The sequence below is a fragment of the Ipomoea nil genome, unplaced genomic scaffold (genome assembly GCF_001879475.1).
Source record: "Ipomoea nil cultivar Tokyo-kokei standard unplaced genomic scaffold, Asagao_1.1 scaffold2036, whole genome shotgun sequence".
Taxonomy (NCBI): Eukaryota; Viridiplantae; Streptophyta; class Magnoliopsida; order Solanales; family Convolvulaceae; genus Ipomoea; species Ipomoea nil.
The window spans coordinates 1,807,616-1,878,712 of NW_017618464.1; the positions used below are offsets into that span (position 1 = coordinate 1,807,616).

Below are 71,097 nucleotides of genomic sequence, written 5' to 3' on the forward strand. Positions count from 1 at the left end.
CCGAACCAACAATTTAATAATTACAAAATTTCAAATTTGACTCCACATAAAATCTGTCTACTGATCTTCAGTGCGGTTAAAGCCCATGAATTATAGAAAATAAATAAAGGTGTGGAACTTTATATGCGGCATATTTGCCCAATATATAGAGTGTTTTAGTGGAAAAAATGATTTATACAAATTTAAGAACACCCACATCTATGGATTATTCACAATTTTTAAGAACGGGAGAGCTAACATGGAAAAAAGAGAGGGAAAAGAGAAAGGGTCAGAGGTCTCTCTGCAAGTTCACGGTTTTTTTGCAGAAATGTGGCAGAAATGAGGGACTCGCAGACAACAACCTCCTTCATGAACACGTCCCATGGCTAATCAGCCCGTGGGCGCATTTCAGGCGATGACAAATTTGCTTCTTTCTTTTTTTTTTTTTTTTTGTTAAAATTAGCTTTGTTTTTTTCTCTCTCTCTTTTTTCTCTTCCCTCCCATATTCTCTTTCCTAATCACACTTATAAAAACTCCTCTAAAATCACCAAAAAAAAAAAAAAAAAAACATCTACTATGGATGTTCTAATAAGAGCCAATAAAATTAGGCCTCCCAATGGCAACTAAAAAATGTTGGTATAATTGTTGGTTGAAATGAGTGGTTTAGATTATTTTGATTTTAATATTTTTTTTATTTTTTATTTTACCCTAAATAAATACCCTTGTATTCCGTCAGTATGTATAAACTTTAGTAATGGAATATTGCATTAACTATTTATTATTCTTAACTTACTCGGATTTTTATAAGGAAGGTCTTAGGTTCGAACCACATCCCAATCAAAATTGAAATAAATGTTAAACATATACTATGAATATTTTAGAGTGTATTAAAAAAAAACAATATAAAATTTAACATGAACTTTGATCAATTATATTAATTAGAATCACGCATTGGGCATTATTTATAAAATGGTACACTTAATTTACAGTATATATCCAACATAGATGATAAACTATGCCTATTATCATTGTCTTTTTGGGAAATGAGTATTTGGTTCTGTTTTTGAAGGTGCACTTTGCCAAGGCACTAAAATTGCAGTGAAACACACCAGGGGACTAGATCAAATCAAGAATTCATTTATGGCGGAAGTGGCAACAAGAGGAAGCATGGAATCATGCCAATTAATAGAGTTTTGTGTTGCAAAATCTATGCTTAGGGTACTATCCAGTGATGGTGTTTCCCTCTAAAATAGGTATTGTACTAGTTAATCCAACATTTCTGTCATAGGTTATAGTTATACATTCTTGAATTATTTATTTTTATGAAAAAATTGATAACCTTTGCATTGATATACACCAGTATACCGAATAATACTTTAATAAATTTTAAAACACCGATTTAGAAATACCCATCAAACAATGTTGGTGTGGTAACTACTAATAATTAATAATATATAATAATTAATTAATGGCAATATGAAAATGTTATGGTAAAAATTTTTTGTTCTATTATTTTGGTACACAATATAATATATTACTCCATAGTATATTACGGTTATGGAGTATTTTGAAAAGAAAAGCAGTGAGCAAAACCATGAGCTGAGTTTGTCTCTGCATTTCCATTGTCGCTTTGCTCCCTCTCACTTTCTCTCTGTGGACCTTTTCATTCTCTCTCTAATAAAAACTCTGAACATCCACACTGACTCCTCGTAGGTCACTCCTTTTTCTCAGATTCCGGACGCATACGACGACGACAAATTCATATCCCTTCAGAATTCAGATTTCGCTCTCTCCTTCAGTTTCATCATTATATTCTTTGATTTGTATGAGCCACTAGTAGCTGGATAGCATTTCGATCAATTTTTAAAGTTTTTAGATTAAATGAGAGGAATCGCAAAGCATGAGCGGAGGTGGGCGTCGGACTCGGTCCCGGGCGATCCGCCGGTCATCGGGGGAATTTCGCCGGAGACTGAGTCCGAGAACTCCTCCGCGGTCGCAGCGGAGGAATACGTGGAGGTCACGCTCGACCTTCAGGATGACGATACCATAATTCTAAGGAGCGTGGAGCCGGCGACCGCCATAAGCATTGATGATCTCGTCGGAGGTGGAGGAATGATGATCGAAGGTCCGGTGTCAGCTTCCGGCTCTGCGTCGACGTCTCGGTCGCCGACTATACGGCGAAGCTCGTCGAACCGGATTCTTCAGTTCTCTCAGGAGCTGAAAGCCGAGGCGGTGGCGAAAGCCAAACAGTTCTCGCAAGAGCTCAAGGCGGAGCTGAAGAAATTCTCGTGGAGTCATGGACATGCGCCTCGTGCATTCTCATCGGCGTCCGGAACAACAAGCGGCTTGGATTCCGCTCTAGCGGCTCGCCAGTTGCGTCGACAGCGCGCTCAGCTCGATCGCACTCGTTCCGGCGCGCAAAAAGCGCTTCGTGGCCTCAGATTCATCAGCCACAACAAAGCCGCCAATGCATGGAACGAAGTAGAGAACAACTTTTACAAGCTGGCAAAAGACGGTTATCTCTACCGCGCTGATTTTGCGCAATGCATAGGTTAGTTATTATCATATCCGCTACTTGTTTATACAAATTGATTATTATTATTGTTAATTACAACAATATAATTAACAAAATTAAGCTGTTATCGATGAAGGAATGAAGGACTCCAAGGAATTTGCAGTAGAAATGTTCGATGCTTTAAGCAGAAGAAGAAGATTGAAGGTGGACAAGATTAGCAAAGAGGAACTTTACGAGTATTGGTCCCAAATCACTGATCAAAGCTTCGATTCTCGTCTCCAGATCTTCTTCGACATGTAAGTTAATTAATTACAGTAATTCATTATTACTAGCGTTCAAAACCCACTTAAGTTGGTTAAAATTAGTAAATTACCTTTACTTGCAAAGCCTCGAATCCGTAAAAGCCCAACAGAATTTTTATTTTTGTTCAAATAATAATTATATTATCTTCTTATTATTTTTGGCGATGCGGCACAGGGTGGATAAGAATGAAGATGGTCGAATTGCAGAGGAGGAAGTGAAAGAGGTAAGAATATTATTATTATTCTTATTATTATTATTATTATGAAAAAAATGGCATAAATAATTTTAATAACTATATCGTTTTTAAACGAAGGAAAGAACAGCCTGTCACATTCTGTTGAAACTAATTATAGGTTTAGCGCTGACCTTGTATAGGATACAGATTAATGACGCACTACTTAAAGAATTGATATTCACATGCATTGTGTGTGTGTGTGTGTATTGTGTAGTAGTTTTTGGCGTGATGACTGTGATTAGGTGGCTAATATAATGAACACCAACAGCTCCAATAGACCAACACTACACGATGCACAGATGTCAAAATAATCTCAGTAATCTTTGGTCTGACGTTAACCATGTTGGGATTTAGTGGAACTGCTAAAATTCAGGAACTCTAATACCTCCGTCTTGGTCTGAATCTCTGATCGTTAATTTGAGTTTTAAGAAAAAGATTTTCTCCCCCAATTTTTTGATTGGGTCAAATACTGTCGTTTTCAGTGGAGTTGGTGAGGGCATATCCGTCAGCTAAGTCTTTTTGTGTCTCATTTTGTTTTATCACGAAATTAAAATTAAAATTACTATTTTCATTTTAAATGGGTCATCGCATGATCGAATCTCGGTGGTGGGACATTTTTTCTTTGAACGGTAAAAGGTTGAAAAAGTATAGAAATCTTACTTGTAAAGAAGGTCAAAGGTTCAATAGGGAGGTCAAAGCTTTTATCATATAGACCTATTTTCTCTTATCATATACGGTAGAAATTATATGAGAGATGAAAGGTTCAATTATTGTCTTATGCCCGTTCGAGCTTAGCTCACTGGTTTAGTAGGCGGTGTTTGGGTAAGAGGAGTAGAAAAAAATAAAATGTGGGGAATGGACCAATAACTTTTCTTTGGTATATTTTGTTTTTATTAAAATAAAATTGTGGCATTTTTATTACAATAAATCACAACTACATACTTTTTTCTTTGAATCTACAATAACCTTAGATTTGGGGTCCCATGTAGATCATAATGCTCAGCGCTTCAGCAAATAAATTATCAAGATTGAAGGAACAAGCAGAGGAGTATGCAGCTTTGATCATGGAAGAGCTGGACCCAGAAAGACTTGGCTACATTGAGGTGGGACCCTCTTTCTAGAACTGGTTTATATATATACATATATAATATAGATCCACTGATCCACGCACTTAATTGATAAATTAAATAAATACTCCGTAATTTACTTTGTTGCCTGCATGACAATGCTATTTGAGCTTTCAATATTTTTTTTTTGTTGTGATTATATTACTGAATTTATGAATTATGATTAGATTGGTTGATAGGTTGTGGACTATCTCTACGAATTGTTACAACTAATTTATTATGTTAGACTTTAGCTTTCAAAGTCAAGTGGTTGGAAGACATATGCATGACTTTGTAATACCGTGTTGTTCAACAATCCAAAGGAAAGGCAAAAATTAACTAGTTCCACTCTCTTAAAAACTACGGAATATTTTATTTATTTTGTCTTTTAGTTTACAATTCAAGGCTTTAGTCGTTCAACTGTTTGTTTCCTTGGTTCACATGCTCTGATGCTCATGTATATATTTTCTGCCCTGCACTCCCATTATATACCGTTTTCGTTTTTCTTTTTTTATTTATATTTATATTTTTATTTTCATTTTTATTTTTATTTTTATTTTTATTTTCATTTTCATTTTTATTTTTATTTTTTTCGTAAGAAGATTAGTATTAATTAGCTCTTCAAAGATAGAGGCTACCTAATTTAGGTAGTTGAACTGGTAGATCTTAAAGAAGAAAATTAGAGTGCTTAGATGGCCATTTAAGCAAGGTTAGAGTATTTTTTAAGTTCCCAGAATTAAAAAATACATGTCACGTCCATATAACTTAAGAATTGACATAACATATTAATAATTTTAGGAAATTTTCTTCCTGTAAAATACCTACCATTCTGAAAAGAAAAAAAAAAAATTGTTGAAAAAGCTAACTGCACTGCCCAATAAGTATTGTTTATTTTGAAAAATATTAGGTATTGATTATTGATAGCTGTATTGTTGCTGGAATATAATTGATTAATTAATAACTTGCAATAGATAATATTCTTTAAAAAAATTAATCTTTAATGACTTTATAATAAGACATCAAATTATTGAAGTCCTTGCTTAGAAAAATGAAAATACATGGTGGTTAATTATTCCTTTTTCCTTATTTGTTTATTGAAGTGAGATTATTTAGTTCTGAACTGTAGCTTGGAAAAGGTCCAAGGCTACTCAATAAAAGGTGCTCAACACAAATTACTTAAAACGGTAATTAGAAATAGTCTTAATTTTCCAAAAAATAAAAGAAACTGACCTCGTAACCATTTTTACCAACTACGATTAGCTTTGGTGCTACTTCACATCAAAGCTTTGTTGGCCTTTTGTACTATGTGTTTCCATCATTAGAAGTTATACTCCAACCATGCTGCGGTCCTGGCATCTTATCCCATGTGGTCTTTCTGCTTTGAATACCAATTACGCGTTTTTAGCACTCAATCATGCTTTCTCCATATATATCGTGATGTATGCCGAATACATGAAATTTTTATATTAAAATTTGTTGTTAAAATCTAAAGAAATTTAATTTTATTAATTGACAAATATGTACTAATTTATATATCATTTGAGATACTTTAGATAATGTATTCCTTCTACTAATGATTGAAATTATTAATTCTCTTACTGTTATTTTATTATTCTATTATTACCTTTCTGGCGGATAGTATCATTAGCCCCGTCAAATCCTATTTAAACTTTACGAAGTACATTCTAAATAAAACATTGTTAACTTGTTTCTATGACACAATTCAACTTAAATTACTACATATGTCTGATGCATGATGGTTTTGTTGGAATGATGCAGCTATGGCAGCTGGAAACACTACTTCTACAGAAGGACACATACTTAAACTACAGTCAAGCACTGAGCTATACGAGCCAAGCCTTGAGTCAAAACCTACAAGGCTTAAGAAAGAGGAACACAATAAGAAGAATGAGCACGAAATTGCTGTATTTCTACCAAGAGAACTGGAAGAGAATCTGGGTTTTGACGTTGTGGATATTGATAATGATTGGTTTGTTCACCTGGAAATTTTTGCAGTACAAGCAGAAAAGCGCATACAAAGTCATGGGCTATTGCCTCCTCACGGCTAAGGGCGCAGCTGAGACGCTAAAGTTCAACATGGCACTCATATTATTCCCCGTGTGCAGGAACACCATAACGTGGCTCAGGTCCACCAAATTGAGCCATTTCATACCCTTTGACGACAACATCAACTTCCACAAGGTATAGTCATATACTGAAATATCTCTTTCAATTCTTTGTTGTTTTATACGTCTCTATTTTTTTGCGTTTAAGGCCCATATACATATATGCCTTAATGATTAAGTCAACATGATTAGTATATTTCTCCAGTCTGGATACAAATCATTCATCCATCTCCTGTACTCACATCGGTGACAAATACATTTAAAAAAAATAGAAATAGAAAAAGAAATATCTAGAGAAGATATACCTTGTCGACCCACAAATTAAACGTTGACTTTTTCACCTTACTCTAAAATTTGCCTCAGATTTTGTTGTACTAAATCAATGTCAGCGTCACAATTTGTGCACCAATAGTTCATAATTGTTCTCACGGTATTCAATTTCACATACGTCTCTAGTTCATAGAATTCACACTAGAAAAATCAAATATGATATAGTCATATATCTTACCATTAGAAGACTTTTTTTTTGACATTTTTTTATCACATATTTTAATCAATCATACAACATGTGATAAGTGTTAGGAAGTATAATTCCTTATATTCATTAATTGCTAGTGAATTAGTTGACTACACTAAATTTCACATGTTAATCAATAAACCTACTTGTAAACATTTGATTAACGTTGTATTACCTTCTCTAGAAATTTCAACTTAAATATATTGTTAGTTTGGAAAATTCTTGATGGTGCCAAATACATGTGTGTTTTCTATTGATGATATACATGTAAATACTGTTTCATTGCCTCTTCCGAGTTGCACTATTTTGTGGAGTTCTGCTCTCATGGATAAGCATCATCTTATATATTGATTAACATATGTAGGTATTAATTTACATCAAATTCAATGAAAAACTAAATGAATTTCAGTGCTATAGCTAAAGAGATTCCTTAGCTTGTTCGGTCGGTGGGGACAGAAACGAATCATGTATTCATGTGGAGGTATAGAGATAGCATTTAGGTAATTAGGTTAAATTGTTAACCCTCCGTATCTATCTTGAAAAGCACTTGAATACATAATGAAGTTTTTTTATATATACCTGGAGTCGTGATCGTAACAACAACTACTATGGATATGATGTTTGCAGACCATAGCAGCGGGAATTGTGATTGGTATCATACTTCATGCTGGTAACCATCTTGCATGTGATTTTCCAAGGCTTATCAACGAAGCGGATGCAGTTTATAACCGGCTTCTCGTAAATGATTTTGGAAGTAATAAGCCCAGTTATGGAGACCTTATTAAAGGACCTGAAGGCGTGACAGGAATACTGATGGTAATCTTGATGCTTATTGCTTTTACACTTGCAACAAGATGGTTCAGGCGAGGCCTTATTAAGCTGCCCAAGCCTTTTGATAGACTCACTGGATTCAATGCATTTTGGTACTCTCACCACCTCTTTGTCATTGTGTACATACTGCTCATCGTCCATGGCATGTTCCTCTATCTTGTGCACAAATGGTACAAGAAAACGGTAAAGTTCCAAAACCCATCCATCATCCTACTCATCCAGACATTATATTGCACAGTACATTTGGTTAATCAAAAAATGAGATGCTTCCTTCAATCTGATATAACTTTTTGTTTGCAGACATGGATGTATCTTGCAGTTCCTGTGCTCCTATATGCTGGGGAACGGACTCTGAGATTCTTCAGGTCGGGCTTATACACTGTCCGGCTTCTGAAAGTGAGTATAAGTTATGATATTTCTGAATTCTTGATATGATTTGTTGAGAAACAATTAGCAACTTCCAGATAGAGTCCAGACTTCAGTTTAGAAATTTACAGATCAATTAAAGTAAAGACCAGATGATTTTATCAGAGCTATGCTCCAAAATCTTTTCTGCAAAAGGTCAAAGAGATTAATGGGGTACAGATCGGTGTTAATTAAACATTTACTTTTCTCATGTTGTATCTTCCTTTGTATTCCAGGTGGCAATTTACCCAGGAAATGTACTCACGTTGCAAATGTCTAAACCTTCCCAATTTCACTACAAAAGTGGGCAATATATGTTCGTCCAGTGTCCAGCTGTTTCTCCATTTGAATGGTAAAAGACAGTAAATGCCTTTCAGTTACGTACATTTTATTTAATTTGTCAGAAAGAACCAACCAATATCTCAATTTTATTACATTATTAATAGAACAACTTCACCAGCATTATCCATCCCAAAGAATTCATTGCAAGATCTTGATGTTATTGCTAATTATCTGCATATATAAAAAAAAAAAAAAAATACCCAGGCATCCATTTTCCATTACTTCCGCTCCTGGGGATGACTATCTAAGTGTTCACATCCGACAGCTTGGTGACTGGACACAAGAACTTAAGCGAGTATTTTCTGAGGCTTGTGAGTGTCCAGAAATTGGAAAGAGTGGCTTGCTGAGAGCTGATGGAACAACTAAGAAGAGGTATATATAATTCTGTTAATTTGAGTGTGTAGGTATGTCAGGTTTACTATTAACTGTACTGACGGGAAGTTTACCCAAAACCTCAGTTTGCCTAAGCTATTAATAGACGGACCTTATGGAGCTCCAGCACAAGATTACCAGAAATATGATGTTTTACTACTGGTTGGTCTTGGCATCGGAGCAACACCCTTTATTAGTATCCTGAAAGACTTACTCAACAACATAGTAAAAATGGAGGAGCAAGCAGTGAGTATTTTAAATTTAATATATATAATGCACTCACTATCTAGCAGATCACTGTCCATACTCGACATCCTAAGTTTAGTAGTGTGACAGTTGGACTGACCCTCTGATATTATGTTACGGTCATGACTTACAGGATTCAGCATCAGATCTTAGCAGGAACTCGGATCTAAGTGTTGGATCATCAAGTGAACAAAACTCTTCCAACAAAATTTCTCCCAGACGGAAGAAAACTCTAAGAACTACTAATGCATATTTCTATTGGGTAACAAGGGAGCAAGGTTCTTTTGATTGGTTCAAAGGTGTTATGAATGAAGTTGCGGATCTTGATCAAAGGGTAATTAATGTCATGTGCCAGATCGTATAAATTCATTCACTTTTTTTTTTGGGTTTAAATTTGGTTGACCTTAATGAAATTCAGGGGGTCATTGAGATGCACAACTACTTAACAAGTGTATACGAGGAAGGGGATGCACGCTCAGCTCTCATTACCATGGTCCAGGCTCTGAACCACGCAAAGAATGGTGTTGATATTGTATCAGGCACTAGAGTGAGTTTATTGGGCTAGCAAATTATTTTCCACTCTCCTTAATTGTATACATAACCCCAAAAAGCCTATATGCTAATCAGGTAAAGGAATTATTGTTGTTTTTAACAGGTAAGGACACACTTTGCAAAGCCTAATTGGAAGAAAGTGTTTTCCAAGACCTGCACCAAGCATGCTAATGCAAGAATAGGTATCCTATCATTTTCAACCTTGCTAGGAAACTGAAAGCGATATGATATCTTCCGGCCTCCTAACAGTTTGTATCATTGAAATGGTCTACTATTATTTGGTGCAGGAGTTTTCTACTGTGGAGTACCTGTATTAGCCAAAGAACTCAGCCAACTTTGCAAAGAGTACAACCAAAAGGGCACAGCCAGGTTTGAATTCCACAAAGAACACTTCTAGGAGGCCAGTAAAAAGGAACCATTGTAATCAAGTGCAGTCATTTCTAACAGCAAATTTTGCCAGCACAACAAATACAATCATTAGTAATATGATGCAAATAGTAATACACCCTACCCAGGAAAGTCAAACAGGGGAGTGAAAAAGTGTGCAGTATTTTTGGGGGGTTTGTAATAACTACTAGATATACAAGAATAGATTTTAGCCATATGTTTTATTCTCCCAATGAAGAGCCAAAAACTGGCCCTGATTGGGAAGACAGTACAGTTTAGAATATAAATTCCGGTGGTAAAGCTAAAGGTTGCAGCAAGTGGGGCGGTGGATAAGTTGGAGAATGAGAATGGTAAACAGCTATATAGCAAAGGTTTGACCTGCACTGCTCCATAATGAAATAGACAGCAACGATAGAGGCAGACACTGAGGCATGTATAGTGAAAAGACGATCGAATACGGAGTGTTTTGAAAGGGGAAGGATGATAAAGACAGGTAGATCTAGTGGGCTAAAATGCAGCAGCGGGACGGCATTTTATGGTAGAGATGAGTTAGTGGGGATCGGAATGGGATTCATCTAGAAGACCTACGGATGATAAGTCCACCTTATATTTGTCTTTTTCTTTCCGGAAATAATATTAGTTTATATAATTTACTCATAGCCCCAATGGGAAGTACATGTAACTGATACTGATGGGAAGCTTATCTATCTCCTTTACTACTATGTCATGCCTATACAATTTGTTCATATTATATAATTAAAGCAAGAAACAATTGGGCTCCCTCTTTCTTAGGTTGATCCCACATGGTTGTGTACACCATATATAATTTGTCTATCTTCTTTTTCAAAAGAGACAATTGCTAGTGTTTAGTTCCAATACTTGTAAATTCAGCCAAATTTCCCAAACAGAAAAAGAAAAAGTAATTTCTGATTTCGAATATGAAGATGAGAAGAAAGACTAGGAAAAAACACCCTAGCAGTGAAATTGAGCTCCATCAATGTTAACCTTCTGAAACAGACGGACAAAGCAGACAACCTTGTTAGAATCACAAGTAGAACTGTAGGAGTGTAATATACTACGTACCATAAAACATCGCCTACAACTGGAGGACAAGACAAATACGAAACTCGAAAAGATTTTTAAGTTGAAATCATGGAGATTGAAATGCGATTCGGATAATTATTGATTATTCTTCAATGATCTTTGATTTACCATTATTAGCTATTCTCCCACGCATCTCATCAATGAATTTGTTAGATATATTAAATATAATATATTTAATATAATATATATTAAATATAATATAATATATCTATAATATATATATAATATATATTTGAGAAGAGAGAGAGAAGGAGAATTGAATTAACTTGATTGATATTTGAAAAAGATTGATACACAGCCTTTTTATAGTAAAGGAGAAATAATAATAAAGCTAAAAATTAGGAATGTATGCTCCATGTACTCCACATACACTAAGCCACATACTGCATACACACCACCCACTACTTAATTTAATTAACAAACTAATTAACTCTTGGTTTAACAATTATAATAATAATATTATTATAACATTGTCTCCTTTAAACCAAGTTGGATATATTGGTCATCCAAATTTCCTTCTTCAATTTAAGAAATGTCTTCGTCTTCAAGTTGGATATACTGACTTGTATTTCGTTCTGTAAACCCACTTTACTCCAATTGGCTTCTTCCCAGGAGGTAAATCTGTTAACTCCCAGGTACCATTCTTTTCAATGGCACGTATCTCCTCATCCATCGCCTTAAGCCAATGAGTTTCTGTAGCAGCCTCCTCAAAAGTTAAAGGATCACAATCTGTAAAGAGAGCAAATTGAACAATCTCTTCATCAGACAGGTCATTATCATGACCCAAAACATAATCTTGCAAGCGAGCTGGTAAGTGGCGCTCGCGCTGAGATCGTCGAACTGACGACTCTGGCTGTGAAGGAGACTGGACATTATCTGGAATCGGTTGCTCTTCAACAATATTTTCAACAGCATGAATAACAACTGAACTTTCATCTTTAGCTAACCAATCACAAGCACCATATTCATCAAAAGTGACATCACGACTTATAACAACCTTTTTAGTTTCAGGATTGTATAGTTTATAAGCCTTTGAAGCGTCACTATAACCAATGAATATGCACTGCTCACCTTTATCATCCAACTTCTTTCTCAATGGATCCGACACGTGGGCATATGCCAAACATCCAAAAACCTTGAGATATTTGATAGGGGGTTTTCTCCCACTCCAAGCTTCTTCGGGTGTCTTATCACGGACACTTTTAGTTGGACACCTATTCAACAAATAGACAGCACAAGCAACAGCTTCTGCCCAAAAAGGCTTAGGCAGATTCTTGGATTTCAACATGCACCTTACCATATCCATGACAGACCTATTTTTCCTCTCAGCCACTCCGTTTTGTTGTGGAGTATATCTAGCTGTCATTTGGTGCTGAATCCCCTTTTCTTTCAGAAAATCATCACAGGCAATATATTCTGTACCTCTATCAGTTCTCAAGATTTTAATCTCATAACCACTTTGCTTCTCAACAAAAGCCTTAAATTGTTTGAAAACATCACATGCTTCAGACTTTTGCTTCAGAAAGTAAACCCATGTTTTTCTACTGAAATCATCAATGAAAGTAATAAAGTACTTACAACCTCCATGTGAGGGAACCTCCAACGAACACAGGTCTGAGTGAACAATCTCCAACTGTTTTGTAGCTATCCTTGACTTGCCCACGGGAAAGGGATCTCTATGCTTCTTCCCAATCACACAAATCTCACATATACGATCAGGGACATTCACAACAGGTAAATCAGAAACAAGTTCCTTTCTCGCAAGATAGTTTAATCCAGAGAAATGAAAATGCCCAAACCGCATATGCCATAACCAATTATCATCACAAACTTCAGAATTAAAGCAATCAAGGAGAGTATGCTTAATTTTCAAAGGAAATAGTCGATTTTGGGACATATTTACCTGGTAGGGAATATCCCGACCGGCATAGTTTCACCACGACCGAGAAGCCTTTGTCCTTTTCTCTTTGTCTTTGCAGGTAACAGGTCGGGCTCCTTGTGAAGAACCCGGTCGGGGTCCGACCGGGAGTTGCCCGAACGATGATGTCAACCACCGAGCGGGAGCCCTTTGGCGAGAGAGCTGATGAATGACACGTGGCGGCTCTCTACATCGACAGGCAGGGCACCCGGGAGGATGACACGTGGTGGCTACGTGGAGGACATGCCGAACGGCTGGAATCCTGTCCCCGGCAAAGCGGCTATAAATACCCACAGTAGCTACAGTGTAGGGGACTTTTGGACGATCGATAGGTTGTTGTTAGAGAATCCCGACCGCAGTCAGTCGGCACTCAGAGCAACCAAGTAGATTGTACTTAGGGCCTCTACTGTGATCAATAAAGACATTTACTTGCTTTAGTTGGTCTCGAGTTACTTCATATCGCTTACGTATAATTAGCAGTATCATTTTGGCGCCGTCTGTGGGGACCCGGTGCAACAAAGCTACGTCTTGACGAGCACTCGGCCTCTTTGCAACGATGTATCCGTGGGCACACAACAACTTTGCCGACGACCAGCCGGATGCGGCGAGCTCCTCCGACCACTATGCTACCCAACAGCAGGGTCAGACGATGGACCTCAACCTCAACCTCTCACCACCGCATCCATCAAATGCATACCCGGCCGCCCAACAGCCGGTGAATTACATACAACCGGGATACCCAACACCCGGTTTGCCATATCAGCAGCAGCCGATGATGTATCCCGCCCAGTATCCGTACCCGGTCCCACCTCCGCCGTATGGGTATTGGCCAGGCCAACCAATGTGCTACACTACCCCGGTTGGTTATCCACCATATACGCCTGCTTATACAGCTCCAGCCGCCGCCCCTCCAGTACAACCGACCGCACAGGTAGAGCCGCAGCGTCAGTCCGCATCCCGGGCTCGACGCTCGGCTCATTCGCGGTTGGGGTCGGGGGGTGCTGATGCGATGAAGGCACCAGCTCAGGCCGTCCAAGCGGAGGACCCTGAAGAAGTTGCCCGAGCGGTAGCTTTTGATCGCCTTCGACCGGAGATGCGCCAGCGTTTGGGACCCCAAGACCCGAACCGCGGGCAAGAAGACGTACCGATGCAGGAGGCTAGTCAGGAGGCTTCATCTGGGTATAGCGGGTTGAGATCTCACCGACGGCGACGCGCTCGGGATACAGCCCAAGCCGCTCAAGCCGCCGAGCTCAACGAAACCCGAGGATTACTCTATAACCTCCAGGCGGAAGTTGCGCAGCTCAGGAATGCGTACCCTGCAACACCCCCGGTCAATCAATCGACCCTGCACCAGACGCCTTTCACAGCAGCGGTAATGGCCCAGCCTTACCCGCTCGATTTAAAGGTCTCTGGAGAGAAGAGTTATGACGGACGGGCAGATCCTGAGGCCCACGTGAATGATTTTTTCAGCAACATGATGCTGAAGGGCGTTTCAGACGCCGTGATGTGCAGGGCCTTCTACTCGACCCTCACCGGTCGGGCGGCAGAGTGGTTCCGTACCCTGCAACCGGGGTCGATCGATAAATTTGAGACCCTGGCGATCAAATTTGTGAGGAAGTTCATCACTTCCAAAGTGGTGAGGAAGTCCTACATGTATCTCGAGAAGGCCAAGCAATTAGAAGGGGAAAGCTTGACCGATTTCCTCATCAAGTGGAAGGCAGCGGTCGGGGAGGTCGAGCCTATGGACGATGCGACCGCCACCCATATGCTTCACATATCTCTCCGGGCGGGACATTTGTATCAAGACTTCATCTTACACCCCCCGACCAGTTACGAGGAGGCCCTTCGGAGGGTCACAGATTATGCCAACGCCGGCGAGGCGAACGCCGTAAAGCACTTGCAGGAAGTCGGCTCTTCGTCCCGTAAACCGGCCGGCCGGGCGGAACATCGGTCGGGAGATGACAATCCCCGATCCCGCACCAGGCCTGGCGAGTTTACGGCCTTGAACCGATCCGCAGCGGAGGCCATGCAATACGCCCAGTCCTGCAATCTCATCAAACTCCCCCATCCCGGTCGAGACGGCCCTGACAAGAGTAAGCACTGTGCTTACCATCGATGCGCTGGGCATGACACCGAGGAGTGTACCCACTTACGCCAATTGTTGGAAGATCTGCTCAACCTGGGAAAATTGGACAAGTGTGTGGGGAAGAGAGAGGACAACAAGAAGAATACCGATCGGAGGGATCACAGGCGTTCTCATCACCGCTCCGATCGGTCAGGTCAGGACCGAAGAGACGATCGAAGGGACGATCGTCGTGATGACCGACGGGACCCTGACCCTCCGTCTGGTAGCCGCCCGTCCGGAAAACCTACCATCCACGTCATTTTTGGTGGACTGGAAGATGCTTCCCGACCGCGGACTAATTGCCCGGTCGCTATAGTGGATTCCCGGGAGACCGGGAAGAGGCAGAAGATGGAACCCATAACCTTCACCCTCGAGGACCAACCTACCAGCAGTGACCACGACATGGAGGCGCTCGTGGTCACGATTGACGTTAAGGGGACGGACGTCCAAAGGGTTATGGTGGATACGGGCAGCAGCGTGAACGTCCTTTACTTGGACGTCTTCGAGAAGCTTGGCCTCGACAGGAAGGAGCTGACTCCGGTCGGTGTACCACTGTCAGGATTTACCGGGGCTCTTATTTACCCCGAGGGAAAGGTAACGCTCCCGGTCGAGATCGGCGCGCCTCCAAAGTCGATCAGGACGGAGCTGGAATTTGTTGTGGTCAACCTCCATTGCGTCCACAACATTATCTTGGGCCGACCCGCCATCATGAAGATCGGTGGGATAATTTCTATGCCCCACCTGTGCATGAAATTCCCCACCCCTAATGGGGTCGGCGTGGTCCGCGGCGATGTCCAATCCGCCCGGAAGTGTTACACCCGAGCGGTCAACAGACGAGATTCCGGACCCTCTTCCCGGGTGAACACCATAGCCAAAGAGGAGGCTAAGGAACGGAAGGAGCAGCCTGAGCCTTCCGAGGAAATAGAAGAAGTTCCCCTGTCCGAGGACCGCCCGGATAGGAAGATCAAGATTGGCCGAGCCCTCACCCCCGAGCTTCGAGTGGAAGTTTTGGCCATACTCCGGGAGTATGCTGATATCTTTGCGTGGGGGCCTGAAGACATGCCCGGGATCGATCGATCGGTCATCTGTCACAAATTGTCCGTCGATCCCTCAGCCAAGCCGGTCGTGCAGAAAACACGACACCTTTCCTCCGATCGCCGCGAATTTGTCAGAGAAGAAGTCAAAAAGATGGCGGCGATCGAGCACATCCGGCCGGTGGTCTATCCCGAGTGGGTGGCAAATATCGTTCTTGTTCCTAAGCCCCCAGCATGGAGGATGTGCATCGATTTTACGGACCTTAACAAGGCCTGTCCGCTCGACCCGTATCCTCTACCGAGCATTCACCAGATGGTCGACGAGACGGCCGGGGCCGAATTAATGAGCTTCATGGATGCCTTCAAGGGGTACCATCAGATCATGATGCACCATGAAGATGAGAGCAAGACAGCCTTCGTAACCCCGGACGGGCTGTATTGTTACCGAGTGATGCCATTCGGCCTCCGGAACGCAGGAGCGACCTACCAGAGGATGGTCAACATGCTCTTTGCCGATCTACTAGGCCGAACGATGGAAGCTTACATCGATGACATGCTGGTCAAGAGTCGGGACCGATCCGACCACACTCGGGACCTCCGGGAGTGCTTCCAGATCATGAGGAAGTACCAGCTGCGGCTGAACCCAACCAAGTGCACATTCGCGGTTCAGACCGGCAAGTTCCTCGGCTATATGATGACCAAGAGAGGAATCGAGCCTAACCCGGCCAAAGTAAAAGCGATTCTGGACATGCAACCACCTTCCACCGTTCGGGAAGTCCAGCAATTGACCGGTCGGTTGGCAGCCCTCAGCCGGTTCCTCTCCAAGCTAGCCGAGCGCGCTTTACCTTTCTTCAAGGTATTGCGGAAGGTTAATGGATTCGTCTGGGACGAAGAGTGCCGAGCGGCTTTTGATGAGCTGAAGGAATATCTCATGTCACCGATCGTGCTCTCAAAGCCTGAGCTCGGAGAAGAGCTAGACGTGTACCTCGCCGTGTCCGATCGCGCAGTAAGCGCAGTGTTGTGCCGAACCGATCCGGAAGGGGTCCAGCGACCGGTGTACTATGTAAGCCACGCGCTACATGGTCCCGAGCTCCGGTACTCCCGGCTAGAGAAGGTCGTCTACGCCTTATACATTGCCGCGAAGAAGTTGGCTCCCTACTTCCAAGGTCGAGCAATTCGCGTGTTGACCGATCAGTCGATCGGGCCAGTCCTCCGAACCGCTTCATCATCCGGCCGCCTAGTCAAGTGGGCGTTAATGTTGACCCAGTACGCGATCGAATACCGACCGAGACCGGCTATTAAAGGTCAAGCTCTTGCTGATTTCTTGGTCGAGTGCACCGCCCGGGATACCCGACCTCCCGAGGTTGCGGATCCCGAGGCCGAGTGGTGGTCGTTGGCTACTGATGGATCAAGTAGCAAGAAGGGAGCAGGAGGAGGAGTGGTGGTCACGAGCCCGGAAGGATTCAAGGTCTATTTTGCTCTCATGTACCAGTTCCACCCGACCAACAACGAAGCCGAGTACGAAGCGTTCGTTAACGGCTTACAGTGCGCTCGGGACTTGGGGGCTGAATACATCCGAGCTCAGACAGATTCCGCGCTCGTGGTCGGGCAAGTTCTCGGGGATTATGAAGTCAATGGAGAGCGTCTGCAGCTTTACCGAGATCTTGCCATGGAGAAGCTTGCTCAGTTCCGGGGGTATACCGTCCGACACATACCCCGATTAGATAATGCCGACGCAGATATTTTATCTAAATTGGCTCAAGATGCCCCGGAACACATGTCGAAGATAGCTCGGATTTTGGTGATCCCGAGACACAGCATTCATCGTCTACCGGTCAATCCAATCCAACCGGTAGAAGACAATTGGATCACCGATCTGAAGGAGTACCTCGAGCATGGTCGCCTCCCAGACGACCCACAGCGTGCTCGGAAGGCCAAGCTTAGAGCCCCAAGGTTCCAAGTTTTGGACGGTCGTCTCTACAGGCGATCGTATGGAGGCCCTCTGATGCGTTGCTTGACCGCATTTGAGGCCGATTTAGTCATGAAGGAACTACACTCGGGAATTTGCTCTTCACATCAAGGAGGCCGATCCCTGGCCCGTCGTATCATGCTGATCGGGTACTATTGGCCGTCCCTCCAGCTGGACTGTGAAAAGTTAGCTCGGGAATGTGAGACGTGCCAACTATTCGCCCGGATGCCTGGACGACCGGCAACCTTCTATCAGCCAGTCACGACCGCAATTCCTTTCGCTAGGTGGGGGGTAGACATATTGGGCCCCTTCCCTCAGCTTTCCGGTCGGAGAAAATTTGTGATCGTCGCCATCGATTACTTCTCCAAGTGGATAGAAGCCGAGCCTTTAGCCACGATCACCTCTCAGCAATGTGCTCGTTTCCTTTGGCGAAATGTGATTTCCCGCTTTGGTGTGCCCGTGCATCTCATCAGCGACAACGGCCGCCAATTTTTAAGCCAGTATTTCCAGAACTTTTTGGCCACGATCGGGACAACTCACGTTCGGTCGTCGGTGGCTTACCCGCAGGGAAACGGTCAAGTAGAGAACGCGAACCGGACGATTTTGGAAGGTCTGAAAAAGAAGTTACACTCGGCCGGTCGTAGTTGGGCCGATGAGTTGCCATATGTCTTATGGACTTATCGGACGACCCCGAGGGAAGCTACTTTGGAGACCCCTTTCGCCCTGGTTTATGGAGCTGAAGCCCGACTCCCGATCGAGGCTTGGATCCCGACCGATCGAGAGAGAACCTACAATGCGGAGGAAAACGAACATGCGATGGCTGTGGATCTCGATGCGGTCGAGGAAAAACGAGAGCTAGCCGCTCGGCGCATGGCCGAATACCAGAAGCGTGTTAAGAGTTCTAAAGACGTTCGGGTTCACCCTCGTTATTTTCAGGTTGGAGATTACGTTCTACGACGAAGGGAGGCCAGTCAACCTTTAGAGGGCGGAAAGCTAGCTCAGAACTGGGAAGGGCCATATATCGTTAGCGCGGTCATACGGCCGGGTACGTACCGGCTGGAGACGACAACCGGTCGGGTAATCGAGGGGACTTGGAATTCCGAGCACCTCGTTATGTTTAGGCATTAAGCCTATTTTTTGTAATCTTTTGACGAAGCGGGGGCTTAACCTGCGAGTAGGTCCCGGTCGTCGGTTGTAATTAAGCTTTATGGTTGTAAATATTTGTTTAACCGCCTGCGAGCGGGAAGGTTTTAATGTATATACGATCGGTGATTGTTCGACCGCTTGCATGCGGCGGCCCGGTCGGTTATTTTCTTTACCTTCAGTGCACGTAGATCAATTTATCTTCAAGCTACACCGACCGGGCGAATTTATCGACCGGTCAAGCGTGCTCCACATCGGCGGACATTCGAGTCACGCCACCGGTCGGGGAAGCCAGGAGCACACAGCATAATTCCCCGATCTGATCACCTCTTGCCCACTATTGCACTCACTCGTGCCATGAGAGCACAATAGTGTGGGGGCTGGGATAAGGGGGTATCCGTAGGCCCATCGCTCGGGAAAACTCAGCTATCAGGGGCTTACATATTTTCAAAATTTCGTCAAGGCCTGAAGATCGGGTAAACCTGATTGGGTTGGCCAATATGACGTTGACTTAAGTCCGTTGTTCGGAGATATCCCGGACGTAGAGGCTTGGGTAATCTCAAGATTTCTGACAGGCCTGGAGATCGGGTAAACCCGATCAGGTTGGGCAGTCGGACGTCGAAATCTCGAGCGTCGAGCGGGTCGAGTAATGCAGGACCGGGCCCAAAGGCCATGAGGTCAAGCAACTATGATCGGTATGCGGCTACGATCAGTGCGTGCAAATTAAAAGCAAAGGTGTAAAAGCACGAAACGAACGATGCAACTTAGCAAAAAAGGAAATTTATTAATCACGAAGAGAGTGCCCGGTACAAATTCGGGACCGGGCTCCCGATCAGCGTTTCTACAAAAAAGAAGAAGCCTATTCTACTTCTTCAATTCCCGAGCTCCGGCAGCTGCCTCCTTCCCGCTCGAAGTGGCCGTCGATGAGGCCCCAGGCTCGGCCGCCTTTTCCTTGGGAGCGAAGGGGGAGGGGACGGGGTCGGCTAGGTCCGGGGGTAAAGCCGACAGGACCAGCTGAAGATCCTCTCCGTCGAGAGCTTGCTCCAACCGGGTACGGGCCCGCTCCAGCATTTTGCGTTGCCCGGACTTGAACGCCCATCGGCCGAAGGAGACGATCAGGTCCTCTCCGACCTTAGTTCCCCGGGCCGCCGTGAGAAACGCCGAGCCCGACTCGCTGTCCTTGAAGACAGTCTGCACCAACTCGCTCGGATTATCGAGCCGGGCCTTCAGCTCTTTCGCTTCCCCGATCGCCCGTTGGGCGACTTTCTCTGCAAGGGCCTGGTCTTCCTCGCTCTTTTTCAGGCCCTTCTGGGCCTTCTCCAGCTCGGCCTGGATGTCCTTGATTTCCTTCAAGCGACGAGCGGCCGTTTTCTTGTGGTGGTCGGCTTCTTCGGCCAGCATGGCCCGACCTTGAAGGAGTTGGGCCGCGCGGGAAATCTGCAGTACAAGAAGATGTTCGGCGTTAGCCCGGTCGAAGACACTTGCATATAAAAGAGAGTTAATGGAAGAGAGCTTACCTCGGCCAGATCGTAACCAATCTTCTCGGCCACTTGGGTCGGGGTCATCTTCCCCAAATCCTCCTTAGCTGGCCCGGCGTTGCCGATCCAGGCCAGTATGGACGTAACGGCCCTCTCTCGCCCGACCGAAGGGCTCGGGCTGCGCTGTTCTCGGCGGCGCTTTATACCGCCCACCTCAGTCACGCCCTGCTCGGGCACTTTCTCTTTGCCCCGGGCGACTTCCACCCGGGTGACCAAGACGTCCGTCGGTTTAACGACGAAGCCCTCCGCCGTCGTGACGGTCGAGGTAGGTAGAGGTCGGGCCGTCGGGATCTCCTTTTCCCCGGCTGGCTTCGCCTTCGCCTTCTTCTTGCCGCCAAGGGAGATCTTGGCGGGCGGGGGAAGGGGGGCATCTTCGTCTCCGAACTCCGCCATGGCTGCAAACAAAGAAGAAAGTTAGTCAATTCGGGACGATAAAGAATATACGCTCAGAATGCTAAGGATCGGGAAAGAAGTTAGCTTCAAGCTTTTACCCTTCCTCTTGCCCCGAGCGGGCATCCGTGCGATCGTTACACCTGCCGGCTCGGGCTTGTACTTCTCGGTCTGGTCGTAGACCGGACCGGGTAGCCGGGCCGCGTCGTAGCACTGGGGCGATTTGAAGATGTGGTATTCGTAGATCTCGCCCGAGATCTTAGTCACGGCATCGATGAGGGTCGGGGTCTCGACTGGCGTGACTTGCTTTCGAAAACGCTGACTCCAAACCCTCTCGACCGGGAGGATCCACGGATCGTATTTTACGGAGAAGATCCGGTTCTTCCACCCCCGGTTGTTCCCGGGCAGCCCTTCGATCGAGCATCTATCCGCTCGGGATTGTATCATCAGAAATCCACCCCCGTACTCGGCCGCTAGCACCTTCACTTGGTAGACGAAGTTGAAGAGTTCCATGGTGCAGGCCACGTCGTGTCGACGGCAGATCTGGGGGAAGCACGCGATTATTCGATGTGCGTTCGGGCAAATCTGCCCGGGCATAACTTGGTAGTAACCCAAGAATGCTGTGAGGAGGCTGGAAAAGGGGAATGTGATCGGGGCCATTAGCGAATCGTAATGCAGCCCGATCCATTTCCCTTGGTGCCGCTCGATGATATTTCCGAGCTGTCTGCTGGTATCGAATTCGACCCGACCAGCAAGAGTTGCCGCAATTTTGCTTGCTTCTCCTTTTGTCAGCAAGCTCTTCTGGCCTTCAACGCTCTCGCTGTTGAGGAACTCGAACCCGTCCCCGCCTGGCGGCGCCGGCCCGGTCGGGTCCTCTTCGTCCCCTTCGGCCTCGTTGGCCCGGTCTCCGCCCTCAGGCTCGGTTCGAGGGTAATCCCCTATTACCCTCGTAGGCGTTTCCCTAACGCCTTCGTCCGGGAGGTTTCGTCTGCTCGTGGACGTTTCTTCGCTCCCCGACCCGCTGGAGCTCGACCCCGAGGTCCCTGACGAGCTTGATGACCCTGCTGGCTCGGGGGCTTGGTCGAGAGTGGGTTGTGGTCGTTGTTCGACCTCTGGGGAGTAGGACATGATGTCCACCTCCTCGCTGCTGTGCTCGATTGTGTCGTCATAGTCTGCGATTGAAGCATTCTGGCTATCCGAATCCGACATGTTTCTACCTAAAGGTCGGTCGAGGTTAGTACAGGATCGGGAGGTTAGCTCAAAGTTAGTCCTATCCTATTCCTACGCAAAGCTAAGAACAGAGTAAAAAGCTGAGGGATCAAGAGCTTACCGATTGCTGGTACTTTGCACGAGGGAGAGAGCTTGAAGCTTGGCTTTGCTCGACTGGTTCGTTGAACTGATGCTCGGGACTCTCTGAGGGTGCCGGTTGCTTCAGAAGATTGAGGAAAGTTTAAATGAAGGCCTCAGGGGCCTATTTATAGGAGGGCGTTTGGACGGGAAAATCATCCACTTGCGTGACACGACCAGCGCTGACTCCGAGGTGACGGTTGCAGTCGCAGAGGCCGGCAGTGGCCGACACGTGGCAAGGAGGGGAATGACAGCTGGCCGGTCCGTTTACTGGCCGACGGTTGGGCTTCTTCATCCCGGCCCATTTTTTCCCGGTCGATCAAAAAGGCCCGGGTTGGGGGGCTCTTGGTAGGGAATATCCCGATCGGCATAGTTTCACCACGACCGAGAAGCCTTTGTCCTTTTCTCTTTGTCTTTGCAGGTAACAGGTCGGGCTCCTTGTGAAGAACCCGGTCGGGGTCCGACCGGGAGTTGCCCGAACGATGATGTCAACCACCGAGCGGGAGCCCTTTGGCGAGAGAGCTGATGAAGGACACGTGGCGGCTCTCTACATCGACAGGCAGGGCACCCGGGAGGATGACACGTGGTGGCTACGTGGAGGACATGCCGAACGGCTGGAATCCTGTCCCCGGCAAAGCGGCTATAAATACCCACAGTAGCTACAGTGTAGGGGACTTTTGGACGATCGATAGGTTGTTGTTAGAGAATCCCGACCGCAGTCAATCGGCACTCAGAGCAACCAAGTAGATTGTACTTAGGGCCTCTACTGTGATCAATAAAGACATTTACTTGCTTTAGTTGGTCTTGAGTTACTTCATATCGCTTACGTATAATTAGCAGTATCATTACCTTTGCAATCAAAACTCCTTTAGCATCTTCAATGGTACAACACCCCTGAGCAATATGTATCTTATATCCTTTTTCTGACAACTGACCCATACTCAACAAATTTTGGTCTAGTTCAGGAACATAGAACACATCGGATATAAAATTTTGAGTACCATCCTTCAACTGAATAGATATTTTACCTTTTTCCAAAATTGGCACCTTTGATTTATTGCCAAATGTCACGTCAGACCGGACTGATTCATCCAGTTTAGAAAACAATTCTTTCTTCCCACGCATATGGTTACTACACCCAATATCCAAGAACCATATGTTTTTATCTGCAGAAAAACTATCACTGGCCAAAAGTAAGGTTTCAGAATTCTCACCAGACTTTTCAGCAGTATTTTCAGCAATGTTTGCTTGATTTCCACGATTGTTGTCCTCATTATACCAACAATCTACAATCTTGTGCCCATACTTGCCACAATTGTAGCAATGAAATGGAAATTTACCTTGTTTGGTATTACCTCCACCTCTTCCTTGATTGGAGTTACCACGTCCTCCTCCTTGGTTGAAGTTACCACGACCTCTTCCACTAGAACCTCCTCTTCCTCTTCCACGACCTCTACCAGATCCTCCACCTCTTTGATTAGTGCCAGTCACATTAAGGGTGACTTGGCTCTTCAAAGCTTCTTCTGCTAGTGGTTCCGATTTTGACGCAATCCTGTCAATATGACTTTCTACCATACCTTTCAGCTCTGCAATTGATAAGAGCTCGGTTTTGTGTGACTCTGTTATTGAAGCCACCACATGGTCATACTTCATCGGCATAGTTCGAAGAACTTTTTCAACCACTGCACCATCTTCAATCGTATCTCTATATAGCCTCATCTTATTCACCATATCAATAAGACGAGTGAAATACGAATCTACTGTTTCTGTAGAGGTCATCTCACAATTATCGTACAACCTTCTCAACGACTGCAACTTAGACTTCTGTGCCCGATCGACTCCTTTATGTGACACCTTTAAGATGTCCCAAGCTTGTTTTGCTGTTTGAGCACGAGCTAATTGCCCAAAAATGGAATAATGAACACCTTGGTGAATCTGACCCAAGGCCAATTTATCTCGCCGTATAGCGGCTGCATCAGCTCCTTCGGGTAGACCGGGATCAACAAAGCTCTAAAGATTTTGAGCTTGCAAATGTGTGGACATCATAATTTGCCAATAATTGTAATCGAGTTTCCCGTCCAATTTGGGACCCGTCCATACAATATTGAAATTTGCAGTCATATTTCACTACGAAAAATATCTCGGGGTTGAAAGGTTGACTGGCTCTGATACCAAATGTTAGATATATTAAATATAATATATTTAATATAATAATATTAAATATAATATAATATATCTATAATATATATATAATATATATTTGAGAAGAGAGAGAGAAGGAGAATTGAATTAACTTGATTGATATTTGAAAAAGATTGATACACAGCCTTTTTATAGTAAAGGAGAAATAATAATAAAGCTAAAAATTAGGAATGTATGCTCCATGTACTCCACATACACTAAGCCACATACTGCATACACACCACCCACTACTTAATTTAATTAACAAACTAATTAACTCTTGGTTTAACAATTATAATAATAATATTATTATAACAGAATTGCGTCCTGTTTCTGTAGATTGAGAGCCGTTGCCTACAACTTGAGCAAATACCAATTTTGGTCCCACGAGTATTAGTAAAATGACGGTTTTGATCCACATGTTTAATTTCTACCAATTTTTATACAGGACTATTGTTTTAGTACTAATTTTAATCCACGACTATTATTTTAGTATCAAAATTCATTACGTCGGTCACCCATTTATTTAAAACATCCCGAAATCTAAAAATTTTAAGGACATTTTCGTCCTTTTCAACTTATGATTCCAATTTGAGCATAAATAAATTAATTTAAGCCATAAGATCGATCTCAATTCGCAGTTCTCCTCCTCATCGTACCTTAATTTGAGGAAAAAAAACTACGAATTGAGATAAATCTTAGGACTTAGATTCTTTTATTCATGCTCAAATAGGGATCCTAATTTGAAAAGAACGAAACTACCCTTAATAATTTCATATTTTGGCATGTCTTAAACGAATGGGTGACCGGCGTGATGAATTTTGGCACTAAAACAATAGTTATGGATGAAAATTGGTACTAAAACAATAGTCGTGGATGAAAATTGGTAGGAATTAAACATGTGGACCAAAACTGTCATTTTGCTAATACTCATAAGACCAAAATTGGTATTTGCTCCTACAACTTTAACTGTAACATTATCCGAATTCGACCACGTAAGGCCGACTGAACTGGCAAATTATAACATGCTTTATATTTTACATTGTGAACCATGGTATAAAATGCTATCCAGATTATGTGTCTGCAGTTGTTAATAGATTATATACCTATAAATAAATTGAAGGTACATAACATATTAACTGCATATACAAAATTTATAAACTATATAGGCACATAATATGTTAATATGTTAACTCTGTGTGTGTGTGTGTGTGTGTATATATATATATATATATATATATATATATATATATATATATATATATATATATATATATAGGGTCCGGATCAGGTGAGGACCTAATCTTAGGTGAGGACGTGAGGACTAATTTAGAGCATTAAATCAGAATGATGTATGATTGAGATTAAAAGAAACAAATCACACGGATTAAGAAAACAAATCCCTTTAAAATATTAAAATATATAAATTTAGGGTAAATCAGTCTTATTAAAAGATGTGCATTCCTATACAAAATGTTGTGCATTCCTATACTGAGTGTTGTGCATCAATAACTTCATTGTTGTGCATTCAAATCCCGCCAAAAAATCATACAGTGAACATCCAATGTTCTACGATGCATTGAACTATGTGCTATAATGCACAACTCCCTAGCCTATAGTGCACAACTTACAACACTAGGTTGCACAATCAGCACACACGAATGCACAATCGTACTACCCAGGCATTTATACATATACACGACAATCCAAATATAGACAATATTATACTCAAAAGATCAAGCGAAAAAAAATAAAAAATACTGATTAGTTTGCAAGGGCAAACACTCAATCAATGATGAAGAAATCGCGGCTCCAAATTGCAACGGTGATGATCCAAGAAAATAGGAAACCAATTTGGCCAAGGATTATACATGCGTTCACACTTTAAAAAAATAGAAAAAGACACTATTATCCCACTTTAACAAAAAAGATCAATCCATGTCATCTCAAGAACTCAAATCTGAACCATCCAAATAAAAAAACAAACGCACAAGATTAGTCCTCACCTAAGATTAGGTCCTCACCTGATCCGGATTCTATATATATATATATATATATATATATATATATATATATATATATATATATATATATATATATATATATATATATAATATGTTGTTAATTGTAGTAGACACAATTTATTAACTAAATGTACATAATATATTAACGACATTTACATAATCTGAATATCGTTTTGGATCAAGATACACAATATAATGTGGACCCCGTTCCATGGTATAACAATTGAACCGATAGTTGTTATACTATGGACCTGTGTCCACTTGCAAGGTGGACCCTAGTCCTAAATTGTGTATTTTTAGTATTAGAATTGTAAACATCTAGAATATAAATCTTGTTTCTAAGTTTTGAGAATTTGTAAATACAATACAGGGTCATCACAAATTGTGAATTATTAAAAGGTAAATTGTGAACATTTAGTATGTAAATTGTGTATTTTTAGACCCCGGTCTACAGAATAATTTGCGTTGAACTGAGGCAGTTTATATCGTGCACCAGGGCGTGCATTGCATTGTGCGCCCTGGTGAAAAACGACGTCGTTTTGTACCTTTTTTTTTTTTTTTGGAAATTTCGCTTTTCTGTGTTTGCTGTTAACTTCTTTAAAAAAATCTCATGTTTTGAAAATGTACATAATTATATAACAAAATGTACATAATTGTATAACATAATATACATAAACTTTTAACTGTTAAAAAAATCGCATGTTCGGGTGTACATAATTATATAACAGAATACACATACATTCTGTTGCGTCGACTCCCCACACAACTTAACAAAACGATGTCGTTTTGAGAGGCGCCGGACGCACATTGCTACATGCGCCATGGTATACCGTATAACGATTGTTGAACTGAACTGTGGGCTTTCTCCGAGTTTTCTTGGCCCAATTTTCCATTGATATTGTTATTTAATTTTCAGTTTTTCAGTATTGGGCTCTTTGTTGTTGGCGTTCAACGAGTTGATTTGATTACGCTATGAGTGCTCCAAAATACCAATGAACTAGTTTATAACATGACAATTTAGCTTGTTAGAAAAAATTATTTGGTAAATTAGTTGTTTACTAGTAGCTGATTGAATGTAAAATGATATTTAAAGGTATGAATATATTATGTTATTTTAACTATTAAATATAACAAGATGATAAACTCTTATTGATAAATAATTATAAAATTTGAAAATCATCTATACTTTTTTAAGGACTTAAGTTAATTATTTTTGTTTATTTAACTCTTATTAAATTACCAGGACTATGTGGTCCAATGGTATCCGGGTTGGACTTCTATTTGGAAGATTATAAGTTCGAGCCTTAGTGGAGGCGTTATTGGTTCTTTGTGTTTTAGTAGGTTGAGAAAGTATATGAACAGATACTACAATGTAATAGAGCCAGTAACTTTCAAAAGAAAAAAAAAAAAAAAACTCTTATTAAATTATATTTTTAAAAAAAAGTATTAATTATTTTCAATTTTAATAATTTAAAATGATTTAATATAATAATAATAATAATTATTATTATTATTATTATTATTATTATTATAAAATGAATTATTATTATTATTATTATTATTATTATTATTATTATTATTATTATAAAATGACAAATCCACCACTCATTTAAAAACAAATTTCATTGATTCCAAAGGATAAAATAGTCAATATACAATTAATTCCAACCAACTGTTCAAAAAAGATACATCCATTAGCTTTTCAATTTTTGGCTTATAGGCCCAATCAGCAATTTACCAACACTTTAAAACAGCTTATTGGTGGGTCAAACAGCTAAACTTTGTCAAATCAACTAAAACTTGGTTGATCAGTCAATAACCAAACACCCCCTAGTCTTTGATAATAAGTTAGTGGGATGTAAGCCATGTTAGGATGGATTTCAAGTGGGGGTTGGGGGAGGGGGGGAATTTTTAGGGGAACAAAGTACACGCGCACAGACACACATATAATCAAGATAAAAATCTATAATGAATGAACTAAATATCCATAATGAATGAACTAAATATCCAGCATGAATGAAAAAAAAATCAGTTTCGATTCACGTCTAAATATCCATAATCAATGAACTAAAATTCCAGAATCTATAAACTAAAATTCTAGAATGAATGAACAACATAATGTTGTTGAGGGGAATCGAAACTGATTTTTTTTTAAGTGGGATGCCGTTTTTAATAAAACGACGTCATTTTTGCATTCATGGTGCATACGGATGCACAGCATAACGATCCGTAGTTTATAGCTCAATAACACCTCTACTCCCTCAAATGAGAAGTCACAAGTTTGAATTCCCGTAGGGTATTGAATAGTACTTTAAAAAAAAAAAAAGAAAAAAAAAAAAGAAACAAGATGTTATAAATGTATACATGTTCAACATTTCAATTCAAATTTGGAAGTTACTAAACAAATGAATATTTACCTTATATGTAGATAGTATGAATAATAATGCTAAAAAAATACATTTTCTATTTTTTCAGGAGTTAATTGCATTGACATTTATGTCTATTAAGTTATAAGTGTTAATACTTGGTTTTCAAAAAAAAAAAAAAAAAAAGTGTTAATTCTTTTTTCCTTTTTGGTCCTAGATTTATATTTGTCATTTCACTTTTAGGCTCTGTTTGGCAAATTTAGTTGAAAAGCTATAAGCTAGGAGCTGAAAGCTGAAAAGGAGCTGAAAGCTGAAAAGCTATAAGTTCGGAGCTGAAAATTGAAGAGTTGTTAAGCTAGCTGTTATGATTGAAAGTGTTTGGTAAAATTAGCTTTTTGGTAAGCTGATAAATGTAAAAAGACTAAAAAGGACATCTTCATAAAATTTAAATTAGTTTGTTTACATATTAAAATTTAACATTTTGTCTTTAAAAAAAATAACATTTTAAATAAAACTATTAGCATAATCATGATCTAGCATCTCATAATGAAGTAGCAATATTGTTGCAAATCTAATAATAATAATAATAATAATAATAATAATAATAATAATAATAATATTTGCAGTGAAAGTTGCGTATAAAGGAGAACAGAAAATGGTTTTAATTGGGAATGATAAATTATGTCATTTCTTTAAAATAATTAGGATAAAAATAGAAAAAAAAAAAAAGTTAGAAAGCTAGGAGTTTATTTTGAAACGCTACCTAAGGTAGTGTTCCAAAATAAGCTCTTACTTTAAGCTAGGAGCTTATTTTGGGAACATTACCAAACAGAGCTTATAGCTTATTAGTAGCTTAAAATAAGCTATAAGCTCTGCCAAAGCCTTAGTCTATTTTTTTATTTTTTTTTATCAAAACATCCTCGTTGATCCTAACATTATTTTGACATGACCATTTTTGTCATCTGTCAACAAATTTATTTAAATGACATTAAAATTGACATTATTAACCGCTAAAATTCTCAAAATCCCCTTTTATCTTCTTGGTAAAAGAACAATACAAAGAACATCTTCAAAAAATCATATACACTGATCATTTATTCATTGATAGCATAAATAATACATAATTCATTCATAGCATAATGAAGAAAAATTGTTACCAATACATAAGTCTACTGCAAATGAGGGTTTTGAGTGGTTAATAACGTCATTTTTTTAATGTCATTTAAACACATTTGTTGACGGATGACCAAAAATGATAATGTCATAATAATGTTAGGACCAATGGGAATGTTTTGAAAAAAAAAAAAAAAAACTAACTGGGCGTTTGGTTGAAGGGAATTTAAATTTCCTTCCCACTTAATTCCCACCTAATTCCAAAGGCCACAAAATTTCATTGTTTGGTTGAAAGGAATTGCAATTCCCTTATTTTCATGGAATTAAAATCCCGTGCCCCTCCCCCCCCCCCCCCCCCTCCCCCACCCCTGAGATTTTAGGATGAAAAAAAGATAATGATATGTCAAAATTACCCATCGCTTTTTCAACCTAAAATTAATGTCTGACAACAACAGTGGACATTTTGGACTTTATACTACTTATTCTCTTTCAATTCCCATGTATACCAAACATTGGAATTGAAATTCCCACTAATTCTATTCCTATAAACCAAACACTAGAATTTAAATTCCACTTTATTCCCAGTAATTTATCTCCCATAGAATTGCAATTCTTTTCCCATGTAATTCCCCCTCTGCAACCAAACACCCTGTAAAAGTGAAATGACATATATAAGTTTAGGACCAAAAAAAAAAAATTACTCGGTAACACTTAAAACTGAATAGACCAAATCGTCATTGTATTTAACGTCATTTAAATGATTTTGTTGACCGATCACTAAAACCGATCATGTCACAAAGACCAAATAAAATAAACTAACATCTATATAGCTGCTAGGATGAAAACTCTTCCATACACAACATTTGAAATTCCGCAACTCATCCTTCTTGTCAGTTTGTCACCAAAATTCCAGATGACATGGTCAAAAAATCTTTAACAAATTGATAACTCACAAAAATTGACAAAAACGAAACTTCCATGACTCAATTTTTTGTACGCACCTATTTGTGTACTTCCTAGTGTACATAAACATAAAACATTGAACGACTCAATTCAACATTCAGACTCAGTGCCGTGCCAAATACTGCCAGTCCACTTAACAAATGCTTTTTATTGTCTCCGGTCATGACTATTTAAAGCCATGTTTATACTATCTATACGTCCCAATACTTTTCCTTTTTTTTTTTCCCCCATAATTTATAAGTAAATTCACATGCCAGAATTCCAGTAATGCGTACACATTCTGCACTACTATAATCCATATCGATCACAAAACCTCATGACTACTCCACCGCCGTCTCCGGCCTCGGCCATGGCTGCGAAAGAGCAAGTACGGCCATTGGCCAGCCACCGCTACCTCCACGTTGACGTTGAAAACGATGACTTTTCCTTGGAGGTGAAGAAGACGCGCCACCGCCACCACGGGAAATGCATCAAGTGCTGCGGCTGCTGCACCGCGGTACTACTAGTCGTGGCGGTGGCTATAATCGTGCTAGCAACCACCGTTTTCCACGTCAAAGATCCGACCATAAAGATGAACACCATTACGATTGAGGGTCTAAGTTTTCTCAGAGCCGGAAACTTAAACCCCAGTGTTAATAATAATCTAACTCTTGTGTCGGAGGTGTCGGTGAAAAACCCAAACGCGGCGTCGTTCAAGTTCGACGAAGCGGCGACGAGTTTGTTCTACGACGGGAAAGTGGTCGGGGAGGCTAAGATTCCGGCGGGGAATGCCAGGGCTAGACGGACGCTGCAACTGAACGTAACGGTGGATGTTATGGTGGAGAAATTATTGGAAGTGCCACGGCTGAAAAGTGATTTGGTCACGGGCGAGTTGCCCGTTGCTATTTATACCACAATCCACGGTAAGGTTAATCTTTTGAGGATAGTGAAGAAGAGTGCTACCCTCAAAATGAACTGTACCATGTCGTTTAATATATTAAGACAGGATATTGAGAATCTTCATTGCCTTAGAGACATCTCTCTCTAGTAGATTCTCAAATAGTTATATGCTAAATTGGTGGTGTTACTTTTTTCATCATACGTATATTGTACGGAGTAATATTTTGTGAATATTTAAAATTAAGATACAGAAAATATTCAAATTAGTCTATATTGTGTGCTCTGGAGTATAATGTTAGCAAAGAAATTTTAATACTTCGCAACTCTTTTGGATTAATCAACCCATTGGGCTGTGTTTCAAAGTAAAATATACGGAGTTATTAACTTGTTTGAATTGATCAATCAATTGAATTGTGTTTTGATGTTCAACCACAGCAAAGTAAAGTTATTATCTTTTATTATTATTATTATTATTATTATTATTATTTAGATTAGATTGGTAAATCAATTAAACTATGTTCACCATGCGCATGGTTTATGGTGGACCATTTCCAGATTATGTATATACAGTTAACATATTATATACATTCAACTAAATATACATAATTTAAATGTCATTTTAGATCAATGTCTACAATGCAATATATACAGTTAACATATTATATACATTCAACTAAATATACATAATTTAAATGTCATTTTAGATCAATGTCTACAATGCAAAGTGGAACATGGTCCATGGTAAATTTGGAATAATATTATTATAGATGAATTGAGAATAGAAAAAGCAACTTAAGAGCCCAAATTCCGAATATAAACAAAAATAGGAAGCCCAAGAACAAAAGCGGAACACAAAAGAAGTAAGGCAAAAAAATTTGTTCCCACTTTCCCCCTTTTTTGACCACTAAAGACGGCGTTCTTTAAATTTGTATATACTTTGTCGGACCAGTTTCTTGTGATGCAGTCTGAGCAAATTCCATGTGGTATTACTAAAATTTTATTCCATTCTGTTAAATTTATAACTTAAATAATATATTCACAATGCATATTCGCAACAAGGATGATATTCTGATGGCTAATGCTAAAGATAGTACAAATGATGAGAATGCAGACTTTGATAAATTCTTGGAGATGGTCATCAAACTCATCATCATGATCACACAACTATGGTACACGGTACATCAATCTACAAACTGCTAAGATACTAAAAGCAATTTTTTTACAAAGATCAAAACACATCTGATAATAGACTATTCATAATTTCATTCACCTATGCAATTTAGCGTTGAATCTCTTCCATCAATCGCAGCCTGAAAGAGACCATCATCTTCCGTTTTTTTTTTTTTTTTTTTTTTTTTTTTTTCTAAATGCGAGTGATACTGCATCTTCTACACTAATCTTAGCCACTGCGGAGTAGTGTTTGATTAATTAGTTGCTAATCCTTGTTGCGCTATGGCTTCCTTCCTAGAACAAGAAAAGGTTTGGCTCATCGCGATAGTATGAATCTAGAAGTATGCAGAGATTAAGAAAATGAATAGTTAATGATGAGAAGGGATGGAGTAAAAGAATTTTGATTTTTTTTTTTTTACGGTTAGTTAATTACCTCTGGAAGCGTTGAACGATCTCTTGCAATGTAAAATGGCGCCTTGGATTCCATCGTGTTGCTCGATCAGTGAGTCGTCGCGTCGCTGAGATGACGACACCGGGGACGCCGCCGCCGCCGCTGCTGCTGAGGACGCCGATCGGCTTTTCATGAGGTTTTTCGGTACGACTCTCAGTCCGGCGGGTAAGTTCCCCTGTTTCTGACTCTTGGCGTTGTTCAGTACCGCTGCTTTCTCGGACAAGTCCGTTGGTTCCGTTTCCGCTTTTTCCGCCGTAGACTGCGGCGGTGGCGAATGAGTTGTTGCGGCGGCCGCTGTTCCGCCTCCGGGAAAGCTCAAGTGACCTGAGAACCCCAATTTATCGCTGTACCGCTTTGAGACGCGAATGTACAAAGGCTTCACCAGTTTCAAATATTTTTGAATCGTTTCTTTGGGAAACTTCCTCTCCTCTGACGATGAACTCGAGTTCAGGTGTGATTCTAAGGTGTTCGGCTTCTGCTCGGCCTTGCCATTGTTATTGCCTTTTGAACTACTCTCTCGTGTAAACAGCGACTTGATTTTCACTTCTTCAACCTTCAATTTCACGGTGAACGACTTCTTCTCGGCTCGAATTTGAGCCTCCTCGTCTTTCTCATTCCTGGAGGCTTTACGCTTCGGACACGGCTTTGATTTCGGCTCCGATTTCTCAGGGCTCCGGTGCGCATTTGCTTTCGGCTTCTTCAATTTCAACATCATAACTCTGAATTTGGTGGCCGATTTCAGGAAAGACACCGGAAACTTGGAGTTCGCTTCCGACGCCGTTAGCGTCAACGACGCATGCTCAACCGGCACAAGGCGGCCTTTGAAGAAGAGATCGTCACGAGGCGAGAGCGAAGCGTTTGCGTCAGAGCGGTCAACGTTGGAGGCAGAGGAGGGGGAGAACGTCAACTTCAACTCACCTTCTTCATTCTCATCGTCCGAGTCATCGGAGTCGCCTCCGTCGTCTATTTCGGAATGTTGCGCATCAACAGTCTTATCTTCATTCTCTCCGGCACCAGTTTGAGCTTTGGCGTCTCCGTCCTCATCTTCCGGAACGGTGAATTCCAAATCAAAGAAGGGGCCGTCCTCGGTGTCGGAATCGAAGTCGGAGTCCGAGTCAGTGAAGTGAGGACTAACGGTGGTGACGATAGTTGTAGCACCGGCGGTAGAGGAGTCCGTGGAACGAGAAGAGAATCCGGCGTCGGCAGCAGAAAATGTGTTGCCTCCACCACCGCCGCGCCAGTACTTGAGCAAGCTGAAAGCCTCCATTGTTGAAAGAGAGAGTATATACTAAAAGAGAGGGTTTATCATTAGATTTAAAGCAGGAAGGGGTTGAGAGACAGAAACAGAGCTTTTAGGTGGGATACTTTGTATAATGGAGAGCCTGCTTAATGGAGGTTGGGAAAGATTGAATTATAATGGGTCAGGCTATTTCTCTTTTGAGTAATACGGAGTACTGTATACTCCCAATTTTAAAAATATTTTTCACTAATCTTTCAATAGGACATGTTTTAGTTGATTTATAATAAAATATAGTTAGTCGGGGTTATTGACTTGGTAATTACAAAGTTTCAAATTCAATTATTAGTGAAAGTTTTTTTTTTTTTTTCTATTCTCGTATTAAGTTGATCAATTATGAACAATCTATATTGCTTTATCTCATTATGATATTCTACATTCAACCGTCACAAGGCGTGCTTCATCCACAATACACCTTTGACTAACGATTACCCATAAATCAAAGAATAAAATAAAGTAATAGTAGGACAACTCAACTAAGTTAACTTGACATTTGACTTAGTAAGCACCTTCGAACGACAACTATTATAGTCATGAATACACACAAATTTTGTTCCTAGTGAAATCATAACACACTTAACAGGAGTTCTATATCCAATAATACACATTGTATAGTTTTTTGAGCTTAGCAAATATTTTTAGTCTATTGATGTAAATGATTTTGACTTGTTGTATAGAACTCTTTTCTTATTGATATATCATATATTTGTATCATCATTTCGATAAGTAAAGTACTAAAACACACACACACACACTGTTTTCCTTCTCTTTTTTTTTTTTTTAATTTCTCGTTTTAAATATTGAATTAATATTCAATTCATTAACAGAGTTTATATGAACATAATTTGAAAAAATATAAGGGTAAAATAAGCTCTTAATTTATTACTTTTTTATAACACTTAAAGGTATCAAATTAAACATGAAAAGTATTTTTTAAAAAAAAAAAATTAAAAAAAAAAAAAAAAAAAAAAAAAAAAAAAAACTCAATATGATACTAAGTTTGCTATTTTTAATATCCTTACACATTGACAATTTGAAAAAATAAAAGTTTTAAATATTGTTGATGCAAAGCCACTGGATGAGAACAATGATAATATTGTCCGCCCGGCTTAGCTCAAAGGTTCAGTAGACAGTATTTGAGAGAAGATCAATGTTTGAACTTCAGTGGTAGGGAGTGGGGATTATGCCCAAAGTGGATAGATCCCTTGTGTGTACCGACCTTTAATCCTGTCTACTGAGTCATTGAGTCACTGTGATTTACCCCCTCTCAAATATTCAGTCGGCCGGGGTTGGGGGTTCAACCTTTTCGGAGAAGAATAATGGTAATATAGACATTGTAAGTCCCTAGATAATTCTATTCCTAGTTCATTTTTAAAAATTCAATCAACATATTCATAAAATTAATAAGTTAATGGGAAAATTGTAATTTATGCCCCTTACAAATATACCAATTACCAATGTCACCTTTGAATTATTAGTGGTGTAAATGTTGCTCATCAATTTTCAAAACGTGACATATATTGTCTCTCCCCTAATAGGGAGAAGGAGAAACATTGTTGTCAGCTGAAGGAGAACAAATGAAGAAAGAAAAATAGAGGAAAAAACCGTGATTTTCGAATAGGGAAAACGACAAGTAGCCACATTTACACGGCAAATTATATTGTGCACCAGGGTGCACAATGCATTGTGCACCCTGGCCTAAAGTGACGTCGTTTTGTATTTTTTTCGTGTGTCTGCTGTTAACCCCTTAAAATAAAAAATTCATATTTCGAATGTACAGAATTGTATAATAGAAAACACAGAATTTTATACTTGAAAACACATAATTTTATACTTGAAAACATCGAATTTTATACCTGAAAACACAGAATTTTTACAACTGAAAATTCCCATGTTTCGAATGTACAGAATTATATAATGGAAAACATAAAATTTTATACCTTAAAACACAGAATTTTATAACTGAAATTTTTCATGCTTCGAATGTACAGAATTATATAATAGAAAACACAAAATTTTATACCTGAAAATACATAATCTTTTTTAAAAGGATAAAAATTCCCTGTTTCGAATGTACAGAATTTTATACCAGAAAAAACAGAATTTTATAACAGAATATAAAACGACGTCATTTTGGGAGGCGTGGGGTGCATATTGCTATGTGCGCCCTGGTGCACGGTATAACGATTGCATTTACACCACTAATAATTTCGGGAAGAGGCAATATATGTCACGTTTTGAAAATTGAAGGACAACATTTACCCCACTAATAATTCAGGAGTAACATTGATAATTGACATATTTGTGAGGGACATAAATTACAATTTTCTCTAAGTTAATTATAAATAATTCATTTACCAAACATTTCCTTACCAACCACTAATATTACGTGCTGGTCAAAAATAATAACATAATCCACTATCAACTTGATGTGGATAAAATAACAATGTATTGATACGTGTAGGTTACAATAGAGTTACAGATAGACCGATCGTATATGATGACCGGGATCCTCTCTAATCTAGTAAGTAGCCTAATCCAAAAGTTCTCTTCTCTAGCATTTAATGCAGTATTTATAAGGGTCCTAGGGAGTAGCGCCCGGTCCCCCGGCATGTCGGACACGTGGCGCGCATGCACCGGGTGGAGGAGAGGCAGGCATGCGACCGTACACGTGGCGCGAGGCTTCTGCTGCTGTCAGGCTCACATCCCGGGCGGCCATACATCCCGTTCTCCGGTCAAGCGCCCGGGGGCCTTCCGGAGGCGCCCCTGCTAGGGGACCGGTCGGGCAAACGGGCAAGTGCCCGTTTGTGTACACGACCGGGCACGACGGCCGGGTCAGAAGGGCGACCCGTATGGCCGGTGTATATTCCCCGAAACGGGAGATCACGTTGCGCCACAGGAACCTGGCGCACTGCTGCGACGTGATGGTCGCCAGGGGTTCTGCCTCGACCCATTTCGAGAAGTAGTCGATCGCTACAATGATGAACCTCTTTCTACTGGCCACCCGGGTGAACGGGCCGACTATGTCGACGCCCCACCTAGCGAAAGGGATGGCCGTGCTGACGGGCTGGTAAAAGGTGGCCGGTCGACCTGGAACTTTGGCGAAGACTTGGCTTGCCTCGCATTCCCGGGCCACCCTCTTGCAATCGAGTTGTATTGATGGCCAGTAGTACCCTATGAGCATTATCCTTCTTGCCAAAGCCTTGTCGCCGTGGTGCGCCGAGCAAATCCCTGAGTGGAGCTCGGTCATTACTAGATCGGCCTCGAATCCGTTCAGGCACCTCATCAGCGGGCCGCCGTATGATCGCCGGTACAGGCGGCCATCCATCACACGGAAGCGGGGCGCTCTCAGCTTAACCTTTCTGGCTCTTTCTGTGTCGTCGGGAAGACGGCCGTCGGTTAAGTATTGCATCAGGTCTGTGATCCAATTTTCTTCCGTTGGGGCTACCGGGGCGACTTTCAGGGCGTCAATGGCGGCATGGGTCATTTCTTCAATACGGGCTATTCTGGAAATGTGTTCGGGGGCTTCTTGGGCGAGCTTGGATAGGACGTCCGCGTCCACATTATCCGCCCGGGGGACGTGCTCGACCGTGTGGCCTTCGAACTCCGCAAGAATCGCCAACGCCTTGTTCCTATACTGCACCAGCCGGTCTCCATTTGCTTCGAAGTTTCCCAGAACTTGCCCGACCACCAAAGCGGAGTCCGTTCTAGCTCGGACGTATTGTGCGCCGAGCTTCTTGACATACCGAAGGCCGGCGATGAACTCTTCGTACTCAGCTTCGTTGTTGGTGGGGGAGAAAGAAAAGATCAGGGCGTGGTACAACTTGAACCCCTCTGGGCTAGTGATTACTACACCTCCGCCCGCTCCTTTCTTGTTGCTTGAGCCGTCAGTTGCCAGTTCCTACCACGTGTCGTCCAGGCCCGGCTGTGTCGTCGTGTTGGCTTCCCTGGCCGTACATTCCACTACGAAGTCTGCCAGCGCCTGGCCTTTGATCGCCGGTCGGGGTTTGTACTCTAGGGCGAACTGCGTTAGCATTAAAGCCCACTTGACTAGTCGGCCAGATGAGCTGGAGCTCCGGATGACAGACCCGATGGGTTGGTCGGTGAGTACTCGGACTGTTCGGCCTTGAAAGTACGGGGTGAGTTTTTTGGCAGCCATGTATTGGGCAAACACGACCTTTTCCAACCTGGAGTACCTCGTTTCCGCCCCGTTCAGGGCATGGCTGACTAATACACTGGTCTCTGGATGTTGTTCTCGTCAGTTCGGCAAAGGACCGCGCTGACCGCTCTGTCGGACGCCCCCAAGTAGACGTCCAGGTCTTCACCGGGCTCCGATTTTGATAGCACGACCGGGGACATGAGATACTCCTTTAGCTGCTCGAACGCATCCTGGCATTCTTGATCCCACTTGAAGGCGTTTATCTTCCTCAGCGTTTTGAAGAAGGGCAACGCACGCTCAGCGAGTTTAGAGAGGAAACAGCTGAGTGCGGCTAGTCTTCCGGTCAGCTGCTGTACCTCCCGGACCGTAGCGGGGGGTTGCATGTCCAAGATCGCCTTGACCTTGGCCGGGTTCGGTTCGATGCCCCTTTTTGTCATCATGAAGCCTAAAAACTTCCCGGTCTGCACCGCGAACGTGCATTTGGCCGGGTTGAGCCTCATCCGATGGTGACGCAGAATTCCGAAACATGACTGGAGGTCGCCGGCGTGGTCTTCCCGGCTGAGACTCTTGACGAGCATGTCATCTATGTAGGCCTCCATGGTCTTGCCGAGCAGGTCTTCGAATAGCATGTTGATCATCCTCTGGTAGGTAGCCCCGGCATTGCGCAGGCCGAAGGGCATCACCTTGTAGCAATACAGGCCGTCCGGTGTGACGAAGGATGTTTTCGCCTCGTCTTCTTCTGCCATCATGATCTGGTGGTAACCTTTAAAGGCGTCCATGAAACTCATAAGTTCAGATCCCGCGGTCTCGTCAACCATCTGGTGGATGCTCGGCAGGGGGTAAGGGTCAAGCGGGCACGCCCGGTTGAGGTCTGTGTAGTCGATGCACATGCGCCACGCCGGCGGTTTAGGTACCAGAACCATGTTGGCTACCCAGTCCGGGTAGGAGACCCCCCTGATATGCCCGATTGAACTCAGCGTTTTGACCTCCTGCCGGACGAAATCTCTTCTGTCGATCGATAGATGTCGCTGCTTCTGTTTGACCGGCCGTACGGCGGGGTCCACCGTCAAGCGGTGGCATATCGTGGACCGGGATATTCCGGGCATGTCTTGTGGTCCCCAGGCAAAAATGTCAGCATACTCCCTCAGGACCTCTACGATTGAACTTCTCAGGTCGGCCGGTAGGGCTGCGCCTATTCGGACGGTCCTCTCGGGAAACTGGTCCGATAACCGAATTTCTTCGACCTCCTCCGCTGGCTCGGGCTGCTCCCTAGCCGAGGCTTTGTTCTCGTTTGCTATGGCATTAACTCTGGACGAATTGCCTTCACTCCTTTAGACTGCCTTGACGTAGCACTTCCGGGCTAACCGGATGTCGCCCCTCAGCACGCCAACCCCGGCCGGCGTTTGGAACTTCATACACAGGTGTGGCATCGAGATGATCGCTCCGATTTGCGCGATCCCCGGTCGGCCCAAGATCACGTTGTGGACGCAGGCGAGGTTTACCACGATGAATTCCATGTCTGCTTTTGACACCCTGGGGTAGGTTCCTACCTCGACAGGCAATCGGATCATACCTTCCGGTTCGATAGTGGCCCCCGTGAAGCCAGATAACTGGGTGCGGACCGGTGTCAGCTTCTTCTCGTCCAGCTTCAACTTCTTGAAAACGTCTAAGTACAGGACGTTTACGCTACTGCCGGTGTCTACCATTACTCTTCGAACGTCCACGCTGCTTATGTCGAGCGTGACAATCAGGGCTTCGGTCCCATGGTCAGGATTTCGGGGCAGGTCATCGTCCGTGAAGGCGATGGGTTCGGCTTTTGACCGCTTTTCCGGTCGAGCTTCATCCACTAGTCCGACGTGTAGGCTTTGGCACCACCTATGCCTCTCCTCTGTGCTATCGCCGCCCTCTGGGCCGCCGAAAATCACGTGTATCACCTGCTTGGAGCCACTGGGGCGGGACTCGCCTTCGGGATCCTGGTTCTTGTCCTTCTTGTCCTGGCCGGATCGTTTGAAGAACTTCTTCCATCTCTTCCCCTTGTCCTTCTTCTCGGTGAACTGGGTCAGCTCACCCTCCTTCAGGAGGTCTTCGATCACCTCCTTCAGGACCCGACACTCGTCCGTGGTGTGCCCCCGGTTGCGGTGGTACGCACAGAACTTGGAGGTGTCCCGGCCGTCACGCCCGGGCTCGGGTAGCTGGATCAGATTGCAACCCTGGGCATAATCGAGGACCTCTGTTACCGGGCGGGTGAGCCTGGACAGGTCCCGGGGGGCCTGTTGACGGTCTCCGCGCTTCTGGTCGGGACGAGTGTCTCGCCGGGTGGATCCCGTCTCTTGGCGTCGCTTTGCGGAATTTGCCTCCATTGCGTTCGCGTAGTCGGTGACTCTGCAAAGGGCTTCGTCATACAACTGTGGCGGGTGGACTATGAAGTCCTGATACAGGGTCCCCGCTCGGAGGGAGTAATGTAGGACGTTGATGGCTGTCCTGTCGTCCATTGGCTCGACTTCGCCGATGGCATTCTTCTATTTGACCAGGAAATCGGTTAACGATTCCCCTTCTAGCTGCTTGGCGGCTTCGAGGTGCGTGAAATGCTTTCGAACGGTCCGAGACATTGCGAAGCGTCGGATAAATTTGGTCGATAGGTCGGCGAAGCACGTTATGGAGCCCGGATCAAGGGACTTGAACCACTCGGCCGCTCTTCCCGAGAGCGTTGAAAAAAACGCTCGGCAGATGACGGCGTCGGACACGCCCAACATGATCATGTTTCCGTAGAAGGAGTTGACATGCTCTTCTGGGTCCGTTTTTCCCGAATAATCCTTTGCCCCCGGGACCCGGAGGTCGATCGGGTACTGCTGCTGCATGATCTCACTGGAGAACGGAGTTCGCAATAGCGTGGTGTCGAGACTCGGGACTTGTGCCGTTTGTTCCTGCTTCCAACGGTTGAACTCCTCTCGGACCTGCTCCATGACCTCACGCGGGACGCCGGCCGTCGTATTCAACTGGGTGTCGCGTCGGTGGTAACTTCGGGAAGAACTCACTTCGTCCGAGTCCGCACTACGGCTGGATGCCGACCTGTCGAGGGACGCCCTTCTACCGCCCGGACGATTCCGCCGGGGGGAACCCGTCGGCTGCAGCCTGTCGAAGGTACTTGTTCGGGGAGCATGTTCTGCTGAACGGTCGATCGAACCGAGGCGTGAGCGGGCCGGTCGACGCTGGGGCTGCGGTGCCTCGGGAGGGGCGTTCGGCGGTCCCCGCGGTGACTGTGCCCCGTCATGCTCGCTCGCCCCCGGGCCGAAGGCAGGGAGAACGATCCGGTAGTTGTGGACTGGGCTGTACATTTGCGGAGGGTATACCCCGGGCATCTGCGGCTGCGGGTATGCCGGGGAGTAAAAACGCGGAGCGTTGGCCCACCACTGGTACGCCGGGTCCATAATCCCCGGGAAGACTCCCGGAGCTTGGTACGTAGCTTGCATCGGGATATCCCTGTAAGCGGCTTCCGCTGGTCCCATGCTGACCGGCTCCGGAGGCTGGAATGCTCCTTTTGGCGGCTGGTTCAGGTCCATCCGGGCATTCAAATGGGCCCGTAGGTCAGGCTGGGTGTCGTCGGCGTCCCCGCAGGCGTTGAGGAAGTCCATGAAGGGATACATGTTAGGAGGATCAGTAGCAATGCACGAATTTTGTACCGGTCCCCACAGACGGTGCCAAATGATGTAGATAAAATAACAATGTATTGATACGTGTAGGTTACAATAGAGTTACAGATAGACCGATCGTATATGATGACCGGGATCCTCTCTAATCTAGTAAGTAGCCTAATCCAAAAGTCCTCTTCTCTAGCATTTAATGCAGTATTTATAAGGGTCCTAGGGAGCAGCGCCCGATCCCCCGGCATGTCGGACACGTGGCGCGCATGCACCGGGTGGAGGAGAGGCAGGCATGCGACCGTACATGTGGCGCGAGGCTTCTGCTGCTGTCAGGCTCACATCCCGGGCGGCCATACATCCCGGTCTCCGGTCAAGCGCCTGGGGGCCTTCCGGAGGCGCCCCTGCTAGGGGACCGGTCGGGCAAACGGGCAAGTGCCCGTTTGTGTACACGACCGGGCACGACGGCCGGGTCAGAAGGGCGACCCGTATGGCCGGTGTATATTCCCCATCACAACTATTAGCGAATTTTCTAACACCAATAGAGAGTGACTCTTCAATTTTCATATAGATCTAGACGAAAAGAGGTCTTCAATGGTTTTTTTTTCCTTTTCTTTTGTCTGCAATGGAATTTTTCAATCATTTCCATCCAAATTTCAATTGGGACTGTTTGGAAATCCAACTGGTTTGACCACTTTTAGTTATTTGACTTAGTCAAATAGTTAAAAGTGGTGTTTGGTAAAACAACTTATTGGTCTAATAAGTTGATTTGTGAAAAGCTATTATAATCCGTATTTTTCCATTGCGTTTTGCATTTTTATTATGTTGTTCTTGAAATTATTCTCGCTCCTCCTTCTTGCAAGCTACGCACAATCGTTTCCTCGCCGGTCTCATTTCCGCACCAGACCGAGATTCTCAATCATCTTGCTTCTTTGAGGTACACCTTCTATAGCTCTCTTTTTTTTTTTTTCTTTTTTTTTTTAATCAAAATACCCATATGTAACTATGCTCGTTTATTCAATGATTTTAGGGTTGAATTTGATTTTTTTTTTTGGTACGAGTTGAATTTGATTTTCTTTTACTTGAATCTAATTTATCTATTGATTCTTGGACTATTAAATTTCTTTTTGTTGAAAATATGTATGCCATAAATGTCATAGATGTTTCAGATTGTGTTTTCCTGGGTAGTGTAAGTTGGGTTCACATATGCCATCCGATGCCCCTATGTTAATAATAAGCTTTTTTTTTTTTTTTAGGATCTTGCTCACGAAAGGTGAAATCCCTCGCCTTAGACTCCACCCGTTATCGTGATATGTTTTTTTTTTTTTTTAATCTAGCTTGATTGTGGGGTGATTGATGGTGTCAATGTTAATGTGATTACGTTATAGAAATATTTTGGTGTTCTAAAACTGAATTTATTATTTTTTCATATAATATTCAAATCACTCAATGCCAATGGAACTGCTTGATAAAATGACTTGCACTCATTGAACTTCATATATAGTGAATTAGTTTGCTTTATAAAAATTCAATATAAAAAGAGAATTTGCTAGATATATATGATTCCAACTTTTATTTCGGTAAATTGTGGATTGTCCTTTTTATTAGACTAATATGCTTCTATGAATGTCTAATATATATTTTTAAATCTAATCATTATTTGCAATGCAAACTGCAGAATGCATAATGCATTATGCTTTCTTTGATTTATTTGGTTGCTGGTTTGCATATGAAGTATACTTTTCATGGACTATGAAAAATAAATTATTATATATATATTTTTAGAATCATTGTAATGATTCAGAGTTCATGCCTCCTGATATTTGTCAAGATGTTTAAGCTAATTTTCACCAAGTGAAGATGATATGAGAATCTGAGATATGACAATTATTCGTGATAAGAGCATTGCCTCTAGTTTGATAGCATCTAGATGTCATTCCTAGTGTATTATGAATAACTTTATTTTAGATAATTGTATTAATTGGTATGTTTATTTATTATAAACTACTTTATGTTTATTTAAATTATTATTAACCTTTTTTTTTATTATGATAGCATTATTAATAATAAAATAATAACTACTACTACTACTAATAATAATTATTATTATTTATAAATTTATATTACTTTAAAACTTATATTTAAAGCTTAAAATAAGAAAATGCACACATACTCTTAAAAGTTATTTTAAATGTAAGTAATTATCAACTAATTTACGAAACACATCCTTTATATAATAAAGCTATATGGTTTGGGAAATAATTAATGTTAAAATTAATGCCACAACATCCTTTATTATAAAAAAAAAAAAAAAACACAACATTTAAAAAATAAAATAGCTATATATTATATAATCATATAAAAAATATACTTTTGAAAAATAAAATAGCTATATATTATATAATCATATAAAAAATGTGTTCAATTAGAGTTTAAATTTACACATACAAAATTTGAAATTTGCTTTCCAAATGTAATTATCTTAGTTATTATTTGTATTGTGAAATTTTTTTTTTTTGAATGCTACTAGCTCTATTACATTATAGGAGGCTCAAACTCACAACCTTCCAAATGAAAGTCCAACCCGAGTACCATTGGACCACATAATCCTGGTGTATTATGAAAATTATAATATAGATGAAATACAATTAAGAATAAATCAATGTAATTATGTAAATTATCTCTATAAGTTTATTTGAATATGCACATAATTAGATATTATATTAACTATACAAAATTATAATTTTAATTGTAATTTTGTATTCTATAAAAATAATAAATACTTGACCAATGGAAGCTCAAAAATATTATTATATTAAATAATTAAAATATTTTAGTTTTTCTATTTTTTATTTATATTTATAATAACATAATTTTTTTCCGTGTATCGCGGGTGAATTACTAGTTTTTATAAACAGCTAATACTATCATTTGGTTAAAAAGTTAACACAATAAATTATCATCTATTAATTAAACAGGTCAACTATTAACTAATTGACAAACACCCACAAATTGAAGAAAAAAAAAAATTGTAACTACTTTTGTTCACTTATAGCTTGTCAATATGAAGAGAGATTGAGAGGAACCAACTTAGTTTCCATATATGCAAAAACATGTCAACATAAGTCACTACATCAATGGTAGTTGTACCATCATAGGTTAAAACTTAAAAGCACCAAATGCACTTTTTTGTCTCATTCGAATGTATTTTTGAAACATATTCAAATTTAATAGCTGAAAAAACAAACTTTTTTTTTATCCTTCTTTAAAAAAAAATAAAAATAGATTTTCAATGAGATATGAGAAGATAACATATGCGACCATATATATGTAATGTATATCAGATATTAGAATGTATATCAGATATTAATTCTTTTTGGAATAAGGTTCAAATTGGCCACTGAACGTAACCTGAAAATGCAATTAGGCCACTGAACGAAAAAAAAGTGCAATTAGGTCATTGAACACTCAAAAAATGTGCAATTAGGCCACTGAACTCTCCAAACATATGCAATTTTACCGGATAGCAGGTTACCATCAATTTTAGCAGGTTACCTGCTTACGTGGCAGCTTAGTTGGCATTTTTAATAATTTTTAAATAATTTTTAATAATTAATTTTAATAATAAATGTTTATAAAAAATTGGAAAAAATTAAATAAAAAATAAAATAAAGTGGTTTTTATTTTTTTAAAAATTTTTTTAATAAAAAGTTATTATTAAAATTTATAAAAAATGCCAACTCAGCTGCCACGTAAGCAGATAACCTGCTAAAATTGAGGGTAACCTGCAATCAGGTGAAATTGCACATTTTTAGAGTGTTCAGTGGCCTAATTGCACTTTTTTTTTTCGTTCAGTGGCCTAATTGCATTTTCAAGTTACGTTCAGTGGCCAATTTGAACCTTATTCCATTCTTTTTTTTTTTTTTTTTTTTAACCTTTAAAACAACATTACTACACAAACAACAAAAATAGCTACTCAATGTGACTTTGTAGAACTAGAATAAAAACAACTTAGTCATTCGATGCAAACGAGTTATTTAGTCACTACCAACATACAAGTCATTTGGTTCATCACAAGATAAATCATATCTAGTCACTCAACAATCTTAAGGTTATTTGAGTCCAAGCTCTTGATAAAAAGATAAATAGACCATTGTCATTGATCCTAATAATGTCCGTTACAACTTCAAATTGACATTCAACTCTAAAGAGTAAAGCCACAACAGACTATTAGTACGTTGTCATGAGCACATGCTAAGCTTGTGTTCGCACAGCTACAATTGTTTTTTTTTTTTTTTTTTGTCAGAAGGAAGGGGAGACCCGAAACAGAATAGTTGTTAAGACTTACTTATTATGCATAAATACCCTCATTGTACTAAAAAGGTTTAGAATTCACTAATACAAACAATATACTCTAACTCCCGAACAACTCAAGTTATCTAAATTTTTATGCCAACACTCTCAAACTCTTCTTACGATCTCTAATTCTCATTCTAATCACACATCAAATGAATTGGTTGGTGTTGGTTAATACTGTTAGGATCAAACGCTTACCATTCACGCCGCGAATCCTCTTGAAAGAGAGGGGTGCCTTCGGCCTCTTCTTCGATCCGGAATTCCCAGCAAATCCTTGACTCCTCGAATACAATGAGATTGCATGTATTTTGGATAAGTATATACTTATCCAAATTCTAGATATACAAGATTTGAAATAAGTCAAAAGCTATAACTAATAGTAAAGGCATAACTTATTTCTTTTATTATAGACCGTCATTACATTATTTGTAATAGGATGACTGTTGTACTTGACCTTTGGGACTTTATCAGCTTCTGCCCGACAATCCTTCAGTCATCAAGTACTAGATATGGTCATTTACCGGGCCTCCGAAACAAATACAACAACATTTTTGATATTTTTGTCTTTATAATTGTAATTTTGCCTGTGATGACAAATTGACGAGCCGTGTGCGTGTCAGTCAAGTTTTCACATACCCATATCCGGACAGACAAAACATGCGCCAACCTGTCGAGTTTCATTAAAGTATAAAAAGCGTGTTTAGCCGCACGAAATGAATCTGCAGTTTTGTACTTCGGTTTAATGGCTTTTTTCCTAGTCTGAACAGGCAAATTTTCAGTTTGGCCCTTGAGATTCATGCTAATTATACTTAAACCCCCATCCATTTTAAAAATTCCAACTGTGCCCTACATCACATGGGTGAAACGACGCCTAACGGAGTAGGCCAGTTTGCAGCCTTGGAGCTGAGCATTGATTCGTTGCGTTTAATCTGATGAGGGCCTCAACTTTTCAGTAATTGCATTAGAGAGTACTTGTAATTTTTCACTCAAAATCTGCCGCTGGATTATTTTATTGGATTCAAAATTTGAGTTGAAGAAAAAAGAACAAAAGAAATATGTGGTTTAGAAGCCCGTATAGCTAGTTCAGTTGGTTTTACTGATCACCTTAAGATCTTGCTTTAGCGACAGTATAGAGTTTGAATTCCATTAAGAATTTGGAGGTTATTGGGAGACCTTACCGATCAAAGGAAATGAAATTTGGTGCACTAACTGTATAAATATATGTAAAAACTTGGAGATTGATATAACAACTTGCGATTTATCTTATCCAAAGACTTAAATATGTAATGTATGAAAGAAAAATATGGTTTAGTAGCCCGTGTAGCTAGCTCAGTTGGTTTGACCGATCACCTTAAGATCTTACTTTAGCGACAATATAGAGTTTGAATTCCATTAAAAATTTGGAGGTTATTGGGAGACCTTGACCGATCAAAGAAAATGAAATTTTACTATGCTCAAAATGTATAAATATATGTAAAAACTTGGAAATTGATATAACAACTCGCGATTTATCTTCTCTAGGTACTTAAATACGTAATTATTATAATACGTAATTATTATTATTATTATTATTATTATTATTTTGTGGAAAGACTTAAATATGTAATGTATGAAAGAAAAATGCGGTTTGGTAGTCAAAATTGAGAGGGACTGAGGGAGTACAGGAGAATCTTAATGGCAGAAAACAATTTGTCTTTGAGTAGAAGTCGGGTGCAGGCTTTGCCCAATCAACACTCAATGCCTTTTGTGCTATTTTCACATACTCTGCTTTTCTTACCCCAACATACTCTGCTTTTCTTGTATTGACTTCTGACTCATTAAAAATTTAAGGAATTATAGCACTTTTTATAAAAAATAAAAAAAAATTAATTCCTAAATTTTGCAAGTAATGGATTTGATCTCTAATGTCTGCAATTGTGAGATATATCATATTAAACGAGGTGACCAGGTCCACTAATGATTTAAATTGAGGGATAAATTAGGGTTTATTCAGGACATCTCGTGGTCTAATAAAAAAAAAGAAAAATTAAGAGATGAATAAAAGGATGTTAACAAAAATTAAACTTATAAAGTTTTGGTAAAAAAAATAATGTTTCACTCCCAGTCACTTTTTAGTTTTTACAGGATAAAAATTAAAGAGTTAATTCCACCGGAGGTCCCTTGTCTTTGGTGGCAATTCCAAATTTAGTCCCAGACTATTGTTTTTTGGACACTTTTAGTCCTTCTCATGATTTTTTCTATTTTTAGCAAGGGCATTTTTGTCTCTTCATATTTTTCTTTTGTTATTTTTTTGGTTTCAACCAGTTTAATTGGTTTAGAACTTTAGGTAACCTCTGATTTTTAGTAATCATATTTTTCAACCAATTTTTAGTAAAGTCATAAACCAATTAAACTAGTTGAAACTGAAAAAATGACAAAAGAAAAATATAAAGAGACCAAAATGTCCTTACTAAAAATAGAAAAAATCATGAGAATGACTAAAAGTGTCCAAAAAACGATAGTCTGGAATGTAAAATAGCAAAAACGATAGTCTGAGACTAAATTTGAAATTACCACCATAGACAAGGGATCTTCAGTGAAATTAACTCAAAATTAAATTTTTAAGTGTATCTAAAATTATGTTTTATCGTACATTGAAAAAATATGTGGCCGTGGACGTTTGGAATTTTACTAGGTTTGCCAAGGTTTTGCTAGATTTGGATAAGATTTTTCCCAAGTAGTGCAATATTGGAGACTTGGAGTCAATGAATCAAAGTTAATAGGCTTAATGATTGGTTAAATAAACCCAATTTATTAGTGCTAGACTCCTAGATTACTAAATTAATTATACCATTTGTGCTGCTAATTAATTTGTAACGACTCTTTCTCTCTCAGAGCATCTACATCAATACACTTTTTGGAGTTTTTGGAATTAATAATAAAAAGAAGAAGAGATGACTTTTAACTAATGGAGATGGTGATTTTTTTCTTGTATTTTATTCATGCAAGATCAACACTTTTGTAGAGTCCACTGAATAGGGAAAGAAAACAAAGCAAATTGGGCAAAATCGCGTGTGAGGGTTGGATCAATCATTATTGTGTGGACCATGATTCACACAAGTTATGTGGACCATATTTTGTATACTATTAAATAATGTACATTTAGTTAACAAATAATGTACTTTTAGTATATTAAAAATGTACTTTGTATTCAGAGAAAGTACATTATTTTATATAATGCATATTCAATACAAAAATAATGTACTTTTAGTATGTTAAAAATATACATTCTTTTATGGTCCATACAACACTATGTGGACCATGGTCCACACAATAATTTGTCGGGACGGATGCGCCTAGCAAGACGCGTGCACTGGATGGGTGCGTGAAGGAATGCTTTTCTGTTTTTTTTTTTTTTTTTTTTTTTTTTTTTTCCTATTTTCTTCTCTTTTCTACATGTATATGAAAAATCAACAAAAAATTCATAATGATGTGGATGGTCTTATACATTGAATTGCCCATTTTGTTTTTCCAATAGTAATCCACTTTATGTTCAATTCATCTTAAGTTTAATTTTTGTGTACAAATCTAAAGTGATAAGTGATAAGTGATAATTATTGTATTCTAGAAAACATAAGGGTCCGTTTACTAACAGAAAACTGTTTTCTGTTTTCATTTTTTAATTTTTCAGTTTTCATTCTCTGTTTTCAATTCTCTGTTTTCTGTTTAGAAAACTTGTTTACTTAACATAAAACTGTTCTCTGTTTTCTGTTTTCTAATTTTTTTAGTTTTCACCTAAAATTTAGTTTATTGAGTTCAATCAAAATCTAAAACATTATATAGAGTTTAATTCTTAATTTTGATAATGTAAATAATGTCTAACTTTAAAGTATAAGCAAATAAATTATGTTTAAATAAGTAAGGTAAGTAGAAAAGATAGAAGATAGTGATAAGTAAAATAAGATGATAATGAATGTAACCATAGTAATGTGGTTATAGTGACATATAACTAAATAGATGATAGATGATTCTGTTTTCTATTTTGAAAACAGTTTTTAAGTGTGTTTCAGTTTTCCGGAAATTTTCAAAAATTATTTTCAGTTTTGAAAATGAAACTGTGTTAGTAAACATGTTTTCTGTTTTCTATTTTCTAGTTTCCGAAAATTCCCAGAAATTTCCAGTTAGTAAACAGCCCCTAAGTCTCTATCAATCGACAAGAGAGTGAATATGTTTTAAGAAAGTTATGCATGGCACAAACCTCATTTATTTTTCAGACTAATTTATGTGTGTTGTGTATTTGTAAGAAGCACTTTAATTTGAAAATATATTTATATTTTACATATTAGAATGGAACATTGTTTGTGATGACGTTGTTACATTAATTGTACCGTAATAAGTTCATGGCAAAGTAAAATGTTGCGAGATTGTAGATGAAGTGCAAGGGATTAGAAGTTCGACCTAGTAGAAGGAATGACAGATAATTTTATGGCCCGTTTGGTTTACGGAATAGGCCGGAAATGGCATAACATTCCCAGTAATAGGCCTATTCCTTTGTTTGGTAACCATTTCTATTACCAGGCCCCTCGGTATTAGTCTATTACTGAACGCTCAGGAATATATTTTAGAATCTATTTTCTTTTTTACCCCTTTCTTTAACCTAATTTTTTTTATCCTATATATAAATTTATCCTATTTCACCACCGTCGTCGCCACCACCACCATCACCGTCGTCGTCGCCACCACCACCATCACCGTCGTCGCCGCCGCCACCACCACCACCACCATCGCCACAACCGTCGCTGCCCCCACCACCACTACCACCCTAGCACCACCACCGCCACCACCACTATCACCACCATCGCCGTCGCCGCTGCCACCACCACCACCGCCACCAGAACCACCACCCAACAGCACCACCGCCACAACCGTCGCCGCCCCCACCACCACTGCCACAACCGTCACCGTCAACCATCACCGTCACCACCACCACCGTCGCCCCCACCACTGCCACCGCCACCACCACCACTACCACCCCAGCACCACCACCACCACCACTACCACCCCAGCACCACCACCACCACCGCTACCACCACTACCACCACCACCACCATCGCCACCATCACATATTTTTATAAGGGTATTTATGGCCCTGTTTGGTAAAAAATTGGCCTATATAGGCCAATTTTGGCTTATTTGATCACTATTAATTGTTTGATTTAGTTAAAATATCAATATAAATGTTTGGTTAATTAGCTTTTTGCAACTCCAAAAGGCTAAAATTCAAAAAGCTACTCCAAGCAACTTTTTCAATTAGCTTTTTTAAAAAACAAATTATACCAAACAGCTATCAGCTAACAGCTAATTTACCAAACATTTTTTTACAATCAACTAATGTTATCAACTATTTATACCCTCTAATTAACACAATCAGCTAACAACTAACAGCTATCAGCTAACAGCTATTTTACCAAACAGGGCCTATGTCTTTTAAAACATATTTCATTTCTATTTCTTAAATCAACCAAACACTGTAATATAATTCCTAAAGTCTATTCCTTCCGCGAATCAAATAATAAAATACAATTCTTATTCTATTCCTTGCCTACTCCATTCCTTATAGAATAGCATTCCTATTACCTCAAAATTCATTCTGTGAACCAAACGTGCTATTGAACTATTGGAGAGCTATGAAAGACGGAAACTAGTCTTCAATGCCAAATTTTCTTAATACTAATTGTTTATTATCTCATTTTATTTTGTTTGCAACATATTGGTTAAATCAAGTCCTTTTTTTTTTTTTCTTTTTACAATTGTTTATACTTTTCAAATTCACAATTTTGTATTTCATAAGACTTGTGATATAAGTTTTAAATATATAAATGTTATCCATTAATATTAAATTAAATATTATAAAAAATTGGAAAATAAAGAAATTGAACAAAACTTAATTATTCATATTTCATACCATGCAATCATTCCAAAACAGATAAAAGTATTGATTTATAAAACCAAAGTCTTTTTATTCATGACAATGGCCTTTAAGCTCAAAAACATGGAAACAGGCACCCTGGGGAAAAGGATGGTAGTCAAAGGGGAATAAAATCAATCACGAGGAGCTACCTCTGCTCTCTTTTTCTTTTGACCTAATTTTCGTCTTTATTATTTTAACAAATATATATATATATATATATATATATATTAAAAATGAATTATTTTCCATAGATAAGACACCATTTTAGGGTTAAAGCTGCTTTAGCCATTGTCTCATTCTTGGATTCACCCAAATCAATTTTGACAAAATCCGTGTCTTGCGTCTTATTAGCAACTTGGGAGGGTCCCAAATCATTCCTTTTTGTCTTTCACATTTATGAATTTTCTTCATATGGACTGCTGCTTTATTCTTCTTTTTCTTAATTGTGTGTTGCTTTAACTAGTTTAGTTGTGGATGTGTTTGGGTTTGTAATTGCGTACATATAATGATATAATTGGCTTTGGCTCAAACTAAGGGGTCGTTTGGTTCACGGAATGTCAGATTACCTTAGGGAATGTTAGATTGCTGGGAATGTTAGATTACCGGGAATGTTAGATTCCTGTGTTTGGTTAAAATTGGGTATGTAATATAATCATGTTTGGTTTAGGGTTATATTTATTCACACACTATAATATCCTTAACATATTTTTCATATATTTTAATAAATTTAAAAATTAAAATAAATAAATAAATAAATAAGATAATGGTATCATATATAATTACATGATTTTAAAATATTAACTAAAATATTGAACTTGAGAAACAAAATTATTTTATATGCTAACCTAACATAATAAAAATAAAAAATATATAATTACAAAAATAATTATATGTGTGTGTGTGTGAGAGAGAGAGAGAGAGAGAGAGAGATAAACTAATATAACCAAGGTTATCTTACATAACCTTAGAAATTGAAGGGAATCACATTCCCTTCAAAATCCTATGTGAAGGGAATGTGACATTCCTGGAGAATGTTAGATTCCCTGAGATAATGTGAACCAAACATAGGAATGTAAGCTTTGAAATGTCACATTCCCTTGATTATGTTATATAACCTGAACCAAACGCCCCCTAAGGTTTTGAACATGCAGTTGGGAAGTGAATCACAGGAGAGTATTGAGAAAATGAAGTAAGTTGGGTGGCGATTGGGCACTCAATTTCATGTAATTAATGTTATTACTTATTAGTTATTACTAAGTTGATATCAAGAACTTTAAGTTGCAAGGTTAGACACATACATTGTAAGACAAACACAAACTTGTAAGTATATTGGATGGCAACGTAACCCACCTCCGACTACAAAAGCTGGACTTGGTCATGGTTGAATTCCCACCAATTGAATTTTGTCTCTTACTAATTCCATAATGTATTATAATGTCTTGATGACATTTTATATAATTTTACTATATATATGTGTGCGCACATGGGTAAGAAATGATGAATAATTTTTATTACTTAATTAAAACATAAAGTCCTAATTTATACAAAAAGGAAGACTGATTAGGAAAGAAAATTTTATAATCTGGGAAAGTAAAATATATGCATATGAATTCTAATATTTTCACACTCCCCTCAACTTAATTGAGTTGTATATATTATACAAGCCCAGCTTGGAATTGAATTTTTCAAAGCTTGTTCTAAGTAAAACTTTTGTAAAGATGTCAGCAATCTGTTTATGTGTAGGAATGTATTTGAGTTCAATGATTCTTGAATTCACCTTCTAAAAGTGTTTGTCTATTTCAACATGCTTTGTTCTATCGTGATGAATCTGGTTCTTAGCAATGTTGATGGCAGCTTGACTATCACTATACATCTTGAAAGATGTAGAAGCTTCAATTTTCAACTCATTCAATAACCTTTTAATCTACATCCCTCACACATACTTAATGCTAGTGCACTGTATTCTGATTCTGCACTGCTTCGAGAAACCACTAACTGTTTTTTGCTGCGCCAAGTGACTAGATTTCTCCATACATAGGTACAATAACCAATAATTGATCATTTAAATATCAGTCAACTCTCCAGCCCGACTAGAATCTGTGTAAATTTCTAGGTCTCGGTTGTCATGTTTTCTGAAGTGTAGTCCAAGACCTGGTGTCATTTTGAGGTACCTTAGAATGCGATAAACAAGTTCCAAATGCTCCTCATTACGGCTATGCATATGTTGACTTACAACACCGACAGAGAAAGCAATATTCAAGTATGGTATAAGAGAGATAAATTAGTTTTACCTCTAATCTTTGATAACTCCCCCTTTGTACTGGAATTGGTTCCCCACTCCGGTTTGTTTTTAAGTTAAGGTCCATTAGAGTATTTGCTAGTTTTTCTCCCGAGCATTCCAATTTTGCTTAGAATATCTATGATGTACTTTCATTGAGATATAACAATTCCTTCCTTAGATCGAGCTACCTCCATTCCAAGAAAGTATTTGAGGGATCCTAGATCTTTGATCTCAAATTTTTATGCAAAAAATCTCTTGAGGTTTGAGCTTTCACATGAATCATCTATCGTTAGGATTATGTCATCCACATAGACAATGAGAATTGTCAGCTTTCCTGTTGAAGAAATTTTCACAAAGAAGGTATGATAAGCTTGGCACTGTGTGTATCCAAGTTTTACAATTGACTTTGCAAACCTATCAAACCATGCACGAGGTGATTGTTTCAAGTCATAGAGTGATTTTTGTAGTTCGCATACTAGTTGTCCACTGGATTTCTTTATCAAACCTAGTGAAATTTCCATATACACTTCTTCTTCCAATTCTCCATTTAAAAATGTATTTTTTAAAATACAATTGATATAAAGACCAATCACAATTTATAGCAAGTGATAATAGAACTATTACTGTATTGAGTTTGGCGATAGGAGCAAAAGTTTCATGATTGTCAACACCATATGATTGAGTGAACCCATTGGCAACCAACCAAACCTTAAATATGTTGATACTCCCATCTAGATTGTACTTGATAGTGAAAATTTACTTACATCAAACTGCATGTTTTCTTTGAGACAACTCAATAAGAACCCATGTGCCATTTTTCTCAAGAGCATTGATTTCTTCATTGACAGCAACCTTCCATTTAGGATCAGTGCCTCGTAGATGCCTGTGGGAATATGGGCAAGATCAAGAGAAGAGACAAAGGCTCGATACATAGGAGTTAATTTCTCGTAAGCAACAATGCAACATACCTATTAATGGGGTGACTAGTGCATGTTCTAACACCCTTCCGATAAGCAATAGACAAATCAAGATCATCAATAGTAGGTACCAGGCCAACTCATTGGTCATAGAATCCTTACCATCATGTTTGCCATTCATACAACAAAACCAACACCTTTAAATCTAATATAATTATGAAACTGAAACTACAATCACCAAAAATAACAATAATATTGTTAATTTATTTTAGATTCAAATATGTTCTTTTTGCAAATTAGCACAAGTAACCCAATTGCATTAGAGTTATGATATATTTGTTATTGGATATTATATTCCATATTTGGGTATTTCTTATTATTATATACTTGGATTATTTTATGGTTGACATTGGTTGTTTGGGTATACAACAATTAAAATATTGAAGTATACAATTTTGCTTATTTTCATGTTCATTTTCTTAAAAATGAACCAAACATACAAAGACAATTTTTTCTTGAGCGTTATGCTGTGGAATCGTGCCCACCTTGCAAGGTGGGCACGGTTTCAAACGATGCCGTCCTCTATAATTTCTATACTGTAGATTCATAAATCTATACTGTATATTCATAATTTCTAAACGGTAGATTCATAATTTAAATACAATATATTCATAATTTCTATACTGCAGATTCATAATATTTGTACTGTAGATTCATAATTTCTGTAGTGTAAATTCATAATTTCTAAATTGTATAGTTATCAAATTATGAACATATAGTTCTGTGATTTGGGAATACAGAGTTCAACAATTGGGAGTATGAACATATAACTCTATAGTTATGAACATATATTTATAAAATTATGAACATATAGCTCTATCACATGTTCACAAATTTAATACTGTAGATTCATAATTTTTATACCGTAGATTCATAATTTAAATACAATAGATTCATAATTTTTAAACTGTGCGATTGCAAAGAGAGAAACGCCGTGCAAGTGAAAAACAAATTTCAAAATAATTTTTTTTTTAATTAGAAAACGACGCCGTTTTGGAAACGTGTCCACCATGCATGGTGAACACGTTTCCACAGCATAATTTGCCATTTTTCTACTGTACAGCTAAATACTGAATTTTTTTTTTTAAGTCATTTTTCTATTTTTAATCGCATCCTAAATCTTACAGAAAAATCAAAGGTTAAAATTTCTAATACTTAATCAGACTTGCGATAGCAGGAAGCGTTTTTTAGCCTAATCCAATAGCCCAATACAATGCTCAATAAGTCAATAGTCAATAGCCTAATCCAATAGCCCAATTCAATTCTCAAGCCTCAACTCATCGCCTCTCTAAGCCCTAGTCCGCAATCGCACAATCCCCCGGTGAACGTCGGACCTCAGGCGACAGGTAAACCTCACCAGACACTAATCAAATTCCAGCTTCGACGCTTTACCCATTGTAGACTCGTAGTAGACATTCAAGGTAAACTTTTACATATTAGAATTCACAGTGATTTCATCCCTGCAAATATGCTATTTCATACGTATGTATCCCAAAACCTCACCTGTGGATGAATATGCTATTTTAAACCTGTTCATAGTAGTACTGTATTAGGAATACCAAATACTAGATTACTGAACTAGTGGAATGGGGCATAAATAATGGTGATTTTTTATGAAATTTTTACTAGTATAACAGTAATACAGTATTCCTATATGAACATTTTATTTTTTTAGTTAATTATTTATTATTATCTTATGTAAATTTTTGAGAAATAGCCAAAGGAGTTTGAAAATGAATTATGGATAGTGTGTTTGTATCATGTCTATATGTTTAACCATTTTGAAAAGTTCTGGACACTGGAGTACTAGACAGTGTGTATGTATATAGCATATAAATATGCAAGTACTATATCAATTGATCATCCAATTTATATGCTTATATAAATATGTAATTACTATATCAATTGATGTTTGCAGACTCGGAGTGATTTTGGACTTTGGAGAATTACTATTAACTTCCTTGAATGCACTTTTGACTTTGTATTGGCCCTGTTTGGTAAAAAATTGGCCTATAGGCCAATTTTGGCTTATTTGACAACTATTAATTGTTTGATTTAGTTAAAATATTAATATAAATGTTTGGTTAATTAACTTTTTGCAACTTCAAAAGGCTACTACAAGCAACTTTTTCAATTAGCTTTTTGAGAAAAGAAATTATACCAAATAGCTATCAGCTAACAGCTAATTTACCAAACACTTTTCTACAATCCGCTAATGTTATCAACTATTTATACCCTCTAATTAACACGATCAGCTAACAGCTAACAACCATTTTACCAAACAGGGCCATTGTGTTTAGACTTTAACCATTAAACTGATGAAGTTTGTTTAATTGTTTTTGTGTTTGTAGAATTCTAGTTAAATTTGAACTTGTGGCCTTGTGGATTGTTATATTTAAACTTTTTCAAGTGTAATTCTCTATTTATTTTTGATTTGTAATTTTGTACTATTGCATGTTTGGAATTTCAAACTATTAATTTTGGAATAGTGTGTTTTTGTTCAGTTTTTCAGTAACCGACATAATCGACCGAAACCAATGGTCCGCTATATCATTTACTTTGGTCGGTTATGAAGGTAAAAAATTTCTATCAGTTATTCGGTTTAACCGTATGCTCAACCCTAGCCCAATTTATTAAAAATTGCATCCACTGCAATAAATGTAATTATAATAAATGTTGACATGCCTATTGCTTCATATTTATGGTGATAATACAATACTTTCTCTATTTAGAAAAATATTTTGGGTGGAAAAATCTAACAATCTATTTTTAGCAGAACATTTTATTTTTATATATGTATATGTATATGTATATTATTATTATTATTATTATTACAAGGGCATTTTAGTCTTTATATCACTTATCCCCTTTCACTTCTCATATCTACCAAACACATGAAATTTTAATTCCTCAGTAATTCTCACCTTATCCCTTCCCCACGAAATTACAATTTCTGGCTTGTAAAACCTCAGGCTTCTCTAATCTTCTTATGTTCTTATATACCTTATTATTTTGACTTTTGAATTGCTTTTGCAATTTTCACTTTGTGAACGTATAAAATGAGATTGCAATTTTGGGGTTAGGAAAAAGAAAAAGAATTAAAAAAACACAGAAATACAGACAAAAAAAAAAAGAGCAGAAAGTTTTGCTGTGGGTTCGGGTCACATAGTGGGTTTTGCCGTGAGGGAAGAAAGATATGGCGATGGGTGCAAAGATAAAGGTGGGGTGAGTGGAAGACAATGAGAGGATGAAAGGGAGATGCAAATGACAGAAAAAATAGAGGTAGTAGAAAAAATCAAAGATATGTTAGAAGCACTAAAGATAGACATATTAATTATAAATGTAAAATTAGAAGCTACAGTCTGTTTACTAACTCTAGGTGTAGCAAAATCATATTTATAATTAGCAAGATTGTTGCTGCAAAAGTCAATTTAGTTGTTTTCCAGTGTAGTATTGTAGTTTGGTTTGTAGTTAATTTTGCGAACTACAAAGTTAGTTGCTTCAAAACTCTAAAGTGTTACTTTGTAGTTAATTACTTATATTATTCATTCGTTTGATATTGAGCATGCCGTATGCAAAAGTCATCCTTAGTGGTACATGGTTTAGTTGATGTTTTCCCGTGTAATTTCCTTAAATGTGTTAACCATGGTTTCTAGGTTATGGTGGTGCAAGACTCACCTTTAGTAATGTGCACTAATTGATATTAACTTTAGGAAATATTATTATCAATATCAAATTACACCATGCAGAGTTGCAGACGTGTTCTGCTAATACTTCATTCATTCACTCGCCATTCTTCGTAACTCATATGTATGATACGATATATGATAAGGTGCATTTGATTTTCTTTCATAGGTTCAAAAACTCTTCAGCATTGGCGGCTAAGCTATCGTCACTTTTACTCTGAAGAATCTCACCTTTGAATCGAAACTGTTTCTGCCGCCGGAGCCGCCATGAGTGCCGACAGTGAAAATGGTCCCCAAAATGTGTCGTCCTCGAGCTCCCAAGAAGCCGATAAGCCACCGATCGAACCCATTCGCCTCCCAACAGTCGAGGAAATTCGAGGCCAGGACATTTGGAACAACTGCGCCGTTCGCAGCGTCTCCAGCGGCGTCATGGGTATGTTCTCACCTCTCTAACCTCTGAAATTTTCTCAATGCATGCCCCTATAAATCATTGTATATAGCATTTCCCAATGATTGTAGTTGTCCAGTGTCCAGTTTGGCGATTGTGTGTTTTAAATGCTTAATAATATATGGATTTATAATGATGTTTGCAAAGGAGTAACTCTGGGAGTTGTGTTTGTAGGAGGGGGACTAGGATTGTTCATGGGTCTGTTCTTAGGTGCACTGGACAATCCTATAATGCAAGATGAAATGACTACCAGGCAACAAATTGTGTTCCAAGCAAAGCAGATGGGTCGGAGGAGTTGGAGCTCCTGCAAGACCTTTGCGGTTATGGGTTTCATTTTCTCAGCTGCTGAATGTGTTATTGAGAAGGTGAATGAAGTGTTAATGAAAAAAATTGGTACTTTTTAAGGTTTTGTTCATCTGTTTTGTGGTAATTATAGAGAACTGACAAAACAAATGATGAGTATTAAATGGGTTATTGAGTCTTATGTTTTGTTACTTTAAGGTTCTATTCATATGTTTTGTTGTAATTTTAGGGTTGGCAAAACAAATGATGAGTAAATGGGATATTGTGTGGTTTCACCGGCTAGTTAAATTCTGTTATCTGCTGTTCCTTATTGCCTTATTGTAAGGTTCTTTTGATGGTATGGTGATAACTTTGTAATGAAATTTATGAGAGATTGATCTCGGGTGGTTTCTTTGTAGGCACGAGCGAAGCATGATACTACAAACACAGCAGTTGCTGGATGTGTAACAGGAGGCACACTATCAGCCAGAGGTAAATTGTTGCTCTAGCCACGATAAGTATAATAGAAGAATCTGTATAACTCTCCAAGTATCCAGTTTTTTAATGTGTGCTGTGTTTCTAATGCTTGTGGATTCTGGTTTGGTTTTCTTTGAATCATTGTCGTAAATGTTTCACAGATCTGCTATACCCGAATGTTGAGCCTTTCTACACATTGCATAACATTGACAAAGTATTTGGTTGAACTAATAGTGAATGGTACAAAAAGAACATCTTGTCATTGCTGTTCTTGAAATACATATCTGCTGGGAGAGTAGATGCCTAGTGGTCGAAATTAATTGCAGTTTTTGAGATCAGCTAGAGTAGTTGAACTTGAAGTCAGCTTGTATAGTTTTTTTTCCTAATCACGAACTTCAAGTCATTAGGATTGCATTAGTCTATCATGACAAAATTACTATCTCATGCCTAATACTACATCTTTGCCTTGAGATGCAATTTGCAAAATTACTATCTCATGCCTACACTTGGCACTCTCCATTTCTGCTAATTCCCAAAAACACATTGTTTCAGGAGGTCCAAAGGCCGCGTGTGCTGGTTGTGCTGGCTTTGCTGCATTCTCAGTCGTGATAGAGAAGTTCTTAGAAAGGTACCATTAACAAGTTGCAGATTCATACAAGGACACAGAGAGTTGTAGCCAAGCGAGATATCGTGACTAGCATCATTCTTTTTGCCCCAACATTATCGTTGATTAATTTTTCTCTCCTTAGAAAAGGGACCTCATTGAAAGTGTTATGTACCTTAAAGATCTCGTTTTGACTCTACCATTAGCACAACTTCTCCCTGGTCTGGGGAAAGTTGAGGTGATCAAATAAAGCTTTGATAAACCAGTTTGGTTGGCGTGAGTGGCTGTGCACTCTCGTCCCTTAAGAGAGGTCGGGAGTTCGAATTCCTTCTTGTATGAAAAAACCAATCTGGCCAGCATTTTGCCCCTTAATTGGGCCGGTCCGGTGCGACGGGGATTAGTCTGAATATGGTACGGGCTTAAAGGTGCCTCTTACATTTAGGGTCCGCTCAGGATATCTCGTGAAAGCTTTGATATCTTTACAAACGTTCATTAGGTATTACAAAAAAGTTGTATTCATGTCCCATTTCTTTACTCTTCTGCTGCAGTTGTTCCCATGAATATCTTCTTAGCTTAGCTTGTAATCTACTAGCTATTTCATTTTTCGAGGGTACGAGTGTCTGCTTGGATTGCTATGAGCCTTATGGCGAAGTTTTGGACAATTTATCATGGACTACAATTATGTTGGATAAAGCGTATTCAACTATTGAACTAGTGACTTGTTAGTAGTTATACAAAAGATTAGGCAAGCTAACGATATTAGGACTCTCATGATATATAATTGAAGGAATTAAAATGTATGTAGAAATAGGACAACTACTAATACGACCGCACTCACATAGGTTCAAAAACTCTCCACACTTCATGTACACTTTGGATAGTAGTTGAGGTTTTCTTTGTCACTAAAAAAACCCTTCAAATGGCTTTTTATTGATATTGTTGGTGTTGGTACCAATCATTATTGTATGGACTAAGTCCGCAAGCTGTATGGACTATACTATTAAATAATGTACATTTGATACACAAATAATGTATTTTTAGTATATTAAAAATGTACATTATATTTAGAAAAAATATATTATTTGAGTACTAAAGTGGGAAAAATAAAAAATCTGAAAAATGTCTCCCGACTAAAAATTTAGGAAGGCATTTTCTATCAAATCGAGTCTTTTTTTTGTTGACCAAAATGAACATTTTTCTTTCACTTTATTTACTTGGATACTCAAATACGAGAAAATTCAAAAAATGATTTGCATAAGTCATTTTTCGAGTTTCTAAACAAAACCTTAATATACTATAACGCATTTTTAAATAATATATTAAAAATAAAGTTTTAATATAATAAAAATAAGTTTTTAATACATTAAAAATAAAATTTTTAGTTTATTAAAAATGAATATGTATATTAGTAATTTATATTACAATGTGCACCGAATTTATAATCCCTAAGATATGGTACGTGGGCTAACGTAAAAGCATTTAAAATTAGTGAAGTGCATAAGGTGGTATCGTATGCATCTATCATATTTCACGTAATGAATAACTTTTTATTTTTAAATATAAGATTGGGTTGTACAACGTCAAAAGTTTTTAGTCTATTATTTATGTATGAAAAATTATAATTTATACCCCTCACTTATACTTCAATTATTAATGTCATTCTTTAATTTTAAATGGTGTAAATGTTGTCTCTGGACTTTTAAAAAGTTGTACATATTGCTCTTTCTAAAACGGACCCTTTATATGACATTGTTTAGTAAAGTTAAAATGATAATTTTTTTTTTTATTTTTTTAAAAAATAAAATTATTAAAGGATTATAAAAGTTAAGATTCAAACTTGCAACCTTTGAAATACAACCATCCGCCAAGCTACTTTACAAATTGTTAATTTTTCACTTTCTATTTTCCTTTTACTCTTTCTTACTGGCTTGCCCTCGTTTTTCCTTCATTTCTTTCTAAGCAAATCCATTTTCGAAACCCATTTTCTTCTCTTGCTTCACATTTAAGTTTAAACTTAAATATTGTGAAAACTTAAATATTCTAGGTTTTAAAAGGTTAATAATATTGGGCCAAATTTCATGTAATTTTGTTTGATAATTAGGCAATTTTTGTTTGATAATTAGGCAATTGAAATAATGATTAGAGATTTTTCATATCTTTAAAGTGGTTGAAACTATCATTTTAATATATTAACATATTTAAATTTAAACGTTCTGAAAACTTAAATATGAAGAAAGGAAGAAGATAGGTCCGCTAAGAAAGAATGGAAAAAAAAGAAAAACGGGCAAGCCAACAAGAAAGAAGAAAAAATAATTGAACGTACAAAATTAACAATTTCTAAAGTAGCTTGGTGGGATTCTTGGGTTGTATTTTAAAGGTCACATTTTCAAATCTAAACTCCTAAAATCTTTTAACAATTTTATTTTAAAAATGAAAATAAATTACCATTTTAACCTTACTAAACAATGCCATATAATGTGTCCATTAACAAATGGGTAATATATACAACGTTTTGAAAATTCAGAAATAACATTTACTTTTAAGAGGCGATATTAATAATTGAGGTATAAGTGGGGACATAAATGACCATTTTTTCTTTTATGTATGGTATATCTTATGCGGAATAGAAAAAGTTGGACATGAATCCCAATATTTTAAATAAATTTTCTGAGTAGATTTTCTATAGAAATAGACAAGATAGGAAATTGGTTATGTGTTTGTTGCAATATGCAATTAAGGCGTCAAAGAGTACAAGTTAAATGAGGGGTCACCTTCATCTACTCTCATCTTTTCGTGGCGCTTCCAGTAGGTTCCACGCCAACAGCCTCCGCTTATCCAGCTTCGGCTATTCGGCGGCTTATCAACATAGAATCCAATCCAACGCTCCACGTTCAATCTCTCTCCCCCTCGTATAAAAGCCTTTGTGCAATCATCCCTTCCTTTTCAGCTGTTTCTTGAGCTGATAACCGCTGCTTCTTTCTTCCTCTGTTCACTCTCTCTCTCTCTCTCTCTCTCTCTCACGCGTGTAGCGTGTTCGGTGAGCTGAGGTTCGAGTTTGGTTGAGTCGAATCGGCTATGGCGGAGGAGGACCGGAAAGAGGAGGAGTCACTGGTGGAGAAGATTGCCGACAAAATTCACCGCCACGATTCTTCGTCGTCGTCCGATTCTGAGAAGGAGGAGGAGGAGAAGAAGAAAACGACTTCGTCCATGGACGCTAAGGTTCGTCGACTCTTTGGACGGCAGCAGCCTGTTCACAAAGTTCTCGGCGGTGGAAAACGTGAGTTTCTACTTTCTATCCAACACCATACCTTTCTTCCTCCAACAAATTTTCAGTTTATATTAATAAACAGGTCAAGTAAAAATAAAATAAAATTATACCTAGTAGTTAAGACTTGAGGAGTTTTTTTTTTTTTTTTTTTTTTTTTTTTTTTTTTTTTTTTTTATAATAATATATATAAATTAAATTTTACTGTGTTCAATTTTTATAATAACTGATTGATATTGTTTGCTTCGTTTTGGTGCTGTAATCAGGTAACGTTATAGAATTATAGGTTTAACCGTGCTTGGTGTGCAAGTGAATCTTGTTTGGAGATTCATTTCTGGTTTTTTTTTTTTTTTTTTAAAAATAGTTTCACTGAATTGCTAGTGTTTCTGTGATTTTGTTCTCTGAAATAATAAATGTTTGTAAAATTACTTTTATTTTGCTTTAATTTTTTCCACTGGGTTTAAATTTGAATCTAGATCCAGGAGGTAGTAATTAAAGGGAGAAGAGTGCTTGAAGGATTGGTAAAAGCCAACAGCTTAATGATACATGTTCCTGCATGTGCCTCGTGAATGTTCACTTTTCTTTCCATGGTTGTAATTATGGTCTTCAACTTTTTGCTGATAAACATTGATTTTGCTGGTTGAGTACCTTCATGGAAAGTAGGAAACGGATAATTACTAGAATCTGCCTTGAATTGAATTAAATTACATCTCATCTTTGAGATGTTACAGAGCTTGTTATCTAAAGAACATATTATCTGAGTTTATAATTACTTGCTGCTGCCTAGGACTGAACGGGGGGACCTTTTACTCTTTTAGCTGGTTTAATGTACTTAAACATTCATGAACACTGGGTAGTTTTGTGGTGCAGAGGCTGATGTCTTTTTATGGAGGAATAAGAAGATATCCGTGGGAGTTCTTGGTGGGGCCACTGCAATCTGGATTCTGTTTGAGGTTCTAGAGTACCATTTGCTCACTGCAGTGTGTCACGGCCTCATCCTTGCTTTGGCTGTATTGTTTTTATGGTCAAATGCTAGCTCTTTCATCAAGAAGTAAGCAGTTGTTGTTTAGTTATTTTCCTTTAGTTTTGTGTTGAGTCAATGTCATGTATTTCTTGTAATCCTTTACTTCTTAGGTCTGCACCACACATTCCAGAAGTTCACATCCCAGAGGAACCTGTATTGCAGTTTGCATCTGCTCTTAGGAATGATGTCAATCATTGCTTGGCAGTTCTGCGGGATATTGCATCAGGAAGGGATCTGAAGATGTTTCTAATGGTATACTAACATTCTTGTGCTAAGAATCAAGAATATATGCCTTTATGCTGTTAAGGTTTGCATTCATGTGGCCGCCACTGTCGTTTTGAAGGCCGATATGTGCACTATCTAGATGGGATATTTAATATTTTAATGTTTGCATTGTTTCCAATACGTATTGCTCTTCAAAAAGGTGTTCTTTTTCCTCTCAATACTCTTTCCAAATGTTGTTTCTTAATCAGGTAATTACTGGGCTCTGGATCATATCTATTGTGGGCAGCTGCTGTGATTTCCTGACTCTATTCTATATAGGTAATGTTTCCAAACCTGCTGAATTTTTGTAGACATTCTTATCTACTTATCTTACTATACCGGATCTAGTTATCAATCTTGTGAGTTATCAATCTTGTGATTGAACTATCAATCTTGTGATTGAACACGCAGCTGTTGTTTTACTCCACACGGTGCCCGTGTTGTACGAGAAATACGAGGACGAAGTGGATGCATTCGCTGAGAAGGCAATGCATGAGCTCAAGAAGCAGTATGCAGTGTTTGACGCTAAAGTTTTAAGCAAGATACCGCGAGGGCCATTGAAAGATAAGAAGCTTGCCTAGGACTGTAATTCCGTATGGTGCCATTATGTGAGAATGTGTAATTGATCACTGAAGAATCTGTGTTTTTCTGTTATCTACCAGCAAACATGTTGGATTTGCCACCCAGATGTTTGTAAATAACTCTACAATCCTGCATATGCACATGGTTCAGTCGTGTTATTATGCATATAATGTCATGGAATTTACTGTATTGTACATCTTGGAAATTGTCTGCAACCATCGCATAATACTCTTTACCTACTGAACATTTGGTAAAGGAGTTAATACCCAAAATCGTCCTCGACTATAGTGGTTTTTCTCAATTTCGTCCTAAATGACTTTGGTGACCTAATATCGTTCCGACTTTTGTTTTTTGTTCAATTTAGTCCTAGACTTTTGTGTTTTTGCTCAATTTAGTCTCTCATTTGTTATTCTGTCCATTTGGTGTTAAATAAATAGACAATTCAGTAATTTTAATATTGGCATCTATTTACTCATAGACATGTGAACTGCGAAATCCTTTTTTTTTTATGAATTAATCTCAGAATTACTCTTAAAACTGTGAATATAAAATTTGATTTGTAGTTCTAGGAGTAATTCTGGTATAATTCGTACAAGAAAGAGAAATTTCGCACTTTACAAGTTGAAAGTAAAGAGTTGAAAGTAAAGAGAGATCAATATTGACGTTACTGAATTGTCCCTTTATTTAACACCAATTTGACGGAGTAACAAATGGAGGGCTAAATTGAGCGAAACACAAAAGTCTGGGACGATATTAGGTCACCAAAGTCGTTTAGGACGAAATTGAGAAAAATCACTATAGTCGAGGACGATTTTGGGTATTAACTCTTTGGTAGAGTACCAAAAACATATTGGATCTATACGTGTTTTATGGAATAAATCAGCGTTTTTGCGGAATAATTTGTGAATTATTAAGTGTAATGTAGAAAAATTTGTAGTTCATACAAGCAAAGTCAGGATGGCCGAGTGGTCTAAGGCGCCAGACTCAAGTTCTGGTCTTCGTGAGAGGGCGTGGGTTCAAATCCCACTTCTGACATTAATTTTTGTTAGTTTGCTTTTTTAGAACTTGTTCTTATATTATATTATAGTTGAAAACAATTTTGCAAACTACTTGTCAGGATGGCCGAGTGGTCTAAGGCGCCAGACTCAAGTTCTGGTCTTCGTGAGAAGGCGTGGGTTCAAATCCCACTTCTGACATTACATTTTGCGTAAGTATAAGCCGTATCATTTACAATGTGAATAACTCATTATGTACAATTGCAAGGTCAGGTAATCAATTTCTGTACATTTTCAGTGTGAATAATTCATTACGTGCAACTACAATGTCGGTCGGATAATCAGATAATCAACTTTTGTATATGTACATCATAAAAAAGTATTAACATGTGAGAGTAATTGAGCTAAAATTAGAAATGAAGTGTTATTGGTATAAGAATGATAGTTTCATTATACAAAGTACAAACTAAACAATGCAGTTGACAACAGTACAGAAGCTACACCTCTACAATCTTCAAACTACTGACCACAAAACCACCCAATCTGTTCTGTTCAACACAACAGATTCATTAGAGATAAAGAATTTCTTCTACTGAACAGTTAACAAAACAAATGCTCCAGATGTCTCTCTCTGTCTGTCTGTGCTTGCAGAATGATGAAATCAGAGCTTTTGCTGAATTTGCTGTACACAATTATTTTGTAATGCCAAAGGATTTTATTTCATTAAATCTATGAATACAAAGCCATTCCACAGACTGTGCAATAGTATCGACGGGAGGAGGTTCCTAGACCTAGCGTATATTATCCCCATGACGACCCCCAGAAATATTAGCGGTAACATCCTCTGTACATTAAAATGCGCTAAAGCAAACGCGACTGAACTCACGAGAATTGAACACCATACAGGCATGTACTTTGTCAAAGAAGGAAGAAGGAAGCCCCTAAATACAATCTCTTCCCACATCGGAGCACACACGACCAGTACTAGTGCGTAGAGCGCCATAGCCACCGGATCTCGCGCCAGTATCGACTGCTCGACGCTGGAGAGCGTGACGGGAGTGGAAGGCAGCACGGGAAGCAGGTCGAGGTTGAACTGCGAGAGCCGATTTACAAGTGGAAACATGAAGCATCCAAGGACGAGATCAAAGATCCAGTTTCCTCTCACACTAAATTTGAACCAGTCACAAGGAAGGGGACAGAAACGAGATAAGCACCGTTGAAGAATTAAAATTCCGGCTAGGCCCTCGGTTACATCAGTCAATAGGCTGAACAAAGCCTGCCCTCTAAACGTCAATGATTCTTTGCTAAAACCCACCAAGTGCGCTCCAAAAGGAATCATCCACGAACCAATAAACCAGAAGGACACAATCCAAAGGAGCATAACCTGCAATACCATAGGATGCCCTTGGTAAACACATTTGGCTATTGTATACACCAAAGTGAACGTCAAACAAACTTTAAATGCATTTAAGAGGAGGCACGAGACTACCATCAAAAAGAAATTTTGCATAAAAAACTCATCAACTAATCATGGTTTTAGTGAAATGTAGTTTAGCTTTAAATATCTTAACTTATATATTGCTAATAAAGAAACCATACAATTAGCTTTAACCAGTTATTTTATTTTAACCATTTACTCTGTAATTATATATTTATAAGTAGAGTTCCACCAGCTATACGCAGAAGAAGATCAGTAATGGGAAGTAGCACACATCTTTGGAAATAACCTAAAGTCAATCCACAAGTATTGATACCGAGAGCAAAGATCCCTTAATATACTGATAAGTCAAGAAACCTAAGAAAGCTGACTGAAGTTCCAAAAATACAAAACGAACAGACGGAACAGTAACAAGTAATAACATGTAAACCAAATAATGCAAAGAGAATTCCAAGCCCTTTTTTTTTTTTGGGGATACATTAGGTTTCCCAACTTACGCTAGACTAATCTTAAGCCCCCAGAACCCCTGCCCAATTTAGAATTTGGGCTCTTGGGCTCCCCAAGTTGGCGGAATAACCAAGATATTCACTGAATACACCTTTTTATGTTCATGTATATCCTTGACACCAAGGGAGCAAATATAAGAAATCTTATAAGATCTCAAAAGCTTATTAGCATGGTATTTCAGGACTCTTACCTGAAAGATGGTCTTTGCTGTCCATGGGACGTCCCAAGGTTCACCAATCACTCTACGTACTATATTTGGTGCCTGAAAAGTATAAGCCCATTGACAAATGTGGAATGCATCAAAGCAATTGCATGATACATTAGGAAGTCAATAACTAAGCGACTATATGTTGAAATTGAGTGTGGATGGAGAACTTACCTCTGCAAGAAGTGAAATCCAATCTCTTTTCCGAACACTTGATTTATCAATTTCTGACTTTCTTTGTTCTTCCTGCAGAACCTCCTCAATCACCTCAGGGTTGGATTCACCAGAACAAAATTCTTCATTCCTAAAGCATGAAATTTTCCATTTCTACAATATACAATTATATGAAATTAAGATCGGTAGATGACATGCATAACAAATATTCCGGAATCAATGTTGATTCCTGAGTTGCTTACTCCTAAACATGTAGACCCTTTACTGATCCACTAATTATAAATGATAACAAGTGATATGTTTACGTCTAGTCTCCAAATTTTAGGACATACCCATGCTTTCACATTTCATCAACACATGAAATGTATCCCAGTATCATACTCCCAATTAGAACAGAGAAAAGTTTTTTTTTTTTTGATAAAAGAACAGAGAAAAGTTAGACACAGAAATTGCCTTTAAAGAATTCTAAGTGCTTGTTTGAACAAAGCTGTTAAGAGGCAAAAAGATCTATTTTAAAAGGATATTGTTTTTCACCCCTACAATTAACACCTCCTATTAGCCCCTCCCTAATTAAAAAAGGAATTTTTTTTTTCTTGTCATGGACTACTGGTGAATTGGCCGATACCACCCCAAGTTAATAAGGAAATATAGGCATCCAATAAAACGGTGATATGTTAGGGAGGTGATTAATAGGGACCGGCTTATGTAGGGGTGTCTAGCATGGTTCATTTTGAAAAGAGCTCATAAAAAACTTCTCTGAATATATTGCTTAGTACTTATTTAGAATGAAATGAAGCTAATTTGGAATACAAAACTTTCAATAGAAGACCTGTATCTCTCCACAAAGAGCTTTTTCA

The 71,097-nt window shown here is 39.0% G+C and overlaps 7 protein-coding genes and 2 non-coding genes across 11 annotated transcripts in view; 6 read left to right on the plus strand and 3 right to left on the minus strand.

The window, feature by feature from the left end:
• Positions 1-1,558: 1,558 nt before the first annotated feature.
• Positions 1,559-10,711, plus strand: LOC109148169 (respiratory burst oxidase homolog protein A). The gene is made up of 14 exons (XM_019296004.1): positions 1,559-2,530; positions 2,631-2,790; positions 2,972-3,020; positions 4,022-4,135; positions 5,918-6,340; positions 7,409-7,795; positions 7,913-8,008; positions 8,254-8,369; positions 8,564-8,731; positions 8,818-8,977; positions 9,111-9,311; positions 9,396-9,524; positions 9,633-9,711; positions 9,817-10,711. The coding sequence occupies exons 1-14, from the start codon at positions 1,861-1,863 to the stop codon at positions 9,924-9,926; spliced, it is 2,862 nt and encodes a 953-aa protein (XP_019151549.1). The 5' UTR covers positions 1,559-1,860; the 3' UTR covers positions 9,927-10,711.
• Positions 10,712-31,480: 20,769 nt separating this feature from the next.
• On the plus strand, positions 31,481-32,158 carry LOC109147761 (late embryogenesis abundant protein At1g64065-like). Its single transcript, XM_019295419.1, has one exon. The coding sequence runs from the start codon at positions 31,481-31,483 to the stop codon at positions 32,156-32,158; it is 678 nt and encodes a 225-aa protein (XP_019150964.1).
• A 949-nt stretch (positions 32,159-33,107) lies between these two features.
• On the minus strand, positions 33,108-35,073 carry LOC109147669 (probable membrane-associated kinase regulator 2). 2 transcript variants are annotated; one of them, XM_019295295.1, is made up of 2 exons: positions 33,614-35,073; positions 33,108-33,474 (listed from the first exon to the last, which is right to left on the minus strand). In XM_019295295.1, exons 1-2 carry the CDS (start codon positions 34,896-34,898, stop codon positions 33,461-33,463), a joined length of 1,299 nt encoding a protein of 432 aa, XP_019150840.1. In that variant the 5' UTR covers positions 34,899-35,073; the 3' UTR covers positions 33,108-33,460. The 2 variants fall into 2 exon arrangements, with proteins under 2 accessions (XP_019150840.1, XP_019150839.1); XM_019295294.1 differs by having other exon boundaries at positions 33,108-33,515; positions 33,614-35,071.
• Positions 35,074-40,418: 5,345 nt separating this feature from the next.
• LOC109147762 lies at positions 40,419-41,579 on the minus strand. The gene has a single exon (XM_019295420.1). The coding sequence runs from the start codon at positions 41,577-41,579 to the stop codon at positions 40,419-40,421; it is 1,161 nt and encodes a 386-aa protein (XP_019150965.1).
• A 15,939-nt stretch (positions 41,580-57,518) lies between these two features.
• Positions 57,519-62,051, plus strand: LOC109147688 (mitochondrial import inner membrane translocase subunit TIM22-4-like). 2 transcript variants are annotated; one of them, XM_019295318.1, is made up of 6 exons: positions 57,519-57,710; positions 58,794-58,864; positions 60,145-60,408; positions 60,598-60,788; positions 61,125-61,197; positions 61,735-61,950. In XM_019295318.1, exons 3-6 carry the CDS (start codon positions 60,243-60,245, stop codon positions 61,818-61,820), a joined length of 516 nt encoding a protein of 171 aa, XP_019150863.1. In that variant the 5' UTR covers positions 57,519-57,710; positions 58,794-58,864; positions 60,145-60,242; the 3' UTR covers positions 61,821-61,950. The 2 variants fall into 2 exon arrangements, with proteins under 2 accessions (XP_019150863.1, XP_019150862.1); XM_019295317.1 differs by lacking the exon at positions 58,794-58,864 and having other exon boundaries at positions 61,735-62,051.
• Positions 62,052-64,710: 2,659 nt separating this feature from the next.
• LOC109148135 (reticulon-like protein B4) lies at positions 64,711-67,116 on the plus strand. The gene is made up of 5 exons (XM_019295938.1): positions 64,711-65,063; positions 65,922-66,102; positions 66,186-66,327; positions 66,549-66,618; positions 66,751-67,116. The coding sequence occupies exons 1-5, from the start codon at positions 64,862-64,864 to the stop codon at positions 66,918-66,920; spliced, it is 765 nt and encodes a 254-aa protein (XP_019151483.1). The 5' UTR covers positions 64,711-64,861; the 3' UTR covers positions 66,921-67,116.
• A 756-nt stretch (positions 67,117-67,872) lies between these two features.
• On the plus strand, positions 67,873-67,956 carry TRNAL-CAA. The gene has a single exon. It is a non-coding gene; the product is annotated as a tRNA-Leu (tRNA).
• A 77-nt stretch (positions 67,957-68,033) lies between these two features.
• Positions 68,034-68,117, plus strand: TRNAL-CAA. The gene has a single exon. It is a non-coding gene; the product is annotated as a tRNA-Leu (tRNA).
• Positions 68,118-68,315: 198 nt separating this feature from the next.
• The window catches only part of LOC109148134, a 3,672-nt gene continuing 890 nt past the window's right edge, over positions 68,316-71,097 (minus strand). The window contains exons 2-4 of the mRNA XM_019295937.1: positions 70,241-70,393; positions 70,052-70,123; positions 68,316-69,300 (exon numbers count right to left, since the gene is read on the minus strand). Coding sequence (XP_019151482.1) covers positions 68,632-69,300; positions 70,052-70,123; positions 70,241-70,393 — 894 coding nt within the window. The 3' untranslated portion in view covers positions 68,316-68,631. The remainder of the gene's footprint in view (positions 69,301-70,051; positions 70,124-70,240; positions 70,394-71,097) is intronic.

Excerpts from the sequence above, each read along its gene's own strand:
- LOC109147762 (XM_019295420.1), bottom strand. The coding sequence starts at position 41,579 with ATGGACGACAGGACAGCCATCAACGTCCTACATTACTCCCTCCGAGCG.
- LOC109147761 (XM_019295419.1), top strand. The coding sequence starts at position 31,481 with ATGGCTGCGAAAGAGCAAGTACGGCCATTGGCCAGCCACCGCTACCTC.
- LOC109147669 (XM_019295294.1), bottom strand. The coding sequence starts at position 34,898 with ATGGAGGCTTTCAGCTTGCTCAAGTACTGGCGCGGCGGTGGTGGAGGC. Across the intron at positions 33,516-33,613 it reads ATCGTTCAACGCTTCCAGAG|ATTCATACTATCGCGATGAG; the intron begins GTAATTAACTAA and ends GCATACTTCTAG.
- LOC109147688 (XM_019295317.1), top strand. The coding sequence starts at position 60,243 with ATGAGTGCCGACAGTGAAAATGGTCCCCAAAATGTGTCGTCCTCGAGC. Across the intron at positions 60,409-60,597 it reads CGTCTCCAGCGGCGTCATGG|GAGGGGGACTAGGATTGTTC; the intron begins GTATGTTCTCAC and ends TTGTGTTTGTAG. Across the intron at positions 61,198-61,734 it reads AGGCACACTATCAGCCAGAG|GAGGTCCAAAGGCCGCGTGT; the intron begins GTAAATTGTTGC and ends ACATTGTTTCAG.
- LOC109148135 (XM_019295938.1), top strand. The coding sequence starts at position 64,862 with ATGGCGGAGGAGGACCGGAAAGAGGAGGAGTCACTGGTGGAGAAGATT. Across the intron at positions 66,328-66,548 it reads ATCTGAAGATGTTTCTAATG|GTAATTACTGGGCTCTGGAT; the intron begins GTATACTAACAT and ends TTTCTTAATCAG. Across the intron at positions 66,619-66,750 it reads CCTGACTCTATTCTATATAG|CTGTTGTTTTACTCCACACG; the intron begins GTAATGTTTCCA and ends TTGAACACGCAG.
- LOC109148169 (XM_019296004.1), top strand. The coding sequence starts at position 1,861 with ATGAGAGGAATCGCAAAGCATGAGCGGAGGTGGGCGTCGGACTCGGTC. Across the intron at positions 3,021-4,021 it reads CAGAGGAGGAAGTGAAAGAG|ATCATAATGCTCAGCGCTTC; the intron begins GTAAGAATATTA and ends GGTCCCATGTAG. Across the intron at positions 8,732-8,817 it reads GATGGAACAACTAAGAAGAG|TTTGCCTAAGCTATTAATAG; the intron begins GTATATATAATT and ends CCAAAACCTCAG.